The sequence below is a fragment of the Trachemys scripta genome, chromosome 2 (assembly GCF_013100865.1).
Source record: "Trachemys scripta elegans isolate TJP31775 chromosome 2, CAS_Tse_1.0, whole genome shotgun sequence".
Taxonomy (NCBI): Eukaryota; Metazoa; Chordata; order Testudines; family Emydidae; genus Trachemys; species Trachemys scripta.
Window position 1 is genome coordinate 247,523,700 of NC_048299.1, and position 72,089 is coordinate 247,595,788.

The 72,089-nt window shown below is 42.6% G+C and overlaps 1 protein-coding gene across 1 annotated transcript; it reads left to right on the plus strand.

The window, feature by feature from the left end:
- Positions 1–7,244: 7,244 nt before the first annotated feature.
- Positions 7,245–40,106, plus strand: BAALC (BAALC binder of MAP3K1 and KLF4). Its single transcript, XM_034763425.1, has 3 exons — positions 7,245–7,596; positions 33,070–33,239; positions 38,324–40,106. Exons 1-3 carry the CDS (start codon positions 7,419–7,421, stop codon positions 38,432–38,434), a joined length of 459 nt encoding a protein of 152 aa, XP_034619316.1. The 5' UTR covers positions 7,245–7,418; the 3' UTR covers positions 38,435–40,106.
- The last annotated feature ends 31,983 nt before the right edge of the window (positions 40,107–72,089 follow it).

The following is a 72,089-nucleotide window of genomic DNA, read 5'->3' on the forward strand; positions in this document are numbered from 1 at the left end:
AGGGCTGGGGGGTTCTGGGTGTATGGGGTGAGGCTTGGCAGCAGTGTCTGGGTATGGGAGGTTTGGATGCATGGGGTTGGGAGGATGGGGAAACAGCTCCCCATACAGTGACCCCTGCCCCCACAGCTGAAGAGCAAAGGGGGCAAGAAGCAGGGGAGGATGCTGAGCTTCCTGCAGCTGTGGGAGGTCTGACACAGCCCCAGCCACTCTTTTCAGGGGAAGAGCAAATTCCATCCTCCCCTACCTCCAGCCCAGCCGGGACTAGCAGCGATCCCAGCTCAGGGTAGGAGCCACTGGCTGGAGTGTCCCCAGCCCTGCGGTGATTTACCTCTCTGCCAGCTGCTCTGGGTGCCTAAAGCGATGTACCTGAGCAGCTAGGGAGTGGTGCATAACTGCTCTTGCAGCTTCCCTTTGCTTCTCTGTCAGAAAGTCATTTTTCTGCAGGAAAGCAAAGAAAGCTGTGGGGGACATGAATTCTGCACACACGCAGTGGCACAGAATTCCCCCAGGAGTGTTAAGTATAGCCCTAGATTCTGACAGTCTCGGTGCCACGGGTACACCAGAGGGAAGCGAAAGAAGGCTTGGAGTGCTTTGCTCCCCAGATTATTTGAGTAGGATGCAGCTAGAATGCCAATCCTTATGTACCTGCAATGTAATGGGAAAAGGGAATGGCTAGCTGGAACAACCAATGGCTCTTAATACTACAAATCTGTGCAGCCAAACCTTTATCCTCGTTCTCTCCTTACCTTTCTTCTGGACCTGCTTGCACTCAGTGGCAGGTGCTATGGGAATACATGCTGCACCTTTAAAAAGGAGGAGTAATTATCCCATCAGAGCACATTCCTAGAGCCTGCATCTGTCCTCCACTGGCAGAATGCCTCTGGCTACTGCCACTCCCTCCTCCTCACTACTGGGAGAGAGAGAGTGTGAGTGAGTGTTCTGGCTGTGAAGCCAAAATGCAGCCCATCATTTGCGAATCTCTTTTAGTGGTTGAAAGCAAATTGAATTACAGCTCTGAGTAAATATATTGTATTTGTAATGCAGAAAAAGTACATTGAATTTTGTTTCTACATAAAGCATTTCTTCTTGTTCTCTTTAAACCATTTAAACTCCCAACTTTATGCATAGAAGTTAGACATGGGAAAACACCTTTTAGGTCTTATCCTTCCACCTGTTGATACTGGATATTTCCCTACAGATAGCACTGAAAAAAGTGATATGCAACTCTATGCAAAATATGTATTTCAAAACCAAGGGCAGACAAACATATTGATAAAAATGTTTGGCAAAATATCCCATAGTGAGGGAACTTTTAAGGCTGCTGCACATCAGTTTTATATTATTTGCACAGAAAGTTGTGGTGTTTATTTCCATATAATTCAACTGGGAATGCATTGTCTCTAGCAACTTCCATCACCTAAGGTCCTGATTCTGCACTCCTTGTGTATCCAAAACTTCCACTGCCATCAATATAATAATTATTTGTAATACTTAAGCTGAGATGGGACAGAAAGGTGATATTCAGAACTAGGGATCAGAATTTAAATTCAAATCTGGTCCAGAGCTAAGTTTCAGAAATCTCCTGAGCTGTCCTTGTGAGAGATCAGCCCAAATTGGTGGGATTTCCATGTGATCAGCCATTCTCATGAGATTTCCACCATACTGGGCTAAACTTTAACTGGATATGAAAAATAGTCCCTTTTTGGTTTTGGATTCAATTTGGAATCAAAAGCAGTGTGGCAGGCCCAGACCTGGAAATTCAGATTCCTTCTCCCTAAATATCTGGGTGTTGGGATCTGAAATGCTGTTTCAGGCTGATCTCTAAATAGGAAACTATGAATGAAAAGGGTGAATGGATTAGTTGGTAACTTTAACTTTCTCTTCTGTTTAGAAACTGTCTGCTGACAGATTACAAAATTCTCAGACTTATTCATTAGTCAAAACTTGCTAATTTCTTCTGCAACTAATTTTTGGCAATTTGCAAAGAGTTGGTAGCCAATATTCACAATTTGAAATTCACTGTCTGTTGATTAGCCCCATAAGTCACCTGGTATTGGTGCTGTTTCCTGGTTTAAAAACATGCACATCTAACATAGCACAAATTGTAAATTGCAAATTACACAAATTTAAATTCATTTTAGGGAAATATTTGAGCAATCAAATTAAAAAAACACAAAACGCTTCTCAAGCATCCACAGCATGCTATAGTGCTTGAATTTCCAGCCAAGGCAATTACATTTCTTGGTTCCTTTCATTCCCATCTTTCTTTTTTCCATTTTGCTTTCCACATGGAAAAAAGATTATTCACAACTATGAACAATAAAGCAAAATGCAGTATTTGTAATGGCAACCTTCTCTGTGCTAACAGGTATTTGAGCCAAGAAACGATGCTCAGGTTAAGCTCATTTGCCTGTTAGATCAAGAAGAAGAAAGAAAATAAAACAAACAATTGGTTGCCTATATACATGCCACAAAATGCAAAGGCAATAGGATTTGAATTCAAGTCATTCAGCTCCAAAATCACAGTTCTAGTGTATGACACACTTCTAACCCATAGACTAGCTTAGAATTACAAAAGTAAGAGATGGAAAGATGCAGTCCATCACCCTGCAAATGCCATTCCATATACCTGTCTAGGTTCTTATGTGCCTCATCCCACATCACTGTACAGTAGTGAAGGGAAAGAAATATACTTTTAACAGTGTAGTGAAGAGAAGTAGGGTACTCAAATGACATCTGCTAAGAATGTACAGAAAAAAGTTGTAGGAAAAAAACACCTGGTTCTCAAGTGATCTAATATTGGGAATATGTTGGCACAGCTGTTACTAAGAAGTACAGAGTAATTGCAATAGTGGCTTTAAGATACCCCAATCCTGGGCTGTGTCTGGGGACTGCTTTTAGTTATACCTAGCTGTTTATAGCCCCAATAGACCACTCCAGCAACTGGGAACAGTTGGAAGTGTAGTGGTGCTTTGACCACACCCTCTATACCAGTGAACTAGAAGAAGGAAAGCCTCTATATTCCCCAAAGGAATCTTCAAGTAGCTGATTAACTGGCTTTCTGTCTGCTTTCTAGTACAAAGCAGACTGATCATAGGGGAGATCTAGGGCCTGCATATAAAAAAAGATGTGCATGTTAAACACTATGTAACTGAATGAGGAAACATATAATCTAGAAATTCTAAAGAGAACATGCAGCATCGTGTACCTTATTTCAATAACTACTGTTTCTTCAGAACGTAATTATCAAGGGAAATATAGGTCAAATTCATCCACAGTGTAACTCATTTGACTTCAGTGGCATTACAAAGTGATGAATCTGACCCAATAATTTGGGAGAAAATTATTATTAATGAAACCCATTGTTGTTGTGCATAGTGCTTTACAAAAATACCCACCATAAAATCCAATTAAACCCATTTTGAAAAATTCCAAATATGAAATGATTGATGGGGTTTTTTTTGGTTGGTTGTTTCCCTCCCTTTACCCCGAGCCTTGTGGACTGTGTGGAGGCAAATGGCCCTTCCCCCAGGGACAATGATAATAAACAACATCTACAGAACAGCCTTTACTGACCGTTTTTACTCGGGTGAAACATTTGCCCCATGTAACAGGGTGGCTTGCCCACGGACTGGACAGCCTGGGGCTAAGCCAGCACTGATTACACAAAGTGACTCAACTGGCAGAAATCAAAGGATGCCAATATAAAAAGCAGCAGGCAGCTGCAGGGGTGGGTATGGACAGAGGAGGGGACACTGAGTGCTAGGCATCTGCTGAGTGGAATAAGGTCTCTGTGGATGACAGGGGTATTGGAGATGGGTATGAACTATGCGGCTACTATGGTGAACTTTGTGTTTGGGGCATTGAGACTATTTTAAATTAGGGCTATTGACCCAGTGTCAGTGGAGTCCTGGTGATAGTCCTTAGAGAGACTATATGCTGTTCCCAAGGGCCCCTGAGGAGAGGAAGGGCCCTGCCACGACACCTCTGGCCATAAGATGGTGCCTGGGAAATTGCACCCATGCTACACCAGAGAACTGAACAGGATCATAAACACAAAATGGTTAAAAAGCTATGCAAATCATATTAGTGTGCAGTATATGAGATTGTACTTGTGTTAATGGCTCATAGAGAGAAATTGTAATTTACTTCCACAGTAGCTTCCTAGCATTGTGGTAACAGCATGACAAATGAAAGGTGACAATGAGAAAATTTTACATTCTCAATCTCACTTTCTGGTATGCTAAAACACCTGGGGCATTGAAGCAAGGAGAGAAAACAAGCTGTGAGCTTTCTCTACCACAATCTCTTCAGTTTGCTCTTCTATAGTCACATATAGCCCCCATTCTTTTTTTGCTTCCCACTGAATGCTGCCCACCTCTCTTCACAGTGGGTCAGTGGTTTGCTCCAGGGATGCTCTATATGCAAGCATAGACTTTCTTTTTATGATGACATTACGTGTCCTTTCTCCATTAGTACAATTGTGATCAGTGCTCTTATTTCAGAAATGCTAGTTAAATGTACAATGTAATTCTCGAAGACTAACTCACTTGTCCCATTGATCACACTATAACCTTTCTCTTTCTTTCTGTAATACATAAGTTTTTTCCCTACACTTCTCAAGATACAGTTAGGTTTATTTTACTACTTTTTTCAGGTTGGAATAAAATAAATGCTATTGTGTTGTCTTATTAAGTATCATTAAACTTTGCCTTTATGCTTGTCTCAACCAACTAAAAGACTGCATTTGCTTTTGACATGTTGTGCTTTCCAGCCATGGTTATGGACCACTCAGAAAGCTGTATTTGTCCCAGAAGTCCCTTTTTAGCTCAGGGACTAAATCAGAAGTGCACACATTGGAAGTTCTGTTTTAGTCCTACCCCGCAGGCCAGAAGTCTGATTTTTGCCAGAAGACTTTTTACTTACCAATAAGAAATGGGTTTTGATGTGGAGGTATCTTTGATTCCAATAGGCCAGTTTTATTAGAAGAAGGGTACTGTTGAAGGTACAAAACTTAACATGTTGTTTATATTATTTAGTAGAGTTAATGAATGTAAGTTGTTAGCTAAGGTTGTCTAAGCTTTTCCATTCCAATTTTTTTAACTGTTTATGATCTTAGTCAAACTTTGAGTCTGAAAGTTAGCAGGTCTTGTCTGTCTTGTTTTCTTTCTCTTTTTTTAAGTTGAGGTAAAACTACTTAGCCATTTGAGTCTGAAGGCAGTGAGGGGAAAATACACTTTTACATTATACAAGAAAAATTCAGAGGTTTTTAAAAATAGCTTCAGAGACTCAATAACAGTTGAAGTAGAACAGTAGAAATCTGGCACAGAGTAAGATATCACCTTTAAGTGGTCTGATCTGGTGAAAATTCATTTTGATATGAGCAAGTCATAATGTTAAAAACCTATTTCACCTATGCACACTAATTCTACCCTAACACAATGTTTTTGTTTTTAAATAACCTTCCCACTGTTCTGTCACTGCTTCTTTTGTGCTAGCAAACTGAATGGAAGCTCCAGTCTTTGAAAGAACATATGGAACAGTATTCTATATGATGACTGAAGACACCTATGGAATGAGCCAGGGCCACATAGGAAGCCTTTTATGTTTGAAGGTGACTATGGAATGAGGCAGGGCTTATAAAAGGTTTTACCTGAGTGTGCACCTTCTTCAGGACCCAGCACTCTACTGCTGTCTAGAAAGTATTTCCACTAGAGCACAATGTACTTAGATTTGAAACATGATTAAAATCCACAGTATTGCACAATTTTTCATCCAAAATCTTAAACATTTCCCTGAGGAGCCTTTCTCTAGAACCTCCTGGTTAGAGGCATATGGGGTGTCACCAGACTCCACTGTTCTGGATAGCTAATCTGGCCCACTGTGTAAGGCAAAGAGTCAGAAGCGGTTCTCTTTAATTGTACCCACTGGGAACAGAAATGTCTGCAATGACACCATGTGTCAGATCTCATGAGTTATGCAGGACTGTAGTGAGTCAGTTCTTGGATGAGAGCTTGCTAAGTGGTTGGCTGCTACTGGAACTGTTATGTGTGATTCAGCAATATGGGTGGCACTCTTCATTCTGAGTCACTTCTGAAGCAGAAGGCACTATTGGATGAGATGTAAAACTGATCCCTTTTGTTTATTAAAGATCTCATACCACAGTTTGAGGGCTGCTGACATAGGTGGCTTAGTGTGTCTAATTCCAACTGTTAATTATATTCTGGTGACCTAAATTTCCCCTAGGTTCTTATTGGATATATTCCCTTGCCTACAATTCTGTAGCTTTGCTGTGTGCTGCCTCTGCATTTCAGTAGTGGATGAAGTGATCCCTGTGAATAATTTGTATTCCCTTTTATAAAGGGCTTTAGGAGGAAAGGTGATCTTTAAATATGAGTATCCTATACCTGGCTTGCAGCCCTGTACTGATGAATGATTTATCTGGGGAAAAGCCTTTCTCTCCTACAGCTCCCCACACAAGGGGGCCTCTGAGAGCTGTGGTAATATAAATACCAAATAATAATAATGAGTCAGAAGCATATTAATTTCAGCGGTTCCCTCCTCTATCACTATTCACTATGGCAGATATGATTGCTGACCGCTGTCAGTGAAAGTCTTAGTGACCCTTACTCATGAATGTAGTGACTTGTTCTCTTTTGCTCGGAGAGAAAGGGGTTGAAGTGTTCATTCCAGCGCACGAAGGAGCTGTGGAGTGATGGCTGGCATTAAAGGGCTGATTACTGTGGACTGAATTACAAATGTTGCCTATTTAACAGCAGCAACAGAGTTAATGCAGCAATCGGGAGCCAGTCGCTGTTGCCCTCGCATGCTAGGAAAAGGAAGGGTGGATTTATGAAATGGGGCGCCCAAGGTTTGTTATGGCTAGTGCCTGCCAGGTTTGCCCACCCCAAATACTAACACTGCATCACCCGTTAATGTAGGGAACCAGCATCTTTGGGCTGCTGCTTTCTCCCATCCCCGCCTCGTCATGGGCTGGAGGCTGAGGAGTTGCGGAGATCAGACAACTCGCTGAGGAGCCTCTTCCAGAGGCGTCCCCGCAGGCACTGCCGCGTGCGCCAGGGCTGCGCGGAGCCAGTCTCCCGCCAGGAAATCCCGGGGAGAGAGGAGGCGCAGACGGCGGGGAGGGAGCAGCGGGGCTGGCGGGCGGAGGAAGCAGGGAGGGGGAGGCGGGAGACCGTAAGGCCGAGCAGCAGGAGGGGGAGGAGAGGAAGGGAGAGGGCAGGAGGAGGGAGTGGTGGCTGCCTGGCAGAGGGCACAGAGGGGAGGACGGGAGCGGCGCCCCGCGGGGTCTCGGCCCCCTGGCTGGCGGAGGCGGGATGCGGTGCTGGCCGCGCCCGGGGCGCTGGCACTGAGCGGCGGGCGCTGGGCTGCAGCCGGGCAGTCCCGGTGCCGGCAGGATGGGCTGCGGGGGGAGCCGAGCCGATGCCATCGAGCCGCGCTACTACGAGAGCTGGACCCGCGAGACCGAGTCCACCTGGCTAACGAACACCGACACCGAGCCCCCGCCGCCGGCCTGCGGCCACGAGAGCGCCCGCGCCGAGGCCGGACTGCGGGACCAGGGCGCGCCGCACCCGGGTGAGTGCTGGGCTGGGCTGGGCGGTCCCCGCGGCCGCAGCCAAAGCCCCTCATCTCCTGCCCCGCTCCCCTCCCTCCGGCTCCGTCCCGGGGGCGAGCTGGGGTCCCCCGCCGGCTCTGAGCTGGGGCGGGTTGGCTGGCCAGCCATCGTCCCTCCTTCCCCCCGGAGCCTAGGAGCGGGCACAGCTCCGTAGCATCTGCCCCGGGGGAGCTTCGTGTCAGTGAGCCGCAGACCCCGGGCCGGCAGGACAACCGTCTTTGCACCAGCGGCCCGGCTGGTCTGCTGCGAATCTGGCCGGCAAACAGCATCTGTACATCTCGATGAGACAAATGCGAGGGGTCGGGGAGATCTCTTGTTAAGGCTTCCTCCTAGCGATCTGTGAAGTATGGGCCATTTCTGTCTCTCATGAGTATAGCACGGTATTCCCCCAGTTAACCCAGACCCAGTTATTGGAAATTCCCGCTGAAGCCTAACATCTGGCACATAGAAAATGTCCTCACGTATGTGAAACACCAGTTATTTGAATCCACCATCCCCAGGATGGACGGACAAACGGTCTGTCTGAATCTCTTTATTGTTCTGGTAAGAGTTTAATCAAATGCGTGGACACGGGTTTGCAACTAGCACCAAAGCGGTATTATATATAGTCTATTTCTCTTTTTTCCCCTTGGGAAAAGATGCTTTTTTACGCCTATTAGGAAATGCAGGTATCTACGTCTGCACTTTAAAAACTTCGGGTTTGTACAGCAGCACCGCACCGTGTATCAAAAAAACCCTTCACTGGTCTCATAACCAATATAGTTTCTTGTAGTTTCCAGTGGACATGGAAAAGGAGGAACTTTCACATTCCTGCGCTTTTATTAGAAAAAGCTTGTTCTCTACCTGCCACACTTTGATAATGATGCTTAATTTTTTGAGGGAGAACATATAAATGGCATTAGTTTTGTGATAATCCCACTGGAAGAGAATGTGGCTATATGGTCTCTTGGTGCAGAATAAATGACCATGCAAAACAAGAAACTGAGGAGTATATTTTAAAAGTGGCACAAATCAGCCAACCCTCCCTTCCTTAAAACCCCTCTGAAAATAAAACTCAATGGACCATGACATTGCAGAAAATGAAATTGACCTAACAGTGTGAAATAAAGCAATGGGCCTGCAATTTTGACTTTTTATTTTTAACATTTGTCACATTGTTAACCAGCAGTGGATCTAAGAATTTGCAATGGGGAAAGACAGGGTGAGGGAGAAAGGGGAGGTGAGATTCAATATGCAAGTCTTAGATAAATTAGATTCTCAGGGCATTTCAATCTGCCTATGGAATCATAAAGACGAGAGAGAAAACACTCAAGTTATTCTTCTGTTTTTCTGGCAGTTTGGGATTGTTCTTACAATACATTTTTCTATATTGTTGGAGCTGTGTTGGTCCCAGGATATTAAAGAGACAAGATAGGTGAGATAATACCTCTTATTGGACCAACTTCTGTTGGTGGGAGAGACAGGCTTTCGAGCTACATGAAGCTCTTCTTCAGGTCAGCTATAACTTCACCCACCTTGTCTCTCTAATATATATATTCTAGTGTTTTGTCCACTCAAGTTTTAAATGCTCCAACTGATGGAACTACCACCACCTCCTTCGAGATGGTAAGTTCTTGGGATGATGTGCCAATATGTGACAGGGTTGCTGGTTGCTGCTCCTACTACATTTTAGGTATTATCACAGTACAAATGCTGCAATAAATAGTAATAATAATAATAGTTAACTTAATTCTATTGGGAGACTATTTCTTAGCTATATCTCACTGTCAGGAATTTGTCCTAATATTCAAACCTTGGTTTTCCCTTTCTTGGTTACCCTGTCATTCCTAGTAATACTCCCATGTACCACAATAAATAATCTATCTCCTTCCTTGGTATTAATATCTGCCAAAAATATTTTCAGAATGCTAGTACATCCTTCTTTCTCTCTGCCAGTATATTTAGCTCTATTTATGTACTTGCACTATAGATAAATGTGTGTGTAGCCAAACCTATGATATTTCATAACATTTTGGCATAACTTTTTATTAAATAAAATCGCAATTCATTACTGTATGTCTTTTTTTTAATCTTCTGTCCCCCTCCATATTTCACCTTTCCTTTCTTCCTGTTTTAGTTTATTTTCTTTAGATTATTTATCAGTCTTTTTAAATCTTTTTAACATGAATGTTTAAATAAACTAATAAATTTCAACATCTCTGTATTTTTCACAAGAGTAAATACAGAACAATATTAATTGTTATAAACCAATAAGTGAAATATTGAAAACTGTAAAAGAACAGATCCTTTGTGCTCTGACCAGGATCATAACAGAAGTAAAATATACTCAGTAGCAATTCATGAAAGTCCAAAGCTGAGCCTTTGATAGCACCAAACAGCCTCGCATATTGAAGAGGGAGAGAGAGATAAAAATACAGGTAACATTATGAAGCATTGCAGGTGATGAAATTGAAAGAAACCTTTTAAAGGACAAATTTGTCTAAACTTAGGGTGAGTGGTTTCCAGGAGTGAGAAATGAGATTTTCTAGCAGAACACTGATAAGAATTTCAATTTCATTGTGTAAGCTAAGAACTTGTCACAGAATCTTTGTTTCCCAAGCCCCCGCTCGGGCTATAGTTGGTCATAATAATAGTACTATTTTTCCATAGAAGCACATAGGGCTTCATCATGCAACTTCTTACACTTGGTTCTCCTCACTTTAGTTTCCTGATTGACTTCAGTGGAACTGCACGAGTAAGGGTTTACAGGATCAGACTCAGCCACCAATAGGCTAATCCCCCACAAGAAAACCACAGGATAAATAATTTTCAAATAACCACCAAAACTGTAATGTCTCAGTTCATATTTATGAATAACTTGCTGCAAAAACTGTGATAAATATCTAGTGTAAATGCAAAGCACAAACCCCCATCAAAAACCATTAAGAGGTCCATTAACTAAATTACAGCTGAAACCAAATTCAGTATTATTGCTCAGAGGTAGCTTCTTTTAAGTCATTCTATTCCCACTCTCTCCTAAACCAGCAGCCATGTTAAACTCAGTGTTTGCTTATTCCAGAAAATGACTTTGACTAATAAAACAAAATGTTGCCTCTTGCGCAAAAGGTCATATAGTCATGATCTGTCTCTTTTGATTGACAGCTCCTCAGGGCAGATACTGGCTCTTACTATGTGTTTTTACAGCATCTAGCACCATGGGGCCCAAATCTTGTCTGAGGGTGCTGCTGCATTATAAATAATAATTCATCTTTAAATGATCAAGAAACTAAGTTAAGAGCACATCTATTGTAGCAGAGCTGAAAAGCTGCATATTGATTGACTCAGAACTCTTATTCTGTACCTCAATCAAACACTAGTTCATTGATACAAGTAAGACTTATTTTTAATTTCTTGAGTAATTTTGTTGTTTGACTTGAAAAAACAAATAAACCTTTCTGTATTAGTTTTTGTATACTTTACAGTTGTAACATATCAAAGAACATTATCCACAGTATATTTTATGCAAATCAGCCTGACATACTGTAGAGCAGTGGTTCTCAAACTTTTTTTTCCATGGACCACTTGAAAATTGCTGAGGGTCTCAGTGGACCACATAATGATCTTTCCAAATGTTGTTTGTACTGTTAGCTAACTATTGTGAAGCGCTTTGGATAAAAGTGCTATATAAAAAAAACCTTAATTAACGTTTTTTTGTTCTACAAATAAAAACACACATCTCATATTAATATCAGTAGTCTTACCTTTCTAATACGATGGATGTGCCCTCTCTCCTCCACCGCAGCAGCTCCTAAGCTGGGTCTGGGAAGGAGCGGGGGTCTCTCCCCCACCACAGCAGCCACAGAGCTAGGGCTGGGAAGGAGGGCCGTCTTTCCCTGGCAGCCGCAGTCCTGGAGCTGGGGAAAGTCCCCTTTTTCTCTGGCCGCCGCAGCCCTGCACATCCCAAATTCCCTCCAGCCCCTCTTCTCACCCCACTGCCCCCTCCCACCTACCTCTTATTCCCCCCAAGACCACCACCTCACCTTACATGTGCGTCTTCTCTAGGGTCCAGGCACCTAATTAGTGGAGCCATGCGTGCGCAGCTCCACTAATTAGGTGGGTGGCCCTTCATTCTCTTGTGTGCGGCTGCCCAGGCATGCACCTTAGAAGGAACTATCCACGGACCACCTGAATGGAGCTCATGGACCACTGGTGGTCCACGGACCACAGTTTGAGAACCTCTTCTGTAGAGGAAAACATTTTCATGACATTAGCAAAGGTGCCTACTGTCAGTGGGCAGTCACAAAAAACAGAAAAATGTACATACCATGGGCCGAATCCTTCTTCTGAAATCATGGGCAAAATGTCCATTAATTAAACAGGATCAGGATGGGGCCCTTCATGAACATGTTAGGGAAATTCCACCAGAATAATAGGAGGGAAAACTCAACAGTGACACAAAAAAATTAATAAATTAAGATCAGCTAACCAACAATATCAGGCTGATATTTGGCATAATTGTCTCTAGATGCATTTCTGAGTGTTTATGAAAAAAAATATTTTTGTTCTGTTGCATTTACTTAAATAAAATACTAACTGGAGAATTATGTAGTTGTTCTACAAATGTGTGATCACTCACAGCGCCAGGAAAGGCTGATAGGTATCACCTTGGCAATTAGGCTGAGGATTCCTGTTCAAGAATCAGCATACTTGAAATAAAAAGGGGTTCAAAGCACTAGCCAAATTTTTTATGGAAGTTTCTGAAAGTTGCCCTTCCCTTGTGTGTTGCTTTATAGTAGGAGAAACTGAAAGGAGTTGTAGAAAACCAGGGCTATTTGAACACCAGTTGCCATAACAACAGAGCAGTATTGGTATAACCACAGCTGCAATCATCTGCTGGTCCGTTCACCAGGTAAACATGAAATTAAAAGTTTAATGTAAGTGAGGAAACAAGCATGAGGTTGCAAATGAAATTCTCATCTTGTGAAAAAGAAAGATGCTTTATTAAATCATTATATCTTTAAATATACTTTACAATAAACAATTTCTGCTGGAGAGCCCATTAATGCAATGTCCAGGTTCGGTAATGCATAATAAGGACATATCAATACCCGGCTCTACGTTCTTATACCTGTCTTTTCCTCCTCCCAGCCTTTATGTTCATTTAAATTCTGGAATATATAAGGAATATGTCATAATAATTACTCTGATGTTTAATCACTTAATAAGAAGGGGTGACTTTATTACAGTCAAGTGTTGTAGTGACCAGTGGATAATTAGGACATCCTTACTGAGTGTAGATGTGTTCCAGAATTTTAGTATAAACATTACTGTTCTATTAAATTACTAGATAATATGGCCTATTTTTTATTGTCAGTGGATTTTATTCTACACACTCTTTCAACTTCCATTACCCATAACTTCTGCTGGGAATATATTGTATTGAACAGGCCCAGTTCTCAGCAATGAAGAAGCGAGTAAAAGGGAGGAGGAAGAAAGGAAGAAGAAATGGCAGGAAAATAGTGTCTAGTTTTCAGAAAGTGGCCACTTTATGTGTATGCAAAGTTGAGCAGACACACTTTTCAAGCATTAATATCTATGCATGCAGGTGAGATGCAAAACCTACGTACATTTTATTTGTACAGTGGGTTAGTACAGATGTTTGTGGATGCATAAAAGGATGGGTTGGGATAGTGCATGGATTGAGGCCCCTTTGCAAATCAGTTCCTTAAAATCATGATTTGATGGGGATGTTCTCCAGATAGGCTTTGAATGGCACCAGGGCTTACAGAATACTCAGCACCCAAAGAAGAACATATAAATAAACCTCTGTGCTGCCAGTACTGTAAGTACAAACACAGTATTAAATGTAAAAGCAAGCCAAAAGCAATCTGAAAGAGTGTAAGACCCTGCTGCTTCAGAGGAATTAATCCGAACATGTCATTCACATATATACCTCTTAGTTCAGTGACAGCAAATTCAATTTTTCACAGACTGTCCACCAAAGATTGATGGGAAGTACTGCAGGGACCAAAAAGAAATAACACTGATGCACAGCATAACCACCTTTCTCCCTCAGTTTTCCTGCCAAAAACAAACCACATCTTTAATTCAGCCCATGAATCAGGGAATAATAAGTAACCTTAAATGGCAGTAGATGAAAAGAATAGGTAACTGGATATAGTGTGTAATAAACGATGGGCGCAAACCTACTGGAATTGACACTGCATTGAATATTTGCATTCTTCATTCAAATATATATATATATAGAGAGAGAGAGCGCATTCAACTTGGAATCCAGTTAAGGTTTGCACTTTGTAGCCTAAACTTATATTTACAACACATCAGTTTTAAATTAGACGTTGTCCTGGTAGATGAAGAGGAACTGATCACAGAAGTAAAAATTAATAGTAGCTTAGATACAAATGATCATGACTTGATTACATTTATAATGTGCAAACAGAATAAAGTTCAGACCAATAATGTAATGTAACCCCCCCCCACTCCACAAACACACACATACACACAGAGTGCTTTAATAGGGCCAATTTCACAAAGCTGAAAACAATTATGAGCCAAATCATAATATTGGAAGAATTTAAGTAGAAAAAATATGAAAGATAATTTGGGAATCACTTAAAAACACCTTACTAGATGCCCAAAGAGCCACAATTGAGGAAGAAGGCCATGCTAGTTAGAAAAAAAAACAACGACCTAGTTTAGAGGGAAATGAAGGTAGCTATATAACAAATGGAAGACAGGGAAAGTTGATAGTAAGGAATATAAATCAGAAGTTAGGCATTGTAGAAAATGATAAGGGAAACAATGGGACAAAAGGAGAAATGTATGGCCAGCAGAGGTAAGGACAATTTTTAAAAGTTTTTAAAATATATTAGGAACAAACAGAATTCTGACAATGGTATTGGTCCATTAACAGATGGAAATGGTAGAATTATCAATAATAATGCAGAAAAGGCAGAAATAGTCAATAAATATTTATATTCTTTATTTGGGGAAAAAACAGATGATGTAGTCTGATCATATGATGATAACACTCTTACCATTCCACCAGTATCTCTAGAGAATGTTAAACAGAAGCTACTAAAGTTAGATATTTTAAAATATGCAGGTCTAGATAACTTGCATCCCAAGAGTTCTAAAAGAGCTGGCTGAGGAGCTCACTTGATTGATAAGGTTAATTTTCAATAAGTCATGGAGCACTGGGGAAGTAAATGGGATAACCCAGGTAGTTATAGGCCTGTCATTCTGATATCAATCCTGGGCATGATAATAGAGTGGCTGATATGGGAATAGATTAATAAAGAATTAAAGGGGATTAATGTAATTAAAACAAATCAACATGGGTTTATGGTAATCAATCCTATCAAACTAACATGATATCTTTTTTTGATGAGACTACAAGATTGGTTGATAATGATAATAGTGTTGCTGTAATGTACTTAGACTTCTGTAACGTGTTTGACTTGGTTCCGCATGACATTCTGATTAAAAAATTAGAATGATATAAAAGTAACATAGCACACATTAAATGGATTAAAAACTGGCTAACTGATAGATCTCAAAATGTAACTGTGAATGGGGAATAGTCATTGAGAAGGTGTGTTTCCATTGGGGTTCTGCAGGGATCAGTTTTTGGCCCTATGCTATGTAACTTTTTTATCAATGACCTACAGGAAAACATAAAATGATCACTGACAAAGTTTGCAGATGACACAAAAATTTGGGAGGAAAAGGTCACTTATTCAGAATAATCAGGATCACTTGGAAACTGAGCACAAGCAAACAATATGTATTTTAGTACAACTAAATGAAAATGTATACATCTAGGCACAATATTGTAGGCCATACTTATAGGATGGGGGACTCTATCCCGGGAAGCAGTGACTGAAGAAGATTTGGGGGCCGTGATGGATAATCATCTGAACATGAGCTCCCACTGTGATGCTCTGACCAAAAGAACGAATGCAATCCTGGAACACATAATCAGGGGAATATTGAGTAGGATTAAAGAAGTTATTTTATCTCTATATTTGGCACTGGTGCAACCAGAGCTTGAATACTGTATCCAGTTCTGGTGCCTGCAATTCAAGAATAATGTTGATAAATTGGAGACGGTTCATTGAATAGCCATGAGAATGATTAAAAGATAGATTAAGAAAATAAGAATGGCCATATGGGGTTAGACTAATTCTCCATCTAGCAGAGTATCCTGTCTTCTGACAGTTGCCAGTGCCAGATGCTTCAGAGGCAATGAACAGAACAGGGCAATTTTGAGTGATCCATAGTCTGTCGTCCAGTCCCAGCTTTTGGAAGTTGGAGGTTAAGGACTCAAAGAGCTCAGTCTATTTAACTTAACAAAAAGACAGTTAAGGGGTGACTTGATTCCAGACTAAAACTATCTACATGGGAAACCAATATTTAATAATGGGCTCTTCAGTCTAGCATAGAAAGGTATAACACAATCCAATGGCTGGAAATAAGCATGCCTTTTTAACAGTGAGGGTAATTAACCTTTGGAACAACTTACAAGGGTCATGGTAGATTCTCGATCACTGACAATTTTTCAATCAAGATAGAAAAATATCCAAAGAGATATGTTCCAGGAATTATTTTGGAGAAGTTCTATGGTCTGTGCTGTACAAGAGGTCAGACTAGATAATCACAATGGTTTCTTCTGGTCTTACAATATATTAAGCATGTGGCTAGTTCATAGATTCAGCATTTTGCTGGATCAGGGCCATAAATGGAAAACATCCATCCCATTCTCCAGATATTGTATAGCAATTTTTCATGCCACTCTCAGTTGTATCCCTCCAGTGATCAGACTGACACCAGAACTTCTGTGAAATTAAGATGGCATTATGTTAATGACCTATATTAGAAGCTGGAAATTTGTAGATCAGGAGAAGTAACAGTAATGTCTGGGTTGAGGAGTAGGACAGTATTTAAGCAATATTTACTTGGTAAATCCGATTTTTCTGAAAAGCTTTTCTATTGGTTTGATTTATTCATCGCTTCATAGATTCCAAGGCTAGAAGCGACCACTTTGATCATCTAATCTGACCTCCGGTCTAACACAGGCCACAGAGCTTCCCCAAAATAATTCCTAGAACAGATCTTTCAGAAAAACATCCAATCTTGATTTAAGAGTGGACAGTGATAGAGAATCCACCACAACCCTTGTAAATTGTTCCAATGGTTAATTACCCTTACTGTTAAAAAGTTATACCTTGTTTCCTGTTTGAATTTGTCTAGCTTCAACTTCCAGCCTTTAACCTTCTCTTTGTTAAATAGATTGAGCTCCTTGAGTCTACCATTGTAAGGCATGTTTCTAATCCATTAATCATTCTTGTGGCTCTTCTCTGAACCCTCTCTAATTTACCAGTATGCAGTATTCCAGATCTGGTTGCACCAGTGCCAAGTTTAGAGGTAAAATAACTTCTCTAATCCTACTCAAGATTCCACTGTTTATGCATCCCAGGATTGCATTAGCTCTTTTGTTCAGAACATCACATTGGAAGCTCATGTTCAGCTGATTATTCATCAAGACCACCAAGTCTTTTTCAGAGTCACTGCTTCCCAGGATAGAGTCCTCTACCCTGTAAGTATGGCCTACATTTTTTATTCCTAGATGTATATGTTACATTTAGCTGTATTAAAATACATATTGTTTCCTTGCTCCCAGTTTACCAAGCCATCCAGATGACTCTTTATTAGTGACCTGTTCTCTTCATTATTTATCACTTCTCCAATTTGTGTCATCTGCAAACTTTCAGTGATGATTTTGTTTTCTTGTAGGTCATTGATAAAAATGTTAACACACCCACTCAATGATGATTCCCCATTTACAGTTACACTGAGACCTATCAGTCTCTAGCCAGTTTCTAATCCATTTAATGTGTATTATGTGAATTTTATATCATTCTAATTTTTTAATTAAAATGTCATGTGATAAAGTCAAATGCTTTACAGAAGTCTATTACATTAGCACTATTATCTTTATCAACCAAAATTGTAATCTCATAAAAAAAATCAAGTTAGTTTGACAGGATGCATTTTCCATAAACCTGTGTTGGTTTTCATTAATTATATTATACTTCTTTAATTCTTTATCAGTCAAGTCCTATATCAACCTCTCCATTAACTTGCTTGTGATGGATGTCAGTCTACCAGACTATAATTACCCAGGTCATCCATTGAAGTCAATGAGACTACACACATGCTTAAAATTAAGCACATGTTTAAGTGCTTTGCTAGTCTGTGGCCTATATTGGAAAGGATGCTACAGAAACAAATGTGGCTAAGGGTGATGAATAGGGAAAGTGGATAATTTTTTGGGGTAGCATAGGGGAAGGTTGTGCTGGATGGCCATTTAGTATTTTTACATGTTATGGGGTTGTTTCTTTTGACATATTGGTTCATTTAAATATATATTTGTCAGAAACTCCTAGTGTATTCTGATGGGCTCCTCTAAATAAATAATATTCCTCTATCTTCTCCAAAATATTTTTATTTATTTATTTTTGGTAAATAAGTACCAGAAACCCTGAATGAATAAATTTTAATTTTAATATTTGACACAATTGATGGAAGGGAAATTGTTTTTGCAGCTATGCAACCTCGAGTTGTAATCTTATCAGGTCTTGCACTGAGCAAGGCTGGATCTTTTCAGACTCAGATGGGAGATTCTCAAGGAAACCCCATGTGCCGCACTACGTGAGGTTTACAGCTCAGTGGGTGGTACTCTTCCCTAAATCAGTGGTCTTGTATTGAGCTACTGTGCTGATAGAGGTGGGGACTTTAAAATGGGTTGTATAATCAGGATCCTCATAATTTGTGGTTTATCAACAGACCATAACATTTTGCACAAAATCCCAGATGAATTCCAATTTGTATAATTACAATCTGTCTCCCTAAATTCCCCCTGCATTTCAAAGTAGATGGAATGGAACTGATTCCACATGGCCTTCCACCTTGTGCAGTCATTTGCACATGGGTAAAACAAATTCACCGAATGTGCCTTGTGCTTAGGCCCTCAGTAGAGGGCCTCCCTAGCTATCTTGGTATCTCCAAGAGAGAGGCTAGTGGGTCCTGAGCCACTTGGGATATAGAGATTAAAAAAAACAAAACAAAAAAACCATACACCTAAAATTGAACTTGGAAATGTAATGGAAGTTAGTCCCAATCAGAGTACAGGTGTAATGTGTTTTGTATGTAAACACTGCTAAGAACGCAGGCTGCTGCATTCTGCATTATTGAAACTTCCTAATGGTGTTTAGGGATAGCCTCATGTTGAGCACATAATTGTAATCCAGTCTCAAGGTGACAGAGGTTTGGATACCTGTAACAAGAACAGCATTATAGACACAAATAATTACAAAGTCATAATAACCATTCCAGTCCCACTTTCAGTGTAGTGCACTCCTTAAAGGCAAAGGAACTCAACTGAAGTGTAAGAAATTCTGAGGTTCAAAGTTGTTTTTTATTTTAAGCTGATTCAGTTAATGTCAGGACTGAAAAGCTGTGCGGCAATGCTGCTAATTTTTCTTTTACATCAGGCCTCCTGTTGGGCGAAGATGGAACAGTGCTATTTTGTTGGATTATGCCAATTCTTCTTATCAGATGCAGAGCTTGCCAAGCCACTTTGCAGCACCCTCATCAGCAAAGTGCAGAGCCCTCAGACCACCCTCAAATCTGGTCAGAGGGCAGTTTTTAGTGCTGTGTGATGTTGTCTGTCTTTGGCCACAGCCGTATGTGGGATCCTCTCATTGGCCTCAGGTGCGGGGTGCTGGAACAATTTGTATAGTGGGGATGCTGAGGGCCATTGAACCAAACTGTAAACCTGTATATGATGGAAACCACTTCAAGCAAGAGGGTGCAGCAACACCCCAAGCACCCCTAGTTCTAGCACCTGTGCTCAGGTGTGAAGACTGGCTGCACATTGACCCTGGTCCATTCGATATCTGTTCAGAAGGACCCATGAGCAGCATGGCAAATCAAAGCTGGGTACATGCTCAGTCAGGTCAGTTATAGGAGACTGGTTTCTGACATCAGCTGCAGACTATTCTTCATGCCACATCAATGTTACAGAGAAATCTGGGCATGGCAAGTGGGCCCACAATGGGTGCTTTGAAGACAGGTGTGCTTTTGGGTAGTCAAAGAGGACTGTATGGTGGTAGGTTTGGATTTGCCCTGATCTTCTCAACCATTGAGGCTGTAGCATCCTCACAGTGGATGTGTGGATGAGTGGCTAGCTCAGGGAGCCACAGTGCTGGTGTGGATGGAATCCTTCCAGTTATGATGTGCACGGTTGACTGTATTTGTGTGTCAACCAACTTCTTGTGAGACGAATGGAGCCAGACCAGAGTACAGCTGCAGAGTAACAGAGAGCTAACTCAGATGATCAGAGAATTTGAGTGTTTGCTCCTCTTGAAGTCCTGGTCAATTTGCTTAGAAGATATGTTCTGAGTCCTCACGTTAGGTGCAGTTTTCCTCAGATGGTTAAGATATGTAAGAAACCTATCAAGGATTATGCTGAGGTAGTTTGGGTGGGATTCATATTTCAAGTGACGAGAAAGATGTTCAGTATTTTTTCATGCAACCCATGAGTACCCGGTTCATACCAGGGAAACTGATGATCCAACCAGCAGACAGCATTTGAAGTCCTTTCTAGGACTGAATCTTGGTCACTTGCCAGCCAACAGTCCTGATGTAATTCTGCCCACCCACCAACGTTTAAGCCTTTGAACTAGCCCGGAGAATACTACAGCTCAACATTGAGGGATTGTAGACAGCTAAACACAGTATTCTCAGCGATTATGCCAGTGATGCTACATGCTGTGTGAGTATGTACATTTCCCACCAATGGACTTGCATGGAAATGATAGTTTGTCCCTTTTTTGTACAGTAATCAGTAATTTGCTCTTCTCCAACAATTTTCTTGGCTGTTGGCCTAAGTACTTATAATTATTTCTTTAGCATCTAAAACCTATTTTGCCTTTTTTCTATTATGATCAGTAACAGTGTATGCTTTTAAAAAAGGAAATGGGTAAATGAAGGTGCAGTTTTGTACTGAGGGAGTTTGTAACTGTGAGCTTCGCTGCAGGAGGTAAAGTTGGTTTTTTTGTTTTTGTTTTTTAAGTTGTTGAATTTATTTTTAAATCCCTCTAGTCAGTTGATTGAAGAGTCAAGTTTTCTGCTTTGCCCTCTGCTGGTTGAGTCTTAAAGTCTTATGTACCTCATCAAGCAAAAGTTATCTTGAGCCTTTCTGTCTTCCTGGAAGATCACGGATTCGGACTGTGTTGCAGGGCAACCCATCCAGGGGAAAGGCTGGCCATCGGCAGAAGAGCAAAATAATTTCCCCATCCCTCTAGTTTTGATTTTTGACCCTCCATTTTTTCCAGCAATACATTTTGTTGTGTTTCAGTTCCTGCAGCTACCAACCTTCACACCCCATTCATGTCCTCCCATTCCCAGCTTTGTGCCTCCCACCCTGCTGATCCTACGGAATGGACTTCTCACACTCAGCACCCCAAAGCCTACAATCTCTTCTCATTCATATCCTTCCTAAAGGCTCACTTCTGAAATTCCCACAAACCTTAACCCACATCAGTTGCCTTCCTTTTACCAGTTCTTTCACACTGCCTCTATTGCACCAGTGGACTTCAGATCAGGAAGATCTGACTCTCAGCATCAAAGAAAAATTAAAGCACTCTATATCTTGCAAACTTCCAGTACAATAAGGTGGTTGGGACTAGCCTAATGGTACAGGGGTAGCATAGTGTACTACTGTGCAATGAATCAGGATTCAAACAAGTTCTCTGGTACCTGAACAACACATTCAGCTGCTGGGAAGATGGACTATTATAGCCAATTACTTCATTTTATCATTCATTTATTGTGTGATGTTATGATTAACTAACATATCATGTAATATATAATAATTGTATGCGAAATAGATTTAAATTGTAGGATTATAGAAGTATAAAATTGATCAGTAGTCAGAAGGGATAAGAATGCATTAGGTATCTAAGTAAGTAGGGCTGAAACGCAAGGCCTACAGGCCGAGGCATGTAAAATGTCAGCTTGGCCATACTAGGCCTTAGGCCTAAGAAATGCTTGACATAAATAAGTGACCAAAGAATGACCCTATGCTACAAGATTACAGGAAAAGATCTGCCAATGGCTTAAAAATTAACCGTAAGAGTAATTTTGACTACAAGATACCTGGTAGTCACATTATTCTAACACGGGCCCTAGCCACAGGATATATGTTATACATAAATGCTAAAGAGAATAAAAGGAACTACACGGCTACCGCGATATAACACGACCTGATATAACACGAATTCGGATATAACGCGGTAAAGCAGTGCTCCGGGGGGGGGGGGGGGAATCAGAATCACAAGATAAAAGAGGGCTCCCAGACTGGGTAAAATGAGTTCCCTAAAGGAAAACTCCAACAGGAACTATCCTTCTACTGATGATCAATTGGCAAGGCATCCATCAGACCCTAAGAATATTGTTAAGGATGCGAATAAGACTATATTTGTAACTTGTCCATAGGTCTTTATATAATTTCCATATGCATGGGTAATCATGACCTTAATTGCAACTTTAATAAAACTTGTAAAACATACTAGACCTTGTACTTGTGAATGTATGCATGGTCACTATGTGTTCCTAGAGACTCTAAATCTGAAGCAAGTAGCAGAAGTGACTTTCATTCTGTTGAGCTTGAAACTAGCCACCAGAGCCAAACCTACAGTGGCATAATACCACATTACTAAATTCACTTTAAATAAAATAAAAGGCTACAAACACCCTGCAGAGATTTCTAGCAACTCCAGCACATTCATAAATCGTGTTTATGGGCTCCAGAAGAAGTGAGATCCAATCCTCGTCAGTCAGAAAAGAGTCCAACACATGGTTGAAGGTGAGGAGGAGAGTCAGAAAGGGGAAATGTTGTGAGGGGATGCTATGGTGACTCTTACAGGTCAGAGTAGGTCTTGTATAACCTCTCAGATAAAAAAAAATCTCATTGTTTTGTAATTTAAGACATTAGAACTGAAAATAATTGTTTACCTCCCTCTCTAAAGAGGAATTAATTGCCTATTTGCTGTTCTTTATCAGAGTAAAATAATTGATTTGACATATGGATGTGCAGAACATAAATGCAACCTTAACCCAGGATTATATGTACGTTACTGTTGGAAAACTTTGCTGTGGTAGCAAGTGGAGATCTGATATCTCTGATAATGTAAAAACATTTTCCAGTGGCTGAATAATGAAAATGGACCCTGTTTTGTTTGCCTATGGATTATTTCCAAGGTGCACAATAGGAAATCCTTGGTAAGAGTTGTTGATTGAAGTGTTACAGCTAAAAGGATTTCAGCAAAATAACAAATGAAAATTAGTGTTATATTCTAGTACTTTCATAACCAGAAAGAAGAAAAACAATCATCCCCAAAGTTGCATTAATATTATTGTTTTAACCCTTGGATAAAACAGAAGGAATAGTGAATCCCTAGTATTTCTTTAACTGGTTTAAACAAATACATTTTCACCATAGCAACCAAGGAACATGTCAGCTGAGTGATTCAGAAGCACTTTCTCCCATTCAAAACAGTGTAATTTTTCATCACTAATTGACTTATTATTGCGGAACCATTTGTGTTGCTATATTTAAGGCTATGAGAACAACATTGCCCAAACCCTGTGGGAGTACTCAGAAAAGTTAATAAAACCTAACACTGTTTAATGTTTCTGCTCCCTCTCCCTGCACTATGGAATCCATTTTCACTCTTAAGGTGCTTCCAGAGGACACTCTCCAGAGGAGAAAGCCATAGAGGACTGGGAGACAGCAAACGGCTGCCATGCAGGAGGCCCTGGCTTTCTGAATGTGGCTCTCAGAGGCTCCACAGAGGGTGGGAGATTGAACCCCTGCTCCTCCAGGAGGAAAAAGGGAAGGCAAATGCCACCCAAAAATAGAAGAATCAGGAGGGAACTGTTTTTGTTTCCTTCTTCCTTACCCTCCTCCTGTGGGCACATCAGCAGAAGGAAGAGGTATAGTGGTTAGATGACTACTGTATCCAGTAAATAAGAGCCAGAGTGCAGGACAAGGAGCCAGAAGGTCATGCTGGGATCTAGCCCTGTCTGGCACTGGATTCCTCTGTGGCTTTGGGAAAAATCAATGAAGTTAGTAATGTTTACCAACCTTCCAGAGGTATTATAAGTGTTTGCAGAGTTCTTTAATGACAAAAACCTCTCTATGTACTAAGCATTTATTATTTAAGGCCTAATAAAAGGATTGGTAAAGTTTGACTACATTTATTTCAGAAGCATTTTGGCTGTAGAGCAGTGTAACCTGTGGGTCATGGGACACTTCACTCATCACTGAAGGGCCTCCTTCTGGCTATGTCTGGGAATTAGTTCTGCCAGTCTGATACCCCTCCTGCACTATAACTCCACTTCCATCGAGTGGAAAATACATGCATCTGATGAAGTGGGTTACAGCCCACGAAAGCTTATGCCCAAATAAATTTGTTAGTCTCTAAGGTGCCACAAGGGCTCCTCGTTGTTTTTGCTGATACAGACTAACACAGCTACCCCTCTGAAACCCATCTTTTTACTCCCTGGCTCCTCCTCCAGATGCAGGCTGGGCAGTTAACTGTGCCACCTAGCTACCTTAACTCCTTCAGGTCTCGTGTGGGGTGAACACCCCATCACACCATATGTTTGAAATGTCCAAATCTAGGTATTAATACTTAGCACTTATAGCACTGTGCATCTTCAAAGAGCTGTAGTAAGTCATGCTTACAACACCTCTGTGAGATAAATAAGTGAGTATCCTTATCTCTGTTTTCAGATGGGGAAACTGAAGCAGGGAGTAGAACCAATTTACACAAGGCCACACTAAGGCCTGGTCTACACTACGAGTTTAGGTCGACTTTAGCAGCATTAAATCGAATTAAGCCTGGACACGTCCACACGACGAAGCCCTTTCTTTCGACTTAAAGGGCCCTTTAAACCGGTTTCTTTACTCCACCTCTGATAAGGGGATTAGCGCTAAAATCGGCCTTTGCGGGTCGGATTTGGGGTAGTGTGGACGGAATTCAACATTATTGGCCTCCGGGAGCTATCCCACAGTGCTTCATTGTGACCGCTCTGGACAGTACTCTCAACTCAGATGCACTGACCAGGTAGACAGGAAAAGCCCTGCGAACTTTTGAATTTCATTTCCTGTTCGCCCAGTGTGGAGAGCACAGGTGACCATGCAGAGCTCATCAGCACAGGTAACCATGATGGAGTCCCAGGATCGCAAAAGAGCTCCAGCAGGGACAGAACGGGAGGTACAGGATCTGCTCGCCATATGGAGAGACGAATCAATGCTAGCTGAACTCCGTAGCAGTAAACGAAATGGCAAAATATTAGAAAAGGTCTCAAAGGCCATGAAGGACAAAGGCCATAACAGGGACGCACAGCAGTGCCACGTGAAAATTAAGGAGCTAAGGCAAGCCTATCACAAAGCCAGAGAGGCAAACGGAAGGTCTGGGGCAGAGCCGCAAACATGCCGCTTCTACGCGGAGCTGCATGCCATTCTAGGGGGTGCAGCCACCTCTACCCCAACCATGTGCTTTGACTCCGTCAATGGAGAAACACGCAATAGGGAAGCATTGGGGTACGCGGAAGATGATGATGATGAAGACAATGAAGATAGCTCACAGCAAGGAAGTGGAGAAACTGGTTTCCCCAACAGCCAGGATGTGTTTATCACCCTGGACCTGGAACCAGTAACCCCCGAATTCACCCAAGGCGTGCTCCCGGACCCTGAGGGCACACCAGGGACCTCTGGTGAGTGTACCTTTGTAAATATTACACATGGTTTAAAAGCAAGCGTGTTTAATGATTAATGATTAATTTCCCCTGGCAATCGCGGCCAGTACAGCTACTGGAAAAGTCTGTTAACGTGTATGGGGATGGAGCGGAAATCCTCCAGGGACATCTCCAGAAAGCTCTCCTTCATGTACTCCCAAAGCCTTTGCAAAAGGATTCTGGGGAGGGCTGCCTTATCCCGTCCGCCATGGTAGGACACTTTACCATGCCAGGCCAGTAGCACGTAGTCTGGAATCATTGCATAACAAAGCATGGCAGCGTATGGTCCCGGTGTTTGCTGGCATGCAGACAACATCCATTCCTTATCTCTCCTTGTTATTCTCAGAAGAGTGATATCATTCACGGTCACCTGGTTGAAATGGGGTGATTTTATTAAGGGGACATTCAGAGGTGCCCGTTCCTGCTCGGCTGAACAGAAATGTTCCCCGCTGTTAGCCACGTGGTGGGGGGGAGGGGTGAAGTGATCATCCCAGAGAATTGTGTGTGTGTGGGGGGGGGGGGGGAGTTCGGTTTGTGCTGCATGTTAACCCGGAAACCCCAGCCCCTCCTTTTACATTGCAAACCCATTTTAAATGGCCAACCCAATGGGTCCTTGGTATGGGAAATGGGGGCGCTGCTGTTTGAAACCATTCCCACATGTTATGAAGGTTAAAAAAGCCAAAAGACTGTGGCTTACCATGGCTGCCTGCAAGCCGAATTCTGTTGCCTGGCACTGCGTGAGTGATCTCTCACACCAAACCGGCAGGCCCTCAATATAAGAGGAAAAATGTGACCTTGTAACGAAAGCACATGTGCTGTATAATGTGAACAGCAAAATTTAACGTGAAAGAATGTACACATTGTTCTCTAAAATGTGTCTTTTTTAACCACCTCTCCCTTCTCCTCCACCAGCTGCAAATGTTTCTCCTTCACAGAGGCTAGCGAAGATTAGAAGGAGAAAACAGCGGACTCGGGATGATATGTTCACGGAGCTCCAGATGTCCTCCCACGCTGAAAGAGCACAGCAGAATGCGTAGAGGCAGTCAATGTCAGAGTGCAAAAAAGCACAATTTGAATGAGAGGTGGCAGGATGAATCGCGGGCTGAACAGAGCAAGTGGCGGGCTGAAGATGATAGGTGGTGTCAGCTTGCAGACAGAAGGCAAGAGTCGATGCTCCGGCTGCTGGAGCATCAAACTGATATGCTCCAGTGTATGGTTGAGCTGCAGGAAAGGCAGCAGGAGCAGAAACCGCCACTACAGCCCCTCTGTAACTATCAGCCCTCCTCCCCAAGTCCCATTGCCTCCTCACCCAGATGCCCAAGAACACGGTGGGGGGGCCTCCAGCCACCCAGTCACTCCACCCCAGATGATTGCCCGAGCATCAGAAGGCTGGCCTTCAATAAGTGTTAAAGTTTTAAAGTTTTAAACTGCAGTGTGTCCTTTTCCTTCCCTCCTCCCCCACCCATCCCGGGCTACCTTGGCAATTATCCCCCTAGTTGTGTGAGGAATTAATAAAGAATGCATGAATGAGAAGTAACAATGACTTTATTACCTCTGCAAGCGGTGCTCAAAGGAGGGAGGGGAGGGTGGGGTGGTTGGTTTACAGGGAAGTAGAGTGAACCGGGGGACTCGGGGGGGTGGAGGGTTCATCAAGGAGAAACAAACAGAAGTTTCACACCGTAGCCTGGCCAGTCACAAAACTGGTTTTCAAAGCTTCTCTGATGCGCACCGCGCCCTGCTGTACTCTTCTAACCGCCCGGATGTCTGGCTGCACATAATCAGCGGCCAGGCGATTTGCCTCAACCTCCCACCCCGCCATAAATGTCTCCCCCTTACTCTCACAGATATTGTGGAGCGCACAGCAAGCAGCAATAACAATGGGGATATTGGTTTCGCTGAAGTCTATCCGAGTCAGTAAGCTGCGCCCGCGCGCTTTTAAACGTCCAAATGCGCATTCCACCACCATTTGGCACTTGCTCAGCCTGTAGTTGAACAGGTCCTGACTACTGTCCAGGCTGCCTGTGTACGGCTTCATGAGCCATGGCATTAAGGGGTAGGCTGGGTCCCCAAGGATAACTATAGGCATTTCAACATCCACAACGGTTATTTTCTGGTCCGGGAAGAAAGTCCCTTCCTCCAGCTTTCGAAACAGACCAGAGTGCCTGAAGACGCGAGCATCATGTACCTTTCCCGGCCATCCCACGTTGATGTTGGTGAAACGTCCCTTGTGATCTACCAGGGCTTGCAGCAGCATTGAAAAGTACCCCTTGCGGTTTATGTACTCGGTGGCTTGGTGCTCCGGTGCCAAGATAGGGATATGGGTTCCGTCTATCGTCCCACCACAGTTTGGGAATCCCATTGCAGCAAAGCCATCCACTATGACCTGCACGTTTCCCAGAGTCACTATCCTTGATATCACCAGGTCTTTGATTGCCCTGGCAACTTGGATCACAGCAGTAGATTTACCCACTCCAAATTTATTCCCGACTGACCGGTAGCTGTCTGGCGTTGCAAGCTTCCACAGGGCTATCGCCACTCGCTTCTCAACTGTGAGGGCTGCTCTCATCCTGGTATTCTGGCGCTTCAGGGCAGGGGAAAGCAAGTCATAAAGTTCCATGAAAATGCCCTTATGCATGCAAAAGTTTTGCAGCCACTGGGAATCGTCCCACACCTGCAGCACGATGCGGTCCCACCAGTCTGTGCTTGTTTCCCGGGCCCAGAATCGGCGTTCCATGCCATGAACCTGCCCCAGTAACACCATGATTTGCACATTGCTGGGGCCCGTACTTTGTGAGAGGTCAATTTTCATGTCAATTTCCTCATCACTCTCGCCGCTGCGCTGCAATCGCCTCCTCGGCTGGTCCTGGTTTTGCTTTGGCATGTCCTGGCTCTGCATATACTCCAGGACAATGCGTGTGGTGTTCATAGTGCTCATAATTGCCGCGGTGATCCATGATCCCAGTGCTATGGCATCTGGTGTGAAAAAAGGCACGAAACTGATGGAGGGAGGGAGGGGCGACTGACGACATGGCGTACAGGTACAGGGAATTAAAATCAACAAAGGTGGCTGTGCATCAGGGAGAAACACAAACAACTGTCACACCGAATGGCCCCCCCAAAGATTGAACTCAAAGCCCTGGGTTTAGCAAGCCATTGATTTCACAGAGGGAGGGGGAAGCAAATGAATACATCTATTTTTTACATCTTAAGCTGGCAGCAGACGGTGCAGCATGACTGATAGCCCTCAGCATCTTCTGGGTGCTTGGCAGAAGATACTGTACTACGACTGCTAGCCATCATCGTCAAGACGGTTCAATCGGACTGCCGGCAGGACTGAGTCTCCGGGAGCCAAAGCATGTCTGCCCAGGTGCCTCTGATTGAACTGGAATATGACGATGATGGATACCAGTCGTAATACACCATCTACTGCCAAAAGGCAAGGGGCTGCTGCTGTGTAGCAATGCAGTACCACGTCTGCCAGCACCCAGATGACATATGGTGATGGTGAGCTGAGCTGAGCTGAGCGGTGTCTGCCGTTGCTCTGACGGAGGGGGAGGAGCCTGACGACATGTACCCAGAAACCCCCGCGACACTGTTTTGCATCATCAGGCAGTGGGATCTCAACCCAGAATTCCAATGGGCGGTGGAGACTGCGGGAACTGTGGGATAGCTACCCACAGTGCAACGCTCCGGAAGTTGACACTAGCCTCAGTACTGTGGACGCGGTCCGCCGACTTCATGCACTTAGAGTATTTTATGTGGGGACACGCACAATCGACTGTATAAAACCGATATCTATAAAACCGGCTTCTATAAATTCGACCTAATTTCGTAGTGTAGACATACCCTAAGTCAGTACCAGAGGGGGCATAGAACTTAGGAGTTCCTGTCTACCAAGCCTGCATTTGTTTCCATAGGCTATGCCATAAATACATAAACAGTTCTTGAGCCCTTGTTTCTAAATAACTGACTGGCTCCTCAGGTCTCTTCCTGCAAATCATCTGAGTGTGCAACAATAGTCTAGAATCCTTTGTAACCCTGACCCATGCCAGGTGACTGGGACCAAGAAAAAACGTATCATATGACTTTTAAAATCTAACTTTATATTTGTGGATAATCTAATATTAGATGTACAGACACTTTTTTCCCAACCTATGTATTATATAATTTTTTTAACATTAGCTGCAATAAAATTTTTAAATCTGTTATTACTACTCTGCTGCACACCTTAGTCTGGAGAGTGGCAGGGAGGTGTGAGATTTAAAATGCAAGCTGCTTGAGTAGACTTCATGGAGGTGTAAGAGAGGAGATGTTTATTGCTGAATGTGGGGCGGTGTCAGTGCTGTGGAATAAGAATATAAGAGCTACCACACTGGGTCAGAACATGATTCATCTTGCCCAGTATCTTTACTCCAGCAGTGGCTCATATCAAAGGTTCACAGGGAGTGTACAGAACAGGGGAACTATGGAGTGATCCACCCCCATCTTCCGCTTCCAGGAGTCAGAAATTTAGGGTTGTTCTGAACATGGGGTTGTATCCTTGACCATCTTGGCTAATAGCCATTGATGGACTTATCCAGTTCTTTTATGAACCCAGTTATACTTCTGGCCATCATGGCATCCCATGACAATGCGTTCCCCAGGTTAGTTGTGTGTTGTATGAAAAGTATTTCCTCTTGTTTAATAAACCTGCTGCTTGTTAATTTCATCAGTTTTTGTACTGTGTGAAAGTGTAAATAACACTTTTCTATTCACTTTTTCCACACCATTCATGATTTTATAGACTTCTATCACATCCCCCTTAGTCATCTCTTTTCTAAAACGAACCTCCCTAATCTTTTTAATCTCCCCTTGTACGGAAGCCCTTTATCATCTTTGTTGCCCTTCTCTGAACTTTTTCCAATTCCACTATATCATTTTTGAGAGGAGGCAACCAGTACTGGTTCAAGGCATGGGTGTACCAGGGATTTATTAGTGACATTGTGATATTTTCTGTCTTATTTTCTATCCCTTTCCTAATAGTTCCTAGCACACTGTTAGCTTTTTTGACCACTGCTGCACATTGAGTGGAAGTTTTCAGAGAACTATACTAGTGATGAATCCAAGATCTCTTTGTTGGGTGGTAACAGCTAATTTAGAACCTATCATTGTAAATGTATATCAGAGATTATTTTTTCAAATGTGTATTACTTTGCCCTTATCTATGTTGAATTTTGTCTGCCATTTTGTTGCCCAGTCACCCCGTTTTGTGAGATCCTTCTGTAATTCCTCGCAATCTGCTTTGGTCTTAACTATCTTGAATAATTTTATGTTGCCTGCAAACTTTGCCACTTCATTGTTCATTTCCCCTTTTCAGAACAGCACAGGTCCCAATACAGATTCCTGGGGGGGCAGTCCACTGTTCACCTCTCTGAATGCTCAGTCTTAAAACTGACCATTTATTCCTCCTGCCCTTTGTTTCCTGTCTTTCAACTAGTTCTGTTCCATGACGGGGCCTTCCCTCTTATCTCAATTGCTAGGTAGTTTCCTTAAGGGCCTTTGATGAGGACCTTGTCAAAGGCTTTCTCAAAATCCAAGTACACTATATCAAGTGGATCCCTCTTATCCACATGCTGGTTGACTCCCTCAAAGAATTCTAAGAGGCATGATTTCCCTTTACAAAATCTGTGTTGACTCTTCCCCAACAAATCATGTTTATCTATGTGTCTGATAATTCTGTTCTTTACTATAGTGTCTACCATTTTGCCCAGTATGATGTCAGGCTCACCTGCCTGTAATTGCCAGGATCTCTGAAACTCTTTGTTAGAGGCAGATAAAGATATGAGAGAAACACCAATTTTTTCCTCTCACAGAAAATGACAACTTCCAAGCATTAAGGACTTTTAAACATATTTTTACATAAAATGCAACACTAATGTTAAAAAAAAAGCCAATTCCATTTTTTTATTTATACAAACCAAGATTATTTGGATTTCTTTTCTTTTTTTTAATTTCTTTTCAGCTGACAGTCCTAGAGAGAAACTGGCACATGGAAGCTCTGTCACCATCTGCTGGCAGTTTAGGAAAATGCAATAATATATTTTAATTCACATTTCTCACACATTAAGTCACCTTCATCACTTTGAGCATCAAGACTAGAAATTTGGGTGGACCTTTTCTTGCAGTTTGGACAGCTGTTTGATATGTCCCCTGTTACTATTTCACTCAACTTTACTTCTCTCAGTCATTTTCTTTGGAAACCTGCTACTGAAAATTCTTTCTATTGATAAGGCAGCTTTTCCTGCCAGGTGTATTCCCTGCAGATTTCTGGGCGAGAATACAGAACTACATCCCTTTCATTTATAGTGTCCTTAATGCTATACTTGAATTCATATCTGATTTATGAGAATGGGTTTGGTGATGCAATGCACAATTCAAACAGCAATAAATGTTTTCTGTATAGTTCCTCTTTACATTTATTTCCCCTTTATATCTATGTACACACCCTTACTTCTCCAGCCAATGATCACAACACTTGTACAGTCATAAAATAAGATTATACATTTTTTTCTGTTGGCATGTAAGCAAGCCTCTTTATAAACAGAATTTGTTAAGCATTTTTGAACAATGAAAGCTACAGTAGCCAAAGTGACATATCCAGCCTTGTTCTTTTTTTTTTTTTTTTCCATTGTTGTTATAACTTTGGCCAGATCCACAACTCAGATTTGAGACCCAGCATTACAACTAGAAGTTTAATGAAGTAGGCTTATTATAAATTATAGCTTAGTTCTGCTCATGCAATAAGATGAGGAAACTTTTTTAGGCTAACCCATATCATATTGCTCTATGTTTGCTTTGCAGTACATTCAACCAGAGCTGAAAAAAATATTAATAATTTGCCTATTGATGGACACAATGTTTTGATAAAATATGTTTGTTTGTGACTATTATGCAATAAGTCCTCATAAAAATTAAGGGTACCCTTCTAAATAAAAATCATATTTTTATCTGAATATTTCTTAACTACCATTTTTATGAGTAACCCCTAAGATTACTAAGATTAGCAGGGATTCAAGGGGAGAGGTGTCTCTAGTTTTTTTCCAATGTCTTCCTTTTTATGAATTCGATAGTACTTTCTTTACAGACAGTGTTATTGTTTCCTTGTATAGTGAGTTAGGCCCTGATCCTGCAAGCCGCTCTGCATGGGCAAACTCTTGTACCCATGAAGTCAACAGGGCTCTGAAGTAGAGAAAAGGTCTGCTCATGTTCAGTGGCTTGCAGGATATGGGCCCACGTTAACTCATGTCCCATTTTGTTTGTGTGGGTCTTTCACACAGTGACAATGACGGGAGAGGCATTTTTAAGACAGGGAAATGTGAAGGTAAAAATCACAAAAATAGGCAGGAGACACAGAGGCAGCTTTACTATCTGAAACTTACTTTTAACTCTTTGTTTTATAGAAACTAGGTTTCAAGTTGACCGTGTTCTTTAGTTAAAAGTTACAAAATAGTGATACAATGCAAGGGAACAATGGCCGTTAGTGTCAACCGTTGTTGGAATGTGATTTCATGTGTTCTTATTAGGTATGCTGGAGGATGAAAAATCAACTCAGACCTGTGTTACCATGTCCTCGACTGCAAGTGGAATAATTAACACTGAGAAGAAAACTAGCTGTGGTACTCAATCCACAAAACCCACGGTCCATGCCTCTGGAACTATGACACAGAAACACAATGGCTTCAGAACAGCAGAGGTAGGTTTATAATTATGGTCCGTGTCTCTCAGGGCTAGTTTCAATGGGACTACAATTATTTTTGTGATAATTACAATTCTCCATTTTACAGTCAAAACCCATTTAACATCTTGAAATACAATAAAATACTTACACTGAAGCCACAGCATATTGCATGAGAAGCTGCAGATCTGGGCAGAGGCAGACTCTGAATCTACGTCTTCTTACTGGTGATTAAGTGCTGACAGGAGACAGACCCAAAGGCACCTACCCAACTGCACAGTAGGATCATCAGACAGGTTCTATCAAACATTTACCTTTGAGATGGGAGAACAAGCATGGGAAATTTGAGCCCAAAAGGAATTTGTCTGAGAAAATAGAGAGCAACTGGAAAAGGGAGTTTAGAATGGAAGCCACATCTCAACTTTACCTCTAATGTTCATTAATAGCAAATACAATAGTATGTGTGTGTTTATTTTAAACCTCCTTGTACTGTATTATTCATCCTTCATTGCTTCTGCAGCATGGAAATATTCCCCTGTGACCTACCGTTGTGTCTTTCCATTTAGGTATTGCAGTAGCAGGAGTACAGGGGCATATTCCACGTCAACATGACTTCAAGAGCCATAAGGGGATTGCTGAAAATGAAAAAGTGCAAATGCTTGTCATAATCATGAGTCCATGGAGAAATTTAATCAGTCAAATTGAATATGGTGTAACAGAATCAATGTAATTATAAAATCCAATTTGTAAGAGATTTGGCACCATTTCAGAATTTGATTCTACAAATGATAGATCTAATCTATTATTCTTATATTTTTAGCAACAAGAATACAAACATTTTAAGAGGAACTCTGTGTAAGTTCGAAAGCTTGTCTCTCTCGCCAACAGAAGTTGATCCAGTAAAAGATATTATCCCACTCATCTTGTCTTTCATTTTATTTGGTGTTACTAGAGATGATGGACCAATTCCTGCAATCCTTAAATCATGTTACCATTGACTGCAATGGGGCTACTCACATGAGTATGGATTACTTAATTGGGCCCTCTATCATTGGCTTGAAATTCATTCTTCCAACTTTTTCTGGCACACAAAGATGCATGCAATCAAAGCTTGTTATTGTTATATCCATGTGCGTAGAGAAGTTGGTTCACACTAAGTCAAATCTTGGTCATCTGACTTATGTGAGTATTCTCACTGACTTCACTTTGCCTTCTATCTCTATTGGAAGGCAGTGTTGCCTAGTGCACAGCACACAGGACTGGGGCTCAGGAGACCTGGGTTATATTGCTGGGTCTGCCATTGGCCTGGTAGGTGACTCTGGGCAAGTCACTTGGTCATTCTGTGCCTCAGTTTCCCCATCTGTAAATTGGGAATAAAGCTCTTTGAGATCTACTGATGACAAGTGCTGTCTATCTATATAAGCTAGATATTATTATTTATTACAATATCTATTTCCTCTGTTGTCTTGCTGAATCCAACTATAGTGCCAGCAAAGGTATATGTCAGTAAGGTGAAAAGGATATGGGCCTAAAAGAAATTGATAATAAAAACAATTAATAAAATAATGAAGGAAATACAACAGTAGGACACTCAAGGGTTTAATGTTGGGTCCAGGATTATTGACTATATTGTATGAAAGATCCGACGGAGGAGGTGCACTGGGAGTTGAAGTTTGCTGACTGACATTAGGTTATTTTGATTAACAAAATCTATGGAGAATTGTGAGAAACACCAGATGGATGTGAACACTTTGGATGATTAGGCAGCACAACGGCAGATGCAATTCAACTTGCATAAATATAATGTACGTTGGCAAATGTAGGGGCCCAATTTTGCCCTCAGTTGCATGGGTGTAACTCCCACTGACTTCAGCGGGAGTTACACTTGTGGAAGTGAAGGCAGCATTGGCTCTATAATCTAGATAATCTGCAGGGAAAAAAATATCAGATTCATTGTGAGTGGCTAATGAAATATTTGCCAGGTACATAGCAACATTTGAAAAGGCAAATAGGTGAATTAAAATAGAGAAATAATATTATAAGACTGTTTCAAACACCAGTGTGCACTCATTTATCTTGTCCAGATATGGTTAGCACACCTTAAGAAAGATAGAGTGAGGACTGGAAAGGTCCAGAGAAGGCATGCATATATATATATATATATAAACTGTGCAATAATTATTTAGTCTGGAAAGGCAGAAAAAGACTTGAATGAATTATTCAAATTATGAAGGGCAGATTGAAGATTTCATAAAATACAAGGAGGCAATCATTGAAAATAAGGGGCAGTAAATTTTAGATAATTACAATAAATATTACTTTAGATAGTGTACGGTCAGCCTGTGGAATTGACTACTGCGGTAGGTCACTGAGGCAATAGCTATCACTAGATTTCTAAAAGGTAAATCTTTAGTTTGCATGGGGACTATATATACTGTACGTGTCCCCAATATGCTCTGCATTTAAAGCTCAACTTGAGGAAAAACACAGCTCCTCCTGTTAAAATAATCAGATTAATATGTATGAGCAGAGGTTAATGGCGAAGGACAATTCACATCTGTAATGGAACATATGCCTCACCTTTCCTTGTTCACCACAGAATCTGCTCAGACTCTCTTCTTTTAGAGTCCACTCCATATAATTTATTCAAGTCCCTTTAACCAACACCTGTCAGTACAACAATTCTACTTCCTGTAGCCCTATTACCATCAGGGCCCTGGAAGGAAAAGAGATCTTCCTTCCTTGGGATCTTCTTCAGTTTGGGCACAGCTGCCCTGCCCCAATAACACTTCCTTTCTGCCTTGTATCAAGCTAGTCATCTGATGAGCCAATTAGTTCCTTAACTCACCCAGTGTTCCCATCTGATTAGCTAATTCCTCCCTATTTCCTCAATCAACTACTGCTGGGGAAACTAACTGAGACTACAGTGATCAGAGAGCTGAGTCATCAATTAGGCCTCATCATTCTGTCACAACCTCATTTAAAAATGGACCATCTGAGCTATTATCTATATGATGGCACATACATTCTGGGACAAATCCTCCTGGCTCTACTTGCCCAGGCTGGCCCACAGGGTAACAAGGATTTGGCCCTCTGTTTCCTGTATTTCACAATAGCCACAGGATAATATATTGCATCATGAATTTTGCTTCCGGGAGTAAATAGCCAGGGCTACATCACTATATCTGGTTTTAAACAGAAATGCCCATGGACTTCTTGATGATTACTAAGTATAGAGTAATTCAGAAGAAAGCGACACATCTCCTACATCACAGTGATAGAACACCCCAGATTCTCATGATATTTTTTATATATTTACTTAAGTGGAGCTCAAGCAAAGTGTCAGAGAAATTGTGCTGGTTTTGAGTAACAAGTGTTCTTGTACAAAACTTTTGGAAGGGTCAAAGGAGTCCATATTTATAGCATGGAAAGAAAAGCACCTCTTTGGTAAAGAAGCATTAAAAGGGGGCTACACCATGGCCTTGTCCTGCACATAATCCCATGTTGTGCAGGATCCCCCACTGCATGCCTGCATCAGACCTACCTAGACATGGCTCTGAGGGCAGGGCAGAGAGGACATTGTGCTAGGTGCTATAAAATCACAGAACAAAAAGATGGTATCTGTCCCAATGAGTTTACAAACTGTCTGTCTGTATCCATCTGTTGTCTCTTGTTTTAAACTGAGATTATAAACTCCTTGGGGCATGGATTGTCTTTTTGTTCTAGATTTGTATAGCACAATGGGTTCCATGACAAAGGCCCCTGGGTGCTTTGGAAATAGATATAATTACTAAACATCATCAATCATCAACAGCATCATCATCCAAGCATAAGACAAGAGACAGATAGACAGATGGGGGAGCATAAGGAAATAATGCAACAATATTGGCCATAAGAACATAAGAATGGCCATACGGGGTCAGATCAAAGGTTCATCTAGCCCAGTATTCTGTCTTCCGACAGTGGCCAATACCACGTGCTTCAGAGGGAATAAACAGAACAGGTAATCACCCATTACCAGCTTCTGGCAAACAGAGGCTAAGGTATGCATGACAGGCAATGGTATCAGCCTACCAGCAAGGACTCTGCACCTCTTCAGGCTGGCCAGCAGAGCTGATTGGATGCAAGAGGGGAATGCTGCTGCATCTTGCAGAGGGCTGATGCAGCATTCTCCTGGAAAAGGGAGCTTTGGATGATGTGTGTTCATAGTGATGTCTTTAAGAGACAACTGCTTCCTGGTACTGCCCCATATTCTGGGCTGATCCAAAAGGGTTAGGACACCAAGAGGAGTACCTATGTAAAACTTATTTGTAAGTGACTAGAACCTGAGGATTAGGGCCAGTCCAGCTCCCATTGACATCAAAGAGAGTTTGTCCATCAACTTTAAGGGGATCAAACTGTTTGTAATCGATTCTATTTTTAAGGGACAATTGGTATTACCAGGATTGGGTTTGCTGCTAGTGAATAAAATAAACTATTAATTTTTTATGTATTTTAACCTTTTTTTAAAAAAAACTAGAGTGACTTTTCTTCCATGAGAGCTGTATTGTAAAGTTCTTTATTCTTTGGAAGTGATTTGATACAGAACTGTACCATGTATATAAGACTTAATTCTCTTTTACAAACCTAAACTATAATTTTGAAAAACCTATTCTGGTTTAAGAGCAGGAGAAACCTAAAGAAAACTCAAGCCAAACTTTGTCCTGAACAATGTATGCTCAACTCCCATTGGCTTCCCCCAATGCCATCCATGGACTAAAACTAGTCCCATTGTTGAAAGGGGTACATTTTTCAGTCTGTGCACAGAGGTGCATGCACAGCAGTGTTAATATCAGTCAATAGGATTTATTGGCCTGGTCCAATACCCACTGACATCTATGGGAGTCTTTCCCTTGATATCAATGGGCTTTGGATGAGGCCAGATAGATATCAATTGTGCTTAACTAAAAAATATACCCCAAATCACAAAAATGGGTGGAGAACACTTGGTCTTTCTGTGTATTTAACATATTTATTTTGACGAACCTCAGATAGCTGTTGTAAATGTCTCACAATTTGCTGCCAATGTTGAACTCATTATATTGTTTTAAACTTTTTAACAGGCTAAATGGGACACCAAGAAAATGCCCACAAAAGAAGTCACCATTAATGTTACAAAAAGCATCAGACAAATTGACAGCGACAGAAGAATCACAAAGAATTGTGTCAATTAAAGGAGTAAAGCAAAAGCGAAGATGGACCTAACAATACTTTGCTGCACTTTAACTGTGACTGATCACTTAAGATTTGAAGATCTCAAGATGTTCTGTGTTGAATGCAATGGGCAGCGGCTGCTGAGTGCCTTGAGAAACGTTGTTTTAACTAGCAGTAAATAGCTGCAAACACTGTTGGATGTTCAGACATGTATTTATCTATTGCAATGGCACTGTACAAAAATATAACAAAATATGTGCCATTTTCTCTCCAAGTCCTGTGCTATCTAATTGTAGATTTTCTATGCTGCATTGCTGTTAGGGATTGGACAATTAGAGCTGCAGTTCATCTCACTTTAAAACAGAGAAAGAATAATTGATCTGTGTTATTAGTAAGTAGCCTGAAATGTGTTATCTTCTGTTTTATAAAGTTAAAGATCTGACTTTCATAAAAACTCAAATCCAGATATCTCAGAAGTAAAGAAACACAAATGGCTTCCAATTTTAAACTATATATGTGATCCATGAGTCATATTGTCTTCTGGTTAAATTACCTTGTTTCAAGTTAGTTTCTATATCAGAAGAGTTTAGGTTTTGAAAGCAATAATACTCATGTTGTTACCAGTCTAATGAACCCGAAGTATCCAGTTTTAGCTCACGGGTAGTGTTCAGTTTACATTCTGTCTTGGCTCTTTCTCAATTCTCCCTTCAGAAACACCAAACTGAGAACTGTTTTACAAGATTTTGTAAAACACCCTTCACTTTCCAACTTTATATATAAATAAGCAGATTTCCCCAAATAATTTCATAATGATGACAACTGCAAGAAGATGATCTTTATTTGATAATTAAATTTAATTGATTTGGCTATATATTCTTGTTCTTTCAATATATAGAAAATGGGCAGAACATACATTTTAATTGCATTATATCCTGTGTCACTGTACTGTACATTTAGCATAAGTATATTCACAAGAAATCAATGTAAACTTTTGTACAGACCACTAATTAATACAAGACCCTCTTAACAACAAAGTAATGAGTTTGATATAAACCCACTGTGGTTTTGACTTTGGACTTTTATGGAGATAAGAGCAGTAAAATCATGTTACTCACTCATTATACACCTATGAGCATCCTTGAGGTGTCATTTACAATAACTATTCAGCAGCCATTAATGCTGATGACTTATAATAGGTGGAGGTGGGTAGTAACTGATCAATGTCTGAGCTGCATGAGGTACTTTTTTTTATAGCTAGGCAAACACAACCATAAATAGATTCCTGGAACAGCATCCTAATTTATTCCACATGAGAAGTCTTTTAAGAAGTCAACATCAGGTTTATGAGTATTTATTACTTTACTTGGAACACAGCAAGTATATGCATTAAAGAATTGTTTAAATGAGTAATTGTTTTTATAATTCTTATAGAAAGTGAAGTTCAGTCTTTGCCAGAAATATGTTGCATGCAGTAGAGTTTGTATAGCTTTAAAACCATTTATAATATGTAGATTTTCAAAGGAGGGGGCCAAAGATCCCATTCTTAGCAACTCTTTTCAACTCATTTTTTTACCTGAGCTGTGCATTTATGTACAATAACTAAGCAGCATTGGAAGTTGAGTGGTGTAGGTGAAAACAGCTGCTACTCACATTTATCTCACCTACTGAATGGAACCTGCCATCTTGCTGCACCTCTTGGTCTATACTACCCGCCTGAATCGGCGGGTAGAAATCGACCTCTCGGGGATCGATTTATCGCGTCCCGTTGGGACGCGACAATCAATCCCCAAATCGGCGCTCTAACTCCACCAGCGGAGGTGGTAGTAAGCGCCGCCGACAAAAAGCGGCAGAAGTCGATTTTGCCGCCGTCCTCACAACGGGATAAGTCGGCTGCGATACGTCGAATTCAGCTACGCTATTCACGTAGCTGAATTTGCGTATCTTAAATCGACTCCCCCCTGTAGTGTAGATGTACCCAGAGACTCACTCCTTAAAATAAGCAGTGGCTGTTGCAGCTCAATACTCTTTCTTAGCAATGGGTGGCCATTGTTGTCTTTGGCAGTATACAAATCTAACTGAAAGTACAAATGAACGATTCTGTGTTATTTATGTAGAGCATAACATATAGATGGTATTGCCCATGGGACACTGTGCCAAGCCAATAACGTTCTTGACCCACAGGGCTTGCAGTCAGAGACAATATAGTACAATCCAATCCAGCAAAGGAGCAGTGAGTGGCCCATGTAGCCAGGATGCGTCAGGGAACAAATAGATTTTAAAGTGTCTTTTGCAGAAAAGAGAGGTTGCTTTACACATGTTTGCTGTTCCACTGGTAGGGTGGTATGGGAGAAGGTAAGGAGTGGGGCGTGAGCAAAGGAGACAATGGAAACACTGTTTTTATTATTTTGGGTTTTTTTTTAAATTCTGTATAGCTTGTGTTAACCATACTCAGAAATTGAAGATCTATTGTCCAATAATAGTAAACTGAGTTCAGAGGAACTTTTTGTATTAAATAACTGGAGATACTCATAGTACTACAATTTAAATGTGGAACTCACTAAACCCAGCATAACAGAAAATCAAGACGTGGAAAAGAAAGGTTGCAATTTAGGTGTTGTGTGAAGATCCTACCACAAGCATTACTTGACTTTTGTGACCCTTGTATATATATTGGGAAAGTGCTATGTGTAAACTGTTCCACACATCTTTTTCTCTAGAGATGGGCCCAAACTAAAACATTTGATCCAAACACCCATGAATTTTATGGCTTTTGAAATCCAGATTCAAATTCTGTGTCTTGTGCCAGTCGCTAAGTTATGACTGTTTGATAAAGGCCTATGGAAAAAAACCTATTTCTTTAAAGGCTGGATACCCTTTGAATGGTTATAACCTTATGGTTATTACTTAGAAAGACAACTACTATAAACGCTCAAATGGGGGGGGTCTCAGAAATCTTCATTCAGTCCATGTGTGACTTTCAAAGGATATAAGGTAGTAGATTACAGCCCCTAACTGTCCATTCACTTTCTGACAATGTAAGATGAGCTGAACTCTGTGAGATACTTTGTTTTTAACGGCTTTATTTTACACCATCAACATAATATGATAGGATTTTTGTTGACAGGAGGAGAAGAAAAAGCATTCTACTAGATACACTGTTCCTGGTAGGGAAGTTTAAAGTTTCAGATGGAGGAGTTTTGCCTCTGTTCTGAATGCCCAGGATTGGATCCATCTGCCTATATTCTATTATGCAAAAGCAGGATGCATATTTTCTATAGATGAAAGAGTGTGAAAGTCAAACCATCTTACCAACCGTTCATTCAGCAGATTATTCAGCCTATCAAGAAACTGTGAAAGAAAATAATTTATATCCAGTCTATTAGTCCAGAAGCAGTTTATTTTTGTTTTGGGCATGTATGTAGAAAGCTTTGATAAATGTAAACTTTCTGCCAGGGTACCAGCACTGGGATGTGCTATTATTAATGTACTTCTAGGTACTGGTAAACTCATGAAAATATTACACATTAGATATAAAATTATTCAAGGTGGGGAGTGCTAGGTTCTGGCCAAAGCTAATTGAAAATTATATCTAGCTTTTTTGTCTTTTTTGTCAGAAGCACATTGGGTTAGTCTGTGTCTAAGGAATTGTGTCTATGTGGTTGTCCCCTTGAATTTTTCATTGCTGTTCTTTAGAAGAGGTACAAAAGCATATTCAGTCAAACGTGTGACAGCAACAGTGGCCAAACTCAGCATGGTTCTGTCACAAGAGAATTGCAGTCCCAGAGCTCATAAAATATGTTTACATAACATTACTGCTTAGAAACTGTATCGGGAAGAGAATCCAAATTTGCCCAATCTGTAATTAAAACCACCTTAATGGTTAAAGTGCAACTAGATGCAATGCAAAATTAGGTGTCATTCATAAAGCGCATGGTTCTATATCATTCAGCAGGTGCATATTGAGAAACCCACTTGAGATGAAGTTGGTGAAAGGCATCAGAATCCTAGTCATTGGAAATAATTGGTTACTGATGACTTCTCAGGAAATGATGGATGTAATGAAGTTTTTAATCTTTGCAAACCTTTAACATTATGGTAAAATTACAGCCAGTCATGTCAGTTTTGACCTCTGAGTGAGCAATTCTCTATATTGGGATAAAAGCTTCTCTTTATTTTGAAGAACTGGTGGTTATGAGTCCGCTCGAGAAGCTATTCATTTATGAATGGGTCTATTTCTCTGGACCGGGGAGTGACTGGCATATTGTCTATGCATGGGTATAGACCGGGGTAGTGAATAGGCGGACCATGGGCCAAATCCAAACCACCAGATGCTTTTGAATGGACCCTGAAATCTTTGTATTCAATTATCATTATTTGTTTTTTTAAATGATTTTCTCTGGAGTCTGGACCTTGACTATACCTTGACCAAGAAATTTGGACCTTGACAAAAGATAATTGACTATCTCTGGTACAGACAATGTAACATGTGACCTGAGCCTTGCTGTGACTAACACAAGCCATATTAGACTCTGGGTGCAGAGGGTGGATCCAAAGGAAGAGTTGCTATGCTGGCTTCAAAAGTGAGGGTTGCAATCCCAGTAATTTCTCCAATGTTTCCCCCACTGGCTCCTCGTCAGCAAATTTTCACACAGACAAGATAATCATTTAGGGTTAGCAATGGCTATCCATGGGTGTAACATGGCTTCCTTGTAGTCACCAAGTTGGAATCCATTGCTCACAAATCACATCAAGGTTTTCACCAGCACAGAACCCAAGACACCTCTCTCCAAACAAGGATCATACCTCTAGACAATGAGCCACTTGTTTGCCACAAAGTAGGCTTTCCTTATTTAATATATGAAGAACCTTTGGTCTGAAAGGCTATAGCTGAGGCTTTGAAATTGCTGTGCCATGTGTCATCGTGTCTACGATTTTGGAAGGAATTTCCCTTCTGAAGGTGAGACGATGTCTTTGACTGGTGGAGCTACCGTGGCACCAACCTTAGGCTCCCCCAATTCATGAAAGTTCTTTATTTTATATAAACATTTTAGATTAACTGATGTCTTTATTGTGATCTTACGATGCCCTCAAAGGAGGCACCTTTGTATCTAATAATGCTGGAAGGGAAAGATATTTTATTAATATTAATGAGTTCCTTGCAACCCATTGACTGACATCCTGTCCTGAAAAAGTCCTGTAGGTTGCTTTTGTTTCTTGTGATGTATGTGTGGTACTTCTTCTCCTAGCTGTTTACAAGGGGGAGATAGTAAACTACTCACCTGGCATGGGGACAACACAATAGAGGTAGGGTCCTGCTACACATGATTTGATTGTGGGAGTAGCTTGTTAAAAGCCCTGAAAGGCTGACTGTCTGCTCCCCAAGGCTGGCTAGCACCCAAGTAAATAGGTAAATAGTAAACTAGTACCATCCAGGGTTTTACTCAATAAATCAGGATAATTTTGAATTTTGAACCTAGGAAGGGATTTCTCACTTACCTCTCTGTAATCCCATGATGGCGCACCTTCATGGGGAATGGAATCCTCATGTGCCTCTGTTCTTGTCACAGACTTCCTGAAGCACTCCTAAGACTTTAACGTGGAGCCAGCCTGTGGAGTGGGGGAGGGGTAGAGAGAGACGCATTTCCTGCCTTTCAGAGCCTGAGCTCTTCCCTGGCCGAGCAGTGGTTTATGGCTGATGATCAGAAGGCACATATCCTATGCTGCTGCTGCCTCAGATCCAGCTAAGCAAGGGTCCTTGGTCTGAAAGGCTATAGCTGAGGCTTTGGAATTGCTGTGCAGTGTGTCATCGTGTCTATGGGGTATTTTGGAAGGAATTTCCCTTCTGAAGGTGAGACGATGTCTTTGACTGGTGGAGGCTCAATTTCTAGTAGGCTGTAGCCTAGGGTGACCCGATTTTATAGGGACAGTCTCGATTTTTGGGTCTTTTTCTTATATAGGCTTCTATTACCCCCCACCCCGTCCCGATTTTTCACATTTGCTGTCTGGTCACCCTACTGTAGCCTGAGGCAGGGCTGCACAGGAGGAACAGGTGTCTAAGCAGGCCCAGACATGCTGCAGGGTGGGGATGGGGCAGTAATCATGATACAGAGCAGAGAGAGAGAGAGACTGTGTAAGAGAAAAGCTTTGATTTTCACCCATGAGTAATGAATGAGGAGAAAATCTGTGCAACAGAAAAGCATATTCAGTCAAACCTGTGACAGCAACGGTGGTTAAACTCAGCTTAGTTCTGTCACATGAGAATTGCAGTCAAAATAACTTTACAAACATTATTGCTTAGAAACTGCTTCGGGAAGAGAATCCAGATTTGACCAGTCTGTAATCAGGACAACCTCAATGGCTAAATTGCAATTACAATTTGAAAAATGATCATGTGACGATGTCATTGGATTTCTGCATTGTGTTTCAATGATTCCACATCAAATTTAAACAGTTTACAAGTAAAAATCTGTTTTCCCTTATTTGTCAATCTATCACACTCAGACCTGGGATTTGAAAGTCAGGCTGAATTTTTCCTAGCACATATATCACCATCAATTATAAAATTTTGCAACCAGAGCTTAGTTAACAATTTTGTTGATAATGTACGAGCTAGAATGTAACTCAGCTCACTCTTCTTTAACGATGTTGGTTCTGCAGTGTTAATATGAGTGTAAAATAATAAAAGCTTATTTTTTCAAAAAATAAGCAGATATACCACTGAATTGGCATAGGAAACAGATATGTTGAGTGGAGAAGACAATGTAGCTGTGTTGGTTGCTTCCCTCAAATGTAGGAGGGCTTCTACTCCAAACTTAAATCTAATAGTCTTCATCCCTTAGTATGCAAGTCCTGGGATAGAGCTAAAATGGGACTTTTGTTAGTTTATTGCTATTCCTACAGTATCCTGGAGTCCCTGTTAAGCTGACCAAGCTCTTCACTGTGGTGGTGGTAGTGGAGGAGTCATCAAGGCTGATTGTTTTGAGTGACTTCAGCATCCCTACTGATGATGACTTGTTTGGGTTAGTTCAAGATCTCATGAACCAAATCCAACCCCGAATCTCAACTTTAGCAGGTTAGAAGATTGTGTGGTCTGAATCCATGTCTAATTACAAGCAACTTGTAAAATCTCTTATGTAGCATATTACAATTCTCATGAATGTAATGGGCAACTTGAAAAGAACCTACAGTATGTGTTTGCTTTCCTAAGCTAGCCGCATTAATTTTAGTGAAATTTGATGCAAAAGTTTTGTTCTTTAATGACTTAGGGTATCTCTACACTACGAGAGTAGTTCGATTTTACTTAAAGCGAATTTGTGGAACCGATATTACAAAGTCGAATGTGTGTATCCACACTAAGGACAGTAATTTGACTTTGTGAGTCCACCCTAACGGGGCAAGCGTCGACATTGGAAGCAGTGCACTGTGGGCAGCTATCCCACAGTTCCCGCAGTCCCCGCTGCCCATTGGAATTCTGGGTCAAGCCCCCAATGCCTGCTGGGGCAAAAAATGTGTCGAGGGTGGTTTTGGGTAACTGTCGTCATTCAACCCTCACTCCCACCCTCCCTCCGTGAAAGCGCCGGCGGGCAATCAGTTCGCGCACTTTTCTGGAGATTGACAGCATGGACGCCACAGCACTGCAAGCATGAAGCCCGCTGCGATCATCGCTGCAGTTATGGCCGTTGTCAACACCTCGCACCTTATCATCCACCTTTTTCAGAGGCAGATGCTGAGAAATCGGGCGAGGAGGCTACGGCAGCGTGGTGAGGACATTAAGTCTGAAAGGGGCACAGACCTCTCACAAAGCACAGAACCCCGCGCCGTGAACATCATGGTGGCAATGGGTCATGTTGATGCTGTGGAATGGCAATTCTGGGCCCAGGAAACAAGCACGGACTGGTGGGACCGCATAGTGCTGCAGGTCTGGGATAAATCACAGTGGCTGCGAAACTTTCGCATGCGTAAGGAAACTTTCCTGGAACTTTGTGAGTTGCTGTCCCCTGCCCTGAAGTGCAAGGACACCCGGATGTGAGCAGCCCTGACTGTCCAGAAGCGAGTGGCCATAGCCCTCTGGAAGCTTGCAATGCCAGACAGCTACCGGTCAGTCGCGAACCAATTTGGAGTGGGCAAATCTACCGTGGGGGTTGCTGTGATGCAAGTAGCCAATGCAATCGTTGAGCTACTGCTCTCAAAGGTAGTGACCCTGGGAAACGTGCAGGTGATCATAGATGGCTTCGCTGCAATGGGATTCCCAAACTGCAGTGAGGCTATAGATGGAACTCACATCCCTATCCTGGGACCGGACCACCAGGCCAGCCAGTACATTAACCGAAAGGGCTACTTTTCAATGGTGCTGCAAGCACTGGTGGACCATAGGGGACGTTTTACCAACATCAACGTCGGATGGCTGGGCAAGGTTCATGATGCTCGCGTTTTCAGGAACTCTGGTCTGTTTAGACGGCTGCAGGAAGGTATTTACTTCCCAGACCACAAAATAACTGTTGGGGATGTGGAGATGCCTATAGTGATCCTCGGGGACCCAGCCTACCCTGGCTCATGAAGCCCTATACAGGCGCCCTGGACAGTGAAAAAGAACTCTTCAACTACCGGCTGAGCAAGTGCAGAATGGTGGTGGAGTGTGCTTTTGGACGTCTGAAGGGGAGATGGAGAAGCTTACTGACTTGCTCTGATCTCAGCGAAACCAATATCCCCATTGTTATTGCAGCTTGCGGTGTGCTCCACAATCTCTGTGAGGGCAAGGGGAAGACATTTATGGCGGGGTGAGAGGTTGAGGCAAATCGCCTGGTTGCTGATTACGCCCAGCCAGACAGCCGGGCAATTAGAAGAGCCCAGAGGGACGTGCTGTGCATCCGGGAAGCTTTGAAAGCTAGGTTCCAGAGTGAGCAGGGTAACCTGTGACTATTATGTTTGTTTAAACAGAAGCTGAACCTGTCCCCGTTTCTTTACCCAGTTAATGTTAAGTATCGTCTCCAGTTACCAACCCCCTTCCCCCCCTTCCAACACACCTTTAAAAATAAAATAAATGAAACTTTGTTCATTAACACCGTTTTCTTTATTAAGGATTTCGTGGTAAAGTGTTGAAACTGGGATGCAGACTGTGGTGGGGAGCGGGTGTAGTGATGGAAAGGACGCTTCTAAACTCGAGGAATGACAGGCTCCTGCTCCTAGAGCGGTCTGCAGTGGTGGACTGGTTGTTTCAACGGAGCCTGCCATCCCTCCTTTTCGGGACTCTGTGTGTGGGGGCTATGTGACTTTGTGGCGGGGGAGGGCGGTTACAGATCCCCTGCTGTGTGGCTCTGTCATCCAGGCTAAGGACCGCTGCATAAGATCTGTAACCGCCCTCCCCCCCCCCAAAGTCACATAGCCCCCACACACAGAGTCCCGAAAAGGAGGGGTGGCAGGCTCCGTTGAAACAACCAGTCCACCACTGCAGACCGCTCTAGNTCACATAGCTCCCCCCCCCCAGAACATGAAAACCACCTCCCAGACTGACCAGGGTGCCTAGTGACTGCAATGTGTGTGTGACCTTCTGCTGAACCTGCCCCTGTGTCTGTACCCTGGTAAAGGTGACTGTCCTCTCCAATTACCAACCCCTTTCCCCCCCTTCAAACACACTCTCCTCTAACAGAACATGACGGAAACAATAATTAACAGAAACATATTTTTTATTAACAACTACACAGTTAGGGGATGAAACTGGGACGGGGGCTTGGGTGAGGTTCTTTTGGAGTGAAGGAAAGGACTTATCAAATCTTTGGGAATGAGAACCTTCTGCTACTTGAGCAGTCTGCAGGGGTGGAGTGACTGTTTTCACGGCCCCTGCCACCCCTCCTTCTTGGGACTTTGGGTGAGGGGGGGATGGGACTTTGTGGCGGGGGAGGGCGGTTAGAGATAGAATGCAGCGGGGCTCTGTCCTCCTGCCTCCGATCCTGCAGAACATCTACAAGGCGCCGGAGCGTGTCCGTTTGCTCCCTCATTAGTCCAAGCAGCGTTTGAGTCGCCTGCTGGTCTTCCTGCCGCCACCTGTCCTCCCGTTCGCTGTGTGATCGCTGGTATTGCAACATGTTCTCCCTCCACTGGGTCTGCTGTGCCGCCTCGGCTTGGGAGCAGCCCATAAGTTCTGAGAACATCTTGTCCCGTGTCCTTTTCTTTCGTCGCCTGATCTGTGCCAGCCTCTGGGAGGAGGATGCCGGGGTAGCTTGGAAGACACTCGCAGCTGTGGGATGGGAAAAAGGGAGTGAATTCCTCACAAAGATACAGTTTTGTGAACAATGAATATAGTCTTTCTCTGGTGAACAAGACCATGCACAATACCTATCACATGCGCACTCAGTACAAGGTCGAATTTTCGGCCTTCCCATTGAGTGCCTGGGGTCTTGCTGTACAGATCACACAAGCGGGGCCGGACAACGGAATTCGGCTAGCAGGCGGACATGGTAAGCCGTAGACTTTTGGCTGCTTAAAGCTTAATTTATAGCAGTGCCCTCCTTTCATGTTCCAAGCAATGCTCCTAGCATTGGCCAGTTCCTGCTGCCGGCAATCCGGCCAGCATGAACTCTGCCCCTGTCTCACCCCCCTCGCGGCTGTCCCCGGGAAAGATCCCTGCATGATGCCCCTGTCCTGCCTCCACCGCATGGCTGTAAACTGCCGGTTACAGTTATGTAAAGGAACAGGCAAATCAGTCCAATACTAACATTCCCCTAATTCAAAGCAGGTCACCATGAGTGATATCACTCTGATGAGGATTTCGGAGACAAAGAAAGACCGCATGCTGCGTGAATGCCAGCAAACACCAGGGCCATATGCCGCCCCACACAGCGATCAGATCCAAGACTTCCCGATCAGTCCATGCTGGGGCCCTCTTTCTATTCTGCGATTACATGGTCACCTCTGCTGGAGAGCTCTGCATCGTTGCCAGTGCTGCTGAGCTCGCCACGATGTCCAAACAGGAAATGAGATTCAAACAGGAAAAGGAATTCAAATTTTCCCCGGGGCTTTTCCTGTGTGGCTGGTGGCTGGTCAGAGCATCCAAGCTTGGACTGCTGTCCAGATTGCAGTGAGCATGCTCAGAAAGACATCCTGACATCCTTACTCAGAGGTATCATTTCGATGAATGAACATTCTCACCAAATCTGTTAATCAAAGGAGGTCTTTTAAATGTTAACTGGGTCAAATTTATAAAACAAAATGATTGTGGTACAGGGCATTATCTTCTAAGGCCTTGGCTACACCTACCAGCTAGTTCGATGGCTGGAAATCGAAGTTCTGGGTTCGACTTATCGCGTCTAGTCTGGACGCGATAAGTCGAACCCGGAAGTGCTTGCCGTCGACTGCGGTACTCCAGCTCGGCGAGAGGAGTACCGCGGAGTCGACGGGGGAGCCTGCCTGCCGCGTGTGGACCAAGGTAAGTTCGAACTAAGGTACTTCGACTTCAGCTACGTTATTCACGTAGCTGAAGTTGCGTACCTTAGTTCGAATTGGGGGGGGGTAGTGTAGACCAAGCCTAAGATAAAAGAACTTCCCCTATCTTGCCACAAATACTTCTGGTTTCTCCTGTGATAGGAAGCTTCAAATTTAATTCTCCCAACACCTCTCTTTCACTCTAAGTGCAAGGAATCATGCCACTTAGTTTATTCCCCAATCTGCAGCTATACAAGAGAATCAAATCACATTGGAAAAACATCCCTTCTGAAGAAATTACTTTCCCGTCTTTGGGGTGGGTTTTTATTACTTGCATTAATTCAGGTTTAATTTCCCCTGGAAATTAGCTCAAGTTGGTCTGTGAGTTATAGAACTGCATGATCCAGAGAAAACACGCAGATAGGATTTTCTTCTGCGATTTTACCCAAGCTGCAGATTTACATTTTTCTGAACAGTGAAATAGAGTTGCTCAGAGAAAATTTCAAAACTATAATTTGCAGTAGAATTTGCATCCAGATAATGCAGAAAGAGAGATCTCACAGCTACCAGTATCAAAATTCAGCCCTGCTGTCAGTGGGGTTATGCTCAGTTACATCATTGCTCCATTTAGGCATATGCTTTCTCAACATACTTAGTAATTTCATCACCATTAACACTGCTGATTGGAAGGCACACACCCTTACAGTACTACAAAGCTGAACATTCATAGAAAAGGGAGGAAAGTATGATTGTTTTGTAAGCAATATACAGGTACTAGGATTAACTTGCATTTTTTAAATTGTTTGACTAAGGTCTCATATAAAATAAGATATGTTGCTATTCCTAGTAACTTTATTTATATATATATATATATATGTTGTGCATGTAGATATAATGACTTTAATGTGCAGCTACGTTCTGCAGAACATACATGTTTTTGTGAACCTTTTAGTTGTGAGTTCTTAAATCTGAGACACCAGTCTAATATGTTTTAACTGAAATCTGTTTAACATGCCATATGAAAAGAATGAGATGTATAATTGTGCACATAAATATTGTTTGAAGAAGAAGGCTTTGTTTTATTTGTAAATAATGAAAAATCTAGTTAAACAGCAATGTAAACTAGAATAAAAGGAGCATTTTTGTACTTGCATTTTATTTGCAAATGACTGAGGTTTGAAATTGAATTGGAAAACAAAAATAGACTAATGTATATATATATATAAAGATTAGTCTATTTTTGTTTTCAAATTCAATATAAATATTTAATACATATTTGTATACAAATTATATATATATACATAAAATGTGTACAGTAATTAATAATTAGTCTATTTTGTTTTCAAATTCAATATAAACATTTAGCACACATTTGTATGCAGATTATATATATACAGACATATAATGTGTACAGTAATAATAGTCTATTTTTGTTTTCAAATTCTATATATATTTAATACACATTTGTATACAAATTATATATATAAATATATATAAAATGTGTACAGTAATATTGTTTCTGGCAGATAGATACTCCAGAAGTAGAAGTAATGACTGGGGAGGTACAAATAGTCCCTCCACTCTTATAAAATTGGAATACTCTATTTCAGAGGTTCTCAACTGTGATCCATGGACCACTCACATTAAAATCAGCTAAAATAAATTAAATGTTTTCCTAATAATACTTTTCCACGTAGGCAGTTGCTGTAGTTGCCACAGAGATGCTATGCAGTTGCCAGTGAGAGGGGAAGTGGCTCACAGCATTGGTAGATGGAGGGTGGGAGTCCCTGCGATGGCAAGGAGACCCTTGAGAAAACTGTTATCCATGATATGGCAAAGCTTGAGAAACCCTCTGTGGGTGGGTTCCCCCCGGGGTGCCACCTGGAACTGAGGTACCACTGAGCCCCCTGACGTACCAGCCTGGGCTCTCTTTAACTTGTACTGCTGTGACAAGCTACAGAGCCTTCCAGCCTGCACTTTCCCCAGCATACATACAGGTAGGGACACACCCAGCTGCAGCTACATGCAGGTGCTCTGACCAGCCCCTGCATGGGAAGGCTCCAGCTAGGGTACCTCCCAGCTCCTCAGGCATGCACCCCCTCTGGAATATAAACCCAAAATTATACCATCTTGCACTGCACAGGGAACTGTACAATGTAAGCTCATAAAATTCACCCCCTTCCTCAATGTGGAGAAGGATGGGCAACAGCCTTCTGACCCTGAGTTTTGATTCCCACACACTGGTTTAGATGAAGCAAAAACAAGTTTATTAACTATAAAAAATAGAATGTAAATGATTATAAATAATAGCAAATAGATCAAAGCAAATTACCAAACATAAATATAAATATATATATAGAGAGAGAGCAAATATAAACAAAAAAATGCAAACTAAACTTAATACACTGAATAGATTGGATATGAATAGCAGATTCTCACCCTAAGGGATAATACAAGCAGGCTGCAGATTCTTAAGGGGCAAGCTGCACTTGCTTACAGCTTAGAATCCCCAGATGTTCTATTCACAGGCTAAAATCCCTTTAGCCTGGCTCCAGCACTTCCCCCCATTCAGTCTTTGTTCCTCAGGTGTTTTCAGGAGTCTCTCTGTGTGGAGAGCGAAGAACACCAGATTATGTCCCTCCCCGCCTTATATAGCTTTAGCATATGGTGGGAAGACTTTGTTTCAAAGCTTGGTTTCTAGTTCCCAGACCATCTGTGGAAAATTACTGACATCCCAAGATGGAGTCTAGAGACTTGTGGTCTCATCACATGTCTTTGCAGAGTCCTAGTAGCCATCACTCAGAAGCTTTCTGTAGGCTCCCCAGGCAGGAGATAAGCTTCTTCTAAGGCCTATTGTATTCCTAATGGCCCATTCCCCACCCACTGGGGGAGCTCATATGGCTAGGGATAGCTCAGTGGTTTGAGCACTGGCCTGCTAAACCCAGGGTTGGGAGTTCAATCCTTGAGGGGGGCCACTTAGGGATCTGGGGCAAAAATCAGTACTTGGTCCTGCTAGTGAAGGCAGGGGGCTGGACTTGATGACCTTTCAAGGTCCCTTCCAGTTCTAGGCGATAGGATATCTCCACTGTCTAGAATGAAAACTTCTCTAGTGGGCATTACCCAGATGTAACTACATTTGAAATACAGATACATAGTCAATATTCATAACTTGAGATAAAAAAGTGATACATGCATACAAATAGGATAATCTTATTCAGCAAATCATAACCTTTCCAATGACATCTCACATGACTTATCTTGCATAAAATACATCATAACTATGTCATAATAATATCACTATGAAGAATATGGGGTGCAGTGTCACACCCTGTTCTATTTAATTTTCTAGGGAGTTGAAGAATTTTCTAATTACAGAAAAGGTTATTTTATTGCCATATTCTGAATGGCTCTTCCCTGAAATAACAAGTGAATGACTTCATTCCTTTGTGAATGAAAGACTATATTTGACATTAGATTTCCATAACTTTAGTTCTGTGCTATTGATATCTCTTTTGCAGTAGCCTCAATCAGGATCAGGGATCCACTATGCTAGGTGCTGCATAAACACACAGGAAGACACTGTCCTTGTCTCAAAGAGTATATAATTTACTTTGAAACATGATACAACAAGTGAGTGTAGCAAACAGTAGCAGGAAAGTGGGGAAGGAAGAGGATGAGGATAAGATAACGTAGTTGCATAAATTAGCCATCTGTACAATATGATGGTTTCTTGTGCAAGTACCATCACTGAAATCTCAGAGAAAGCCTGTGCAAAAGTTGCTGTGAACAAAGGAACTATAGGCCTCATTAGAAAATGGAAAGAATGTGAGTTCCACTACAGAAAAACAAAATTTACCTTTGTTTGCCGTGTTGGTGCCAAGATATTAGACAGTCAAAGTAAGGTAATATCTGTTATTGGACCAACTTCTGTTCATGGAAGGGACAAGATCTGAGCTACAGAGCTCTTCCTCAAGTCTGGGGAAGGTAACCAGAGTGTGTGAGCTAAATACAAGGTGAAATAGATTGTTAAGCATAAGAGGTTACACATGCGATAGTCGATAGAAGACCACTTAAAATAAAGTGTGTTGTGGGCAATTAAGGTTTAGTAGGCAGCAGGGTGTGTCACAAATTGTTGTAATGAGCCATAAAACCAGTGTCTCTGTTAAGTCCATGATTTTTAGTGTCCAGCAAAGTTATGAATTTAAGTTCCTAGATTTGTCTTTTGAAGATGTTACGCAGGTTTCCTTTGAGGATGAGGACCGAAAGCTCAGATATAGAATTATCACGTTGTGAAACGTATTTACCTATAGGTGATATGATGGTTTTGTCTTTTACAATTTTTTGTGCACATTTCATCTGAAAGCATAGTGATTGTTTGGTTTCACCCACATAGTTATTACTGGGGCATTTGATGCACAAGACAAGGTACACCACATGTTGTAATACGCATGGATCTTGAAAGGTGTGTTGTGGAGGGGTATTGATCATCATAGCAGCGGAGATAGGTTTTTCATCTGTTGTTCTGGCAGGGTCTGGGGCTGCCTTGAGTTAGCGTGTCCAGGTCTGTGGGGAACTTGCTTTTGATAATGAGTTTGGTGAGGTTGGGGGAAGGGGGGGAGAGGTTTGAAGGTCCAAAATAGGGAGTTCAGGAAAGATTTATTTCAGGATGTGGTCCTCATCAAGCATAGGTTGTAATTGTTTTATGATACCCAAAATGAGTTCCAGTGTGGGATGGTTGGTGACAATTACGGGTATGCAGTCAGGGTTGGCGGGGGGGAGGGGTATGTGTTCTGTATTGAAGCAGGTTCTCCCAGTGGTTAGCCTGATCCATGATATGATCTATTTCTCTGGTGGACTGTCCTTATTTAGTGATGGTGGTTTTAAGTATGTTTAGGTGTGTATCCTGGACTTTCTTTTTGGAGCAAATACTGTGGTATCTAAGTGCCTGGGTGTAGTTAACCAATTTCTTGTTGTGTCTGGGATGGTTGTTGGATCTGTGGATGTAAGTGTGGTGATCCAGGGGTTTCTTTTATATAGTGGTTTTAGAAGTTTGGGATTGGGGTTGAAGCTGGTCATGGTATCCAGGAAGTTGATGCTGGTGTGAGAGTGTTTTAGAGAGCGTTTGACTGATGGTTGGTTGTTGAATCTGTGGTGAAAATCTCTGAGGGAGCTTTGGTCATCTCTCCAGAGGATGAAAATGTCATTAATGTATCTCAGGTATATCATTGGTTTTGTGGTGTATTTTTCCAAAAAATTTTCCTCAAGGTGGCCCATGAGGAGGTTGGCATACTGAGAAGCCATCCTAATACCCATGTAGGGTGACCAGATGTCCCAATTTTATAGGGACAGTCCCAATTTTGGGGTCTTTATCTTATATAGATGCCTATTACCCCCCACTCCTGTACCGTTTTTTCACATTTGCTGTCTGGTCACCCTATACCCATGGCTGTTCTGATGGTTTGGGCAACATGTTTGTTATCTGATATGATGCTGTTGTGAGTGAGAATGAAATGGATGAGTTTGGCAATGTGTTTGGGATGGATTTCTTAGCGTTGCATATTATCCTGTAGGTATTTGAGACAGGCAGCTATGCAGTCATTTTGAGGGATGTTGATGCATAGGGTGGTAACATCCATGGTGACAAAGATGGTGTTCTAGGGGAGTGTTGCGGGGTGATGACTCACCGGCATGGCACCTCCTGCTGGTTGTCCGGAAATTAGCTCTTTTCCAGCTCTGGAGAGCCCTCTGCCGGCTGATGTCTCACCTGCTGCGGGACCTGTGTCCCTCCCGGACCCAGGTGCCCTTTTCCCAGGGGTTCTGCCCACTGCAATACCCCCTCTGTCTGGGTCTCCCTTCCCAGGGGAACCCCCAACCCCCTATCCCCACCTTGCCTCAGTGGCTACTGCCAGTCACCATCTAGCCCCCGCTCCCTGGGGCAGACTGCAGTCTGTAACCCACTCATCATTAGCAACGGTGGTTGCCAATGAAATACAGAATCAATTCAGCCCGAGGAAATAGTACTGCTGCCGTAGATTTGATGAGAACGTGGTATTGAATTGTTTAACCCTTGCTATAGAAATTACCCCAGAACTCTTGGTGGTGACTCCTACTTTTGTCTCCTTTTAATTAAACTGTGAGTTGTTGAGATTTTTTTCCCCTACTGCCTAAAAGAGTTTCTGTGGCTAAAATATCATCCTCACCTAATTGTCTATGCCTAATGTGTACTTCAACAAGTAGCTTTTTCCTTTTTGATTCATAGCCAAGATGCTGACACAGCAACTGGTTTGTTTCCTGTTGAAAAGAAATAACAGTAGAAATAAATGGCTTTCAGATGTGCCAAAAAATAAAGAATTTGGGGGGCACAGTGAAACCAGCGTTCAGCAGTTGGACACATAGTAGCACATGGGATTTTGAGAACAGAATGTTCTCAATATCTGGGGTTACACTGTGCCCTAAGAGCAAAGGCCTGTGGTGTGGTGGGGAGCAACAAAGGGGGACCCACAGTAGTGGGAGTCCCAGAGGAAGTCTGGTTGAACAGATTCTGTTTGGAATTCCTCTGATGTCTCCCGGGGAGAGCATGGAGCATTGGCAGCTCTGCGCACACTTTAAATGAGCGCAACGTAGAATCATAGAAATGTAGGGCCAGAAGGGAACCTGGTGCCCCTCCACCCCTCTTTGCCCCCTTTAGGGGAGGAAAGCATGGAACATAGGGTTGTCAATTTTGGTTGGAAGTATTCCTGGAGATTTAATCACATGACATAATCTTTAATTAAAGATTAATCTTTAATTCCTGGAAACTCCAGGCCAATCCTGGAGAGTTGGCAACCGTAACGGAACAGCATGTCCGCTCCTCAGATACATTGTAGCTAGTCCCTGCACAAAGGCATAAGAGGGAACATGCTGTGATGGGTTGGATCACAGAAACCCCCTGAGAGCTGCCACCCGATGTGCCAAGACTACCTCTGCTCCTGCTTTCCCTGCCAGCTCAGGACTCCAGCACTCTGTCTTGCTGAGCCAGACACGCCCGTCTGCTCCAACACAGACTCAGGGTCTGAATTACTTGCCCCAGACCTGCAGGTTTACCTGAAGGCAACTAACAGAAGTGGTCCTGTCTTTAACACTCAGATGCCCAACTGCCAATGGGGTCTAAACCCAAATAAATCTGTTTTACCCTGTATAAAACTTATGCAGGGTAAACTCATAAATTGTTTGCCCTCTATAAGACTGATAGAGAGATATGCACAGTTGTTTGCTCCCCCAGGTATTAAGACATACTCTGAATTAATTAATAAGTAAAAAGTGATTTTATTAAATACAGAAAGTAGAATTTAAGTGGTTCCAATAGTAACAGACAGAACAAAGTAAGTCACCAAGCAAAATAAAATAAAATGCGCAAATCTATGTCTAATCAAACTGAATACAGATAAGATCCTCACCAGTTCCAGAATGCTCCCTTTTACAGATTAATCTCCTTTTAGCCTGGGTCCAGCAATCACTCACACCCCTTGCACACTGTCCTTTGTTCCAGTTTCTTTCAAGTATCCTGGAGTGTGGAGAGGCTCTCTCTTTAGCCAGCTGGAGACAAAATGGAGGGGTCTCCCAGGGGTTTAAATAGACTTTCTCTTGTGGGTGGAGACCCCTCTCCTCACTCCTATGCAAATTCCAGCTCCAAGATGGAGTTTAGGAGTCACCTGGGCAACTCACATGTCCATGCATAACTCACAGTTTTACAGGTAGCATCGATTATTTACATGCTACCTTGAACGTCTTCAAGTAGACTTCTTATGTGGATTACACAGCCAACATTCATAACATTCATAACTTTGAATACAAAAATGATACATGCATACAAATAGGATTAATACATTCAGTAGATCATAACCTTTACAGAGATATGTTACATGGCATATGTAGCATAAAACACATTCTAAGCATATTTCCATAAAGTCTTATGGGAGGTACCATCATGTATGCCTTCTCCCACACCTTGTGCCCCCATGCAGGCCTATGTGCAGTCTGGCCCTTCCAAAACACTGGAACATAAAAGAACACCCTGTCTTTGGAGACAGTGAATTTAATAATTCACATAATTCAAAATTCCAGTGAGAGGGACTGGCCACTGCAGAAAGACATCTCTGAGGACCTCAGGAGCTAGGGTTCACTGAATGTTACCTGCAAGATATGGTTAAGACTGGCAGAGTCTCAAGGAATTTGCTGGTGAGGTGGATAGACTGGTGTGGCAGGGAGCTGACACATGGTTCAAACCCCAGCAAAATTCACTCTTGCTGAGGCAGAGGGGTAACACAGTGGCTTATGATTCTGGGTGCCCTAGGACTATGTCACAGAAGTGTGGCCACAGCTTTCTATTTTGTACCAATTTCACAGCTTTGTTCACCTCTAAACCTTTTTGTTCAGTGTCATTCTTCACTGTGTCTGTCCAACGCATCCTCAGTCTTCCTCTATTTCTAGTTTCGCTCACTCTGGTATATATTCCCACGTATGGTATTTCTGTTCAGCTGTTTGCTAGCAGTGTAAACAGTTTCTCTTAAGAATGTTACTGACACTTTCTCCGGTTCAATAAAAGCCCATACTACTGAATTCTTGGAAGTTCTTTTATAAATCTGGTGTTGTGATTTTATCCACTGTGCTTCAAATAGTATCATCAGTATGCTTGCATGCCTTCAAGAACATGCTCTGGAGTTCTATGAAATATTTAATCTGCAGAACTGATACCAAATGGTAATCTTTATAATCAAACCCTAAATCTCTGACTGCTAGAATCTGGGACTGGATGACAGGGGATGGATCACTCAATAAATTGCCCCGTTCTGTTCACTTTCTCGGAAGCACCTGAACTGCTGGCCACTGTTGGAAGACAGGATAACTGGGCCAAGTGGGCCATTGGTCTGACCCAGTATGGCCATTCTTATGTTCTTAAACCATGTAATAGGTATACATATCTTTGCACTTTCATATCAGACTTTAACTGCCAGAGCTTAAAAAAGTAACAAGCACCTGCCACTATTTCTTCTATCTAATTATCCCTTTTTAATATGTTAAAGGTATTAATAATAATACTAATAATTAGTAATAAATTAATTAACACCTAACTATTATATAGAGCTTTTCCTCCATAGATATCAAAGTGCGTTACAAAGGTCAGTATCAATTTGAACCTCATCTATAAAGTGACGAAGCAAATTAATCATTTACTTCATCACATCATAAATGACATTCAGGCTGGGTTAAGATGCACGAGCAGAAATCAGTGTAAATTGAGAGCTGACACTAGGACTTTTCCTCAGGCAGCTAAAACAATAATAAAAATCCAGTATGAATTAGATCTCAGAGCCATTTTTCTCCCTTCCCCCACCCTTTAGCAGCACCAAGCGAGAGCTGAGAATTCATCTCTGTGACCCTGATTCTCATTTACACTACACCACACTGGCAGGTAAAATGACCTTGAAGTTTTCATAAATTACATTTACTCTAAGGGTCTATGTATTTATTCCTGTTTTTTAGGGCAGATTGGTTTATATAATTTTAGACCATTTAAAAATAAATTACTTTTCTGAGTATTGACAAATGAAAATAGTCATTTTCTTTACAGGGGCAACATGAATTATTCTCCTGCTGTCCTTATGCAAGTCAATAATCCACAGTCAATCACGCTATTCTAGAATGAATGATGTTATGGTGATCGTCATCCCCACTAAAACAGATTACTTTCTTCTGTCTTTTTGCTTTCAAGTTCAGTAACAAATTAAAAATGGCCCTTGGAGTGACACAGCCAGAATAAGGGTAGACATAGATTCTTCTAAATTGGTTTAGATTTGAGAACTCTTTTATGGCACTTGACAATTTCACTCACATAATTCACATGGAGCAGGAACAAAAGCTTAGCTGAATTATTTTCTGAGCTCCCAGGAGTGTAGAGACCTACTGGATCTGCAAGTGGCCAAAAAAACCAACGACAAAAAAAAACAGAAAAAATGCAATTGGCAGAGATGCTCAAAGAGGTACTTCTTGCCAAAAGAGGCACAAAGGAGGAGAATGGAAACAGAAAAACAGATATGAATTATGGAAACATTAGTCCTTTGGGCCAAACTCTGTTGTCAGTTATACACAAGTAAATCAATGAAGTCAGTGACGTTACTCCAGATGTACATTATGCTAGTATAAATAAGAGAAGAACTTGGTCTTATTTTTTTAAAAAGCATGCACTGTCTTTTGAAGAATCAGTACAGTAGCATTGTATCAATACAGGCTGTTCAGTGGCTGCTGCACTATGGATAAATTAGTCTAGAACAAAGTGACTATTAAAACATGTAGTACATGTAACATGCCGAAGACAAATTGGTACCACTCGAGTTAAAACCATTCCCTGGTAATCCAGTGTATTCTGCACCCGAACTGTTTTGTCTATCAGAATTTAAGCTTTGTGAGACAGGTAATGTTTCTTCCTCCTATGTTTATACAAGGCTGAGTAATCTGTCAGTGATCTTTATAGACTAACAATCTATTTTCTAACAGTCTGATAGGATATGGCCTCTACCTTTCACAAAACAACTCTGTATGGTCTATTCTTGCTATTGTGATCACTTCACTGGCTTGTCATTGTGGTGTTCGTTGTGGGTTTTTTTCTTAGGGGAATCCTTGTTGTAACCATTGTAACACTGAAAAAAAATCCTCCCTGAGGAGCCCATGCTTCCCCAACTAAACAAGGCAAACACTTTTTCAAAACCAGGCACTGTGTAGAGAGAAAAGGGTTGCTGGGAGTGGCTTGCGCGTCTCAAAATCCAGCTGTCTTCCATACAGTTGGCAGCAGTTCTGCAGCTTATTGAGATTTCCCCTAAAACTGTCTGAATAATAATTACAGTTCTGGAGTCAAGACTAGAGAACTTTTGCAAGAGGGCCTACCAGTGGTGTATTATCGCGTAGGCTGACAAGGCCTAGGCCTAGGTCGGCAAATTTGCAGAGGCGGCAAATTTATAATAGCAGCATTTTTGTAATCGCAGCATCAGTGACGCTGCGATTCTACCAATCATAGCGCGTACCGAAACCACCAATGACAGCGCGATGCCATTTAGTAAACATACTTGCAAGAATCCTAAACGTTAATAATATGACTGGAAGGAAGAAATTAAGTGGTTCTCAGTTAAAAAATACTATACAAAAGCAAGAAAGGGAAAATGAAATGATAGCAAAAATGTGCAAAATAGATTCCTTTGTTGTATCAGTTAGTGCCGACAGTGAGACAGAAAAAATAGTTGAAAGTAGTAGTGAAGTAAAAAGTGAAAATATTGGTGTTGATATTGAAAATATTGATGTTTAATAAGTTCACATGAGGTCGGGGGTGGCAATTATTTCAGGGACTGGGGGCGGCAAAATCATTAATCAGCCACTGGGGCCTACAAGCTCTAAGTACTCAAAAAACTTTTCAAGCTGTTAGCTGAATGAACTAGTGTGGTTATTCCCTTACTGGTTAAGGAAAAGGTTATTTGTTCAGAAAATTGGAGACTTTGGAAAATAATCCGGGGTTTGTGATAGTGTATACAAACCCTGCACTGGGCCTGAAGGCGTTAAAAGGCAATACTAGGACCAGGTAGCCCAACCCCTCCAGACCTGCTGATTATGCTCCAACTGGAGGAGCAGGTTAAAAACAGCTCAGAAGCCCAGGCAAAGAGTATGGACTGGGTGCAGCAGAGTGGAATTCTTCTTCAGGAAGCCAGACAGAAGAGCAAGCCTGAGGGTGTGTTTACACTTAAACTGCTACAGTGATGCAGCTGCAGAACTTCAGTGTAGACACTCACTACAGCGATGGGAGGGGTTCTCCTGCCACTGTAGTCAATCCAACTCCCTGAGAGGTGGTATCTAGGTTGACAGAAGAATTCTTCTGTCAAACTAGCTCTGTCTACATTGAGGGCTAGGTCGGCATAGCTCCATCTCATAGAGGTGTGGATTTTTCACACCCCTGAGAGACAGCTATGTCTATGTAAATTTTCTGTATAGACCAGCTCTGAGAAGGGGCCCCAGAGTGGGTAAGGCCCTCAGGCAGAGCTTTCTCTGAACACCACCCCTTTGAGAACTTGCAAGTCCGGCAGAGCCCTGCTGCGATGGACACATTTGTTGTAAGGTGATTGACTGTTTGGACTATAGGGCCCATGCCCCAAACTGAAGGGATCTATAGGTAGAAAGTAGCCCAGGGAAGCAACTTAGACTCACTGTGGGGAGGAACCTGCTGGGGTCAATTCCCACAGGGTGCTGGGCTGGGACCTGGTGGAGAGGGAGGGCCCAGGTCTCCCTACCACACCATCTTAAAGATCTAAAGCCAGATATGGAAAGCCAAAGATCCCCATCTTAAGCTCAGGAACAAGTACTTCTACTGCTCTGAGAGGCACAGGGCTGGAAGTTGGATACACTAACCACTAGACCACTGGGTTCTCCAAGCTCCCTATCACAGCAAACTAGATATGTTCACTTTTGGGTATGCAGTCACAGAAGGTCCTGTATAGCTCCTTGTGGCATTAGTTGACCTACTCAAGCTCCCACTCCGAGCAGGAAGCAGCCTCCAGGCCTGTATAGCTCAGGAGACTATGTGCAGAATTTTCTTCTGCTTTGCACCTTGTGTAGTCATTTACTCTAGTTCAAAGTAGGTGTCAAACACTAATATTCTTATTTGGTATTTATACCTATTTTGCACTTACTTAGCACAGACATAAATAATTGCACAAGGTGCAAAGCAGTGGAGAATTAGACCTTAATCTATTTATTTTAGGTTCTTAGGCCTGGGCTACACTCAAAAGTTAGGTTAATATAAGTCTCCTTGAGTTGACCTAGTTGTCATGTATCTACACTCAAATGTGCCTCTGGCAGCCATAAGCGCCCCATTACAGTGACAGTAACACCACCTCCCCGAATGGCATTGAGCTGAGGTTGACACAGTGCAAGCATAGAACCTGCATGGTCTATGTGCCACAATGGCCAATACTGACTGCTCTGGTCACAATTTTGAACTCCACTGCACAGGGTACACAGAGACCAGAAGTTACTCCTACCTTTGAAAAGCTCACATATTTTTGATTCCCCAGCTTGGTGAGCACACCTAGCTTTCCCTTGTTGTGTGCAACTGCGAAGCGAACCATGCTGATTACACACTCTAGAGTCGCTCCTGGCTGGAGTGGACAGGGGATATTGGGTCTCCTGCGCCTGTGAGGAGAAGAGGCTGTGCAAGCACAGCTACAGACCAGCCATAGACATGTGAACAAGTATGAAAAGATTGCACAAGGAATGCAGGTGAAGGGGTATGACAGGGATCAGCAGCAGTGCTGCATGAAAGTGAAAGAACTGTGCCAGGCATACCATAAGGTCAGGGAGGTCAACAATAGATCTGGTGCTGAGCACAGACCCGCCGCTTTTACAACAAGCTGCATATCGTACTTGGCAGAGACCCCATCAGCATACTGCAGAGCACCAAAGATACCTTAAAGGAGCCCGAGACAGGGACTCCTGCCAGGAGCAATGAGGAAGAAGATGACAGGGGACATATAATGGGAGAGGTCCAGCTATACCATGAGTGAAGACTTTTTGAGACTTCACTGCAGTCTAGCCAATCCTGTCAGCCTAGCACGGAGGAGCCCGATGCGGGGGGAGGGGGACCTTGGGTAAGTGTATGAATGGATTTTCCATTACAATGTTTAAATGTACAGATGGTGCCTGACCCCAACTTAGCAGGACACAGGTATCAACTTTTCATTGTTATACTTGTACTAGAAGAGGTAGTGGTACAACAACCAGAGGTAGAGTTGTTATCTGCTTTTCATTCTCCTGTAGAGTGAGGTGAGGAATGGTAGGAGGCAAAGCAGTTTGTTTATGTACAAACATAGGGATGTCCCTTGAAGAGATCTTGAGAGATCTTGATGAACCTTCCATGCAGATACTTGCAATCCTCTCCTGGCAGTTTCTAGGGGTGGCAGCCTTATTACTTCCTCTGTGATAGGCCCCTTTCCTATTCCACTCCGTGATGACCTAGGCAGGCACCATTGCTGTAAACAGCCTAGCAGCATACTGGCTCGAACAGCTTTGTGACACCACCAGCAGCTGTGCTGTGCCTTTGTTACCCTCAGGAGCGAGATATAAGCTAAAATCACCACTTCATATGGAAAATAGTGCCAGTGCTCAGTGCCGTTGCCCTGCACCCATACCCATGGAAATTAGGAGCTGAAATGTTATTGTTTCATGCAGCGGAACAATTCGCTCCTTATTCCCCCTCCTCCCACTCCCACAGTCCATTGGTAGCAAACTAGACCAGTCCAGTGTTCATGAAAAGGGAACACAAAGGGAATGAGAATGGGGGAAAGCGAATCCATTAAAAATATTGAAAAAATATTTGTGGAAAATAATTTTATTATTCACTCAGTTCTAAAAGTTACATTTGGCTGATAAATAATAGCAGATACCCTGAGGGTTTAACTATAGGGTTACCATCTGTCCGTATTTCACCGGACATGTCCAGCTTTTGCGTCTCTAAATAGACGTCCGGGAGGAATTGGTAACAAGGTTAAAATCTGGGGGGTTTTTTCTCCCTCGCCTCTCTCCCTCCCTTCCATGCACAGTGCAGCTGCTGATTGGGCGGCTGTGCCGAGTGACCCATTCCCACTGGCCTCCAGCAGCCAGAGCCTTCCCCTGCTCCCTCCTCCCTCTGTCTGCAGCCCTGTGTAACACACAAACCGACCCACTGGGCAGCGTGTTTTGCAAACACGTGGAGCCAGAATGGTAAGGGGAGTCCGGGGGGGACAGTCAGGGAGCGGGGAATGTTGGATGGGTCCCAGTCCTCCACCTGCCACCCCCCCTTCGCGCTCCCCCCCCCCCGTGGGCCCCCTCTCCCTGCCTGCCTCTCCCTTGTCTGCTTGTACTGCCAGAGCCAGCAGCAACTGCTGTCTGCTTCCCCCGGGTCCTAGGGCCCCATCCACTAATGGGAAGACAGGCTGCCCTTACCCTGTCCTTCCACCCTAGCCCTGAACCTCTCCAATGCCCCAAACCCCTCAGCCCCAGCCCTCATCCCCCCACACCCTAATCCTCTGCTCCTTCCCTGAGCCCTCTCCTGCATCATGAACCCCTCATCCTCAGACCCACAGCCCTCACCCCTTCATCCCCTCCTATCCCCAAACTCCCTCCCAAACCCCCTCCCCCTCCCACACACCCCCTCCTGTCCTCAAACTCCCTCCCAAAGCCTGCACCCCCTCCCTTTGCACCGCCTCCGACCCCCAAACTCCATCCCAGAGCCTGCAACCCTCATCCCCTCCTGCACACCCACCCCCTGCCCCAGCCTGGAGCCTGCACCCAGCACCCAAACTCTATCCCAGAACCTGCACCCTGCACCCCTCCTGCACCCTAATCCCCAGCCCAGAACCTGCACCCCAGACCTCCTCCCCCCACCCAACCCCCCTCCAGAGTCTTAGGCAGGTTGGGGGGATGAGTCCTGGGCACCACCAAAATTTCTACAACCCTGCCACCCATGCGAGTGGATAAGGGTCGGGGCAGTCAGGGGACAGGTGGGGTTCTGGGGGGGCAGTTAGAGTGGGGGGTTCTCAGCTGGGGGCAGTCAGGGGACAAGAAGCAGGGCGGGTTGGAGTTCTAAGGGGGGCAGTCAGGGGGTGGGAAGTGGGAGGGAGTGGATGGGGGTGGGGCGGGAGGGGGCTAGGGTGGGGCTTCCCTCCAGTGTCCTCTTTTTTGATTGTGAAAATATGGTAACCCTACTCAACTACGACTTTTTATTTATCTCACTTGGTCAATAGAAGCACCCTGAGACCATTACTTGATAACTTGTTGGGTATTCTGTGTAGGGTTGAATTATTTGATTAGATCAGTGATATGCTTCAGAAAACATGAACCTTGAATGTACATGCTTTTAAGACCTAATCTAAAATATTTAAAATATTTGGCACTTCTTGTTTTGATGCAATTCCTTGCTAGTGAAATACCCTTTTTCTGTTCAAAAGCTTCTGAAAACACTCCCGACATAACCTACAGCCTTTTCTTTCACACTTATTATTCATTCTCTTTCATTGGCTTCTGTCTAATAATGCTTCACTTTTTTTTCCTCTGACCCGATTTCTATTCTGAAACTGTTTCTCACCGCACAGATGATTTGGGCTCAACATTATGAACAACTTTTTCTAGAAATTCTTAATCGCAAGTGTTTCTTCTCTGGATATTGCTTTTTTTCCCATAGATTATAAAATAGGAAAACAGTGGAACAATGGTTGATTCTAATCACCAAGGATGAAGAGAGAGAGAGACTTAGAACTGTTAACAGTGATCTGCACTCTCTCCTAGGCAACAGCATACATGGTCAGTAAACACATTTTCCAGATTCTAGCCTAAAGCAGTAAAGTTGATATAAATCTTGGTAGTGCAGCAAAATGTCATCAGCCCAGCAGGTCAGCTGTTATGTGATTGCAGTTACCCTAGGGGTGTCTACTGTGTCTCATTTTTGTATTCTATAACGATCTCCAGAAGAACTGCACCGAAATCCCTACCCGAAAACATGGTTAGTATTCTGTATGCTGTTTCACGCTTGTCAAGGTCAGGGGTACCCTTCAAATGGTTCAGAAAAAGCAAATGCATTTTTTCAGTTTGTTGCTTGTTGGATATTAAAATCGTAAGAATCAGAGAACTTACGTTGTCATCACCATAAACAGGAAACATAGCTGGAAAAACCACAATGGTAGAAAGTGACTTGCTGCTTGTACCCCCTAGGGTACATTTACACAGTGTTTTGGAGCCTGTAGGAGTGAGCCTTCCAGCCCAGATTGACAGATTTGGCTTAGCATGCTCTAAAAGTAGCTGTGTAGACAGCGCTTTGAACTTGCGGCTGGGCCTCAAGCTCTGAAGCCTGGATAGGGGGTGGGCTTCAGCCAGGGATCAGGATCCAGCCCAAGCTGCAACTTCAAAGCACTGTCTATGCAGCTATTTTAGAGTGCTACTGTGAGCCACGCTAGTCCAAGTCTGTCTGTCCCCCATTTGGGAGACTCACTGCTGCAGGCTCCAAAACACTGTGTAGACATATCTTTAAGGGCTAAAGGCCCGCGCCCAGACAACCCTAGTTACTAAGGATGCATATCGGAATAGGGATCACCTGATTCCCCTATAAAGGGCAGCAAGATTCTGTGGAGGGTAGGAAAGGTTGCATTGCTCAAGTGAACAAAGCAAGCTGTAGAGAGACTGCCGGGAGTAAGAAAGGCTCCTGCTTGAAGCCCTGAGACCAGGGGAGCTTGGGCCTGTGCCCAGCTTAAGGCTGGTGGGAAGCCTTTTGTGTTTATTATTGAACTTCAGGTTCATACACCAGACCCTAAGGAGGGCTACTGGCACTGGACTCATGAAAGCCTGCGTGGAGTTTATTTTTGAATAAGGACTGGGAATGGCTGAGCCATTACAAACATTGAATCTATCTCCCCTTGTAAGTATTCTCACACTTCTTATCAAACTGTCTGTACTGGGCTAGCTTGATTATCACTTCAAAAGTTTTTTTTCTCTTAATGAATTGACCTCTCAGAGTTGGTAAGACAACTCCCACCTGCTTATGCTCTCTGTATGTGTGTATATATATCTCCTCAATATATGTTCCATTCTATATGCATCCGAAGAAGTGGGCTATAGTCCACGAAAGCTTATGCTCTAATAAATTTGTTAGTCTCTAAGGTGCCACAAGTACTCCTGTTCTTCTTTATTTTAGAAGCATCTTGAAGTGGGAGACTGAGGCAGGCCACTTGCAGAGTGACCTCAGGCCACAAGGGGGCATGCAAGTGATGGCCTGCCTGCTTATATTGATCTATAGGTCCAACCAGATGGATATCATGATCTTTTTTTGCTGAGTTCTGAGAGTCATTGTTAGCACAGCAAATATCTTAACTATGCATAACTTACAATGTTTTTTTTCAAACAAGATGAGACTATTATGCAATGCAAACCAAAAATCCTGTACTTCGATGTTGTATCCTTCCTTTTACTTCCCTGCTTGCAGTATAGTGAATTAATGATATTCTATTGGGACAGAGAGAGTGGAGAGATGCAAGATACCGATAGAGCTGCCTTTTGTATGTCAGGTACTCTGCTTTGTTCTTTGTTAAGTTCCCTGAACTTGAGAGATCACTGCTGTATTGTTATATCTGATGTAACTTGAGAGATCACTGCAGGGCTGTATTGTTATATCTGATGTAAAAACAAATTATTATTATTTGTATTACCGTCGCACCTAGGAGCCCTGGTCATTAACCAAGACCTCATTGTGCACAGATGTTGTACAAACACAGAACAAAGAGCTGGTCCCTATCCATTAATTCTGTCTGCGTTCAATGTTATCAATATCCTGGAGCTTTGCTGTGGATACTGATTTAGTCTGATTAGTTTAAAATGCTGATTAGTTACTTTAGAAATTCCTTAAGGTCTGCCAAGCTGCAAAACAGAACCAAGACGCTCTGTCAGTTCCTGAGCTTTGAAATGTTGTATCCCTGGTATTTTGATGTTTTGACAAACATACTATTTAAGAAAAGTGTCAGCTTAAAAAAATGGTGAGTGAAATCTGCACAAAGACAGTCTTGCTCAGCAATAAGGGACTAAAAAATAAATATGGGAAAGTGGAATCACCTGTTCACACATAATGCTGGGAGATACAATTTATCCCAAAGTTAATGGATCAACATGGCAAAGAGAACTGTGTACAGATGTACTCCATTAACTCCAGATTTGTTCTCTCTTTTCTTGCCCTTCATCTGTATCCTGTACTGCTCATAATATAATGTTAATGATTGTTTGGTTTGTGTACCTTAGGCACTGTCCATTGGGAATGCACTCATCATACTATATGGGGTAGGTTGGGCTTTAGACTCCATGTTGCAGCCTGGGCTGCAATGTACACTCTGTTATTTTTAGCACGCTAACTCAATTCCCTTTAGTGCAAGGGTTGGCAACCTCTGGCACACGGCTCACCAGGGAAAGCCCCTGGCGGGCCAGGCCAGTTTGTTTATCTGCCGCATCTGCAGGTTCGGCCAATCGCGGCTCCCACTGGCCGCAGCTCGCCGCTCCAGGCCAATGGGGGCGGCGGGAAGCCACGGCCAGCAAATCCTTCGGCCTGCGTCGCTTCCCGCAGTTAAGTGCTCTCCTCTCATCTGACAGTCAGTCTCTTTCTTTCTTCATCCTACCTGATCTCTGTGCTGCTTTTGATACTGTCAACCATTACATTGTTCCCAATCATCTGGGACCGTGTGCTGGAGTCTGAGAACTGGGCTTCTTGGTTTTGCTCCCATCCATTAGAGGCCTCTTTTTTGCAGCATGCAGCAGAGAGAAAGGCTAGCCCTCTGGATAGGGAGCTAGCCTTGAGAGACCCGGGTTCTACTCTTCCCCCTCCCCCCCCCATGGACTTCCTGTGTGTCCCTGAGGTCAGAGTTTCAAAGGTTTTTAGGCATCCAAAGATGTAGCTAGGCATCTAGTGGGGTTTACAAAGCACCTAACCTTCTAGGCGCTTTTGAAAATCCCACTAGGTGCCTAAATGCCTTTGAAAGCCTTAGGCCTGGTGTACACTGGGGAGGGGTGTCAATGTAAGATACACAACTTCAGCTACGGGAATACCGTAGCTGAAGTCGACGTATCTTATTCCAACTTACCTCCCATCCTCACGGCGCGGGATCGACGGCTGCGGCTCCCCTGTCGACTCCACTACCACCGCTCGCTCCGGTGGAGTTCCGGAGTCGACAGGGAGCGCGTTCGGGGATCGATATATTGCATCTCAATGAGACACGATATATCGATCCCCGATAAATCGATCGCTACCCGCCGATACGGCGGGTAGTCTGGACGTACCCTTAGTTTCTCTGTGCCTCGGTGCCCCATCTGTACAGTAAGGATAACAGCACTGCTCTACCTCACCAAGGGGCTGTGTTGTGAGGTGCTCAAATACTACAGTGATGAGGCCACATAAGTACCAGAGGTAGAGTGGGAACTTCTCTATACCATGAAAACAACAAGGAGTCCTGTGGCACCTTAAAGACTAACAGATTTATTTGGGCATAAGCTTTCGTGGGTAAAAAACCTCACTTCTTCAGATGCATGGAGTGAAAATTACAGATGCAGGCTACCCCCTGATACTCTCTATACCATGCTATCCCTTCCCTGGGTTTTGGCCCCTTCTTTTCACTTATGCCCCTCACAACTTCCTCTTTTCTGAACGTTTCGTTGGCTCAGAAGGCTTAGCTGTATTTCTTCTGAGTCCCCTGCGTTCTCTCTTCAACCGCACCCCGGCAGAGGAATTCCTATTTTAAAGGTTCATCTAAGGACTTCCAGATCCTTAATTTAATTACCAGCCTTTTCTTATTTTAATCCCCCTGCCTCTGTTTGTAAACAAAACACTGACTCCCTGCCCCAGGGACATAAGCTGAGAGAAGCACTTCTCTATAGAACTCACATTCCACACTAACGGTGAGCAGTAAAGAGCTCCGCTTGGGAGAACACCTCCTGTATGAAACTCAGGTGGGGGGGTGTGCACCTTGCCTAATTCCCCTTATGATGGTTGGACTTGGCAAAGGTGCGGAGTTCCTCCCACCCGCCAGCGGCGCCCTCCCCATCAACTCCTCCTCCCTCCCAGTGCCTCCCGCCTGCTGCACATCAGCTGTTCAGCAGCATGCAGGAGGCGCTTGGAGGGGGAGGAGTGTGGGCGGGAAGAGGTGAGGCTATGGCGGAAAGAGGCAGGAGGTGGGGCTTTGGGAGAAGGGGTGGAATGGGGTGGGGCCTGGGGCAAAGCAGGGGTTGAGCATTCCTGGGGAAAGGAGGAAGCCGGTGCCTGTGCAGTAGGTAAATTGAGGTGCAGGGAAATGGGGGGCATAATAGAGATTATGTAATATTGCTTTAGCATCACCCTAGTCAATTTCAGAAGCACAGGGATAAAAATCAGTCAAACCCTATATCCAATGATCAGTAACATATGTATGTATGTTAGATTTTCTCTCTTGCTAAATGCTGTGGCAGACATTACAGCTCTACTACTGCCCAGGAGAATCACACAATCCTGCAGATATTAATCAACATATGAAATATTTGTTAATAGAACACAAAATACTAAGGCATTCTTTTAGGACTACATAACTGTCTTGGGTTTTGCTTTGCTTGTTTCAAATATGTTTCAAGATTTCTCTATGCAATTGACACAAATTCCCAGCAGCTGGATTAAAGTAGTAGGGCTTCTACTCACTATCAGGTCTTGGGAGGGAAATGTTTTATTTATAAACTGAAATGTTTTTGTGGACTATTTTTGTATCCTAGTTAAAGTAAATGGTCTTAACACTGTACTTTCTTCTTGTATTTTCAAAAATGTATTTGAAAAAAAAAGACAAGCATGATTATATTTTTTTTAGTTTGAAGTCTCACATCAGGATTTACTGGTGACACCTACTGGTTATTTTATAATGCTTGCTGTTTTTAAATGAATAAAATTACGAACAGTGTCTCAACAGTATAACAAAAACATTATGACACATAAATGAATTAGCCAACAATAAAATGTATTTAATTGGTAAATCTGTAATAGCCAAAGTAAATTATTCCAGGTTTTAGTACAGTACATCAGTGGAAAAATACAGTTATGCAATTTTTACTACTGCCTAGGATGAAATTTGATATTATGTAGAAGGCAAACACAAGGTCTATACACCCACTTAAAGCTCACTTAAGTCCTATCTTGAGAACTTTGTGCTGGTCCTTGGAACTAGTGTGACTATTACAGCTCCTCCCCAGTGCATAATAATATATGGAGACATACCTATCTCAAAGAACTGGAATGGACCTTGAAAGGTTTATTGAGTCCAGTCCCCTGCTTTCATTAGCAGGACTAAGTACCAATTTTGCCCCAGATCCCTAAATAGCCCCCTCAATCATTGAACTCACAACCCTGGGTTTAGCAGGCCAATGCTCAAACCCCTGAGCTATCCCTCCCTCCATGTAATGCCCTCTGTTTCACTTAAACTCTCTGTAGCATAAATTGTTTTAGTATAAGTGTGTGAGGCAATGTACAACAATATTACACTGGCTGAAACATTACACTAATTTAAAACAACAACAACAAGGAGTCCTTGTGGCACCTTAGAGACTAACAAATTTATTTGGGCATAAGCTTTCGTGGGCTAGAATCCACTTCATCAGATGGATGAAGTAAAAAATACAGGAGCAGGTATAAATACATGAAAGGATGGGGGTTGCTTTACCAAG

Bases quoted from the DNA above. Each gene is read 5' to 3' on its own strand.
- BAALC (XM_034763425.1), top strand. From the start codon at position 7,419: ATGGGCTGCGGGGGGAGCCGAGCCGATGCCATCGAGCCGCGCTACTAC. The intron at 7,597-33,069 runs GTGAGTGCTGGG...TGTTCTTATTAG, and splicing joins CCAGGGCGCGCCGCACCCGG to GTATGCTGGAGGATGAAAAA. The intron at 33,240-38,323 runs GTAGGTTTATAA...ACTTTTTAACAG, and splicing joins ATGGCTTCAGAACAGCAGAG to GCTAAATGGGACACCAAGAA.